The sequence below is a fragment of the Rana temporaria genome, chromosome 11, assembly GCF_905171775.1.
Source record: "Rana temporaria chromosome 11, aRanTem1.1, whole genome shotgun sequence".
In the NCBI taxonomy this organism is placed as follows: domain Eukaryota; kingdom Metazoa; phylum Chordata; class Amphibia; order Anura; family Ranidae; genus Rana; species Rana temporaria.
The window spans coordinates 24,035,743-24,107,831 of NC_053499.1; the positions used below are offsets into that span (position 1 = coordinate 24,035,743).

At 44.1% G+C, this 72,089-nt stretch overlaps 2 protein-coding genes across 2 annotated transcripts in view; one reads left to right on the forward strand and one right to left on the reverse strand.

Annotated features, from left to right (window-relative positions):
- The first annotated feature begins 13,470 nt into the window (after positions 1-13,470).
- Positions 13,471-47,008, forward strand: MDK (midkine). Its single transcript, XM_040328187.1, has 5 exons — positions 13,471-13,612; positions 42,441-42,517; positions 42,933-43,094; positions 44,612-44,773; positions 46,765-47,008. Exons 2-5 carry the CDS (start codon positions 42,442-42,444, stop codon positions 46,788-46,790), a joined length of 426 nt encoding a protein of 141 aa, XP_040184121.1. The 5' UTR covers positions 13,471-13,612; position 42,441; the 3' UTR covers positions 46,791-47,008.
- A 23,083-nt stretch (positions 47,009-70,091) lies between these two features.
- Positions 70,092-72,089, reverse strand: part of CHRM4 (cholinergic receptor muscarinic 4) — a 102,495-nt gene continuing 100,497 nt past the window's right edge. The window contains exon 2 of the mRNA XM_040328188.1: positions 70,092-72,089. This exon is cut by the window's right edge and continues 742 nt beyond it. Coding sequence (XP_040184122.1) covers positions 71,330-72,089 — 760 coding nt within the window. The 3' untranslated portion in view covers positions 70,092-71,329.

Below are 72,089 nucleotides of genomic sequence, written 5' to 3' on the forward strand. Positions count from 1 at the left end.
TATGGCAAGTGTGAATAGAGCCTTAGTCCCTATTCTTTCTTTCAGGGTGTCTCTGTCCTTTGCCTCTCAGTGTCCTCATTATCTCTCTGTGTGTCTCTCTCTTTCTTTCTTTCTTTCTTTCTTTCTTTCTTTCTCTCTCTCTCTCTCTCCTGTCTCTCTTTCTTTCTTTCTCCCTCTCTCTCTTTCTCTCTCTCTCTCTCTGTCTCTCTCTCTCCTGTCTCTCTTTCTTTCTTGTGCTCTTACTCGATTGTCTCTCTCTTGTGTGTCTCTCTCCTCTCTCTCTCTCTCTCTCTCTCTCTCCTGTCTCTCTCCGCCCGTCTTTTGGCTCTCATTATCTCTATTTTCTTCCTTATTCCCTCTCTCTTTCCTGTTTCTCTATTAGACCTCTTTCACACTGAAGGCGTTATAGTGCTAAAAATAGCGCCTTAAAAGCGCCTCTCAAGCCTCCCCATGTGAAAGCCTGAGTGCTTTCACACTGGGGCGGTGCACTTGCAGGACGGAAACCACCCCTGCCATTGATATCAATGGGCAGGGCTTCAGCAGCTGCGCTTTTGACCCCTTGTTAACCCCTTCTTTGGGGTTAAGAGTCCTGCTCCTGCCCGCACAGCGCCACTAAAACAAACAACATTTTACCGATAGCGCGGGGCAGTCTTCGGTGTGAAAGGGATCTTATGTTTCTCATCCATTAATTCTTTCTCTCTCATTCTCTCTCCCTTATCTGTCTCTCATTCTTTATTGTTTATCATTCATTTATACTCCTATTCGCTTTCTCTCGTTTGTATTCCATCTAGATTCTGTTTTCTATTCATTCATATATTCAATCATTAAGTCTCTCTGTCTCTCATTCTCCATTGTGTTTCCTATTCATTCGTGTTCTCTCTCATTCTCTTATTCTGTTTCCTATTTATTCATTCATTCATTCTCTGTCTCTTATTCTGTATACTGTTTCTCATTTACAAATTTTCTCTCATTCTTCTGTTTTCTGTATCTCATCCTTTATACGGTTTTTCATTCTTTCATTCATTCTCTCTCTTCTCTAATTCTTCATTCTCTTTGTGTCCTCTGGCTCTCATTATCTCCATGTCTTACTCATTCCTTCCCTGACTCTCTCTCTCTCCTGTGTCTCTATTATGTTTAAATTCTCGCTTCCTGTTCTTTCTCTTATTTTCTATTGTTTATCATTCATTTATCTTCGTATTTTCTCTCTCGTTTGTCTGTATCCCATTCTATATTTTGTTTTCTATTCATTAATTTATTCTTCTTTTCCCTCCTCCTCCCTCATCCTCTTTCTCCTCCTCCCCCTTCTCTCCATCCTCCTCCTCCTCCTCCTCCAACTCCACCCCCTCCTCCTCTCCATCATCATTATCATCATCATTCTCCTCTCTATCACCATCATTATCCTCTCCATCATCATCCTCTCTCTGTTCTGTCTCTCGTATTCTCTATTCTATTTTTCATTCAATTATTAATTCATTAAGTCTGTCTCTTATTCTGTATACTGTTCCTCATTTACTAATTTTCTCTCATTCTTCTGTTTTCTGTATTTCATCCTTTATACAGTTTTCTATTCATTCATTCATTCATTCTCTCTTCTCTATTTTTCATTCTCTGTTCTGTTTCTCATTCATTCACCCACTCTCTCTCATTCTCTCGCTCTGGTTTTCTCTTTGTGTCCTTGCTCTCATTATCTCTTTTTCTTACTAATTCCCTTTCTGACTCTTTCTCTCTCTCTCCCACGTGTCTCTATTATGTTTCAATCCTCTCTCCCTATTCTGTCTCTCATTCTCTATTGTTTATCATTCATTTATTTTCTTATTTTTCTCTCTCGTTCGTCTGTATCCAATTCTATATTTTGGTTCCTATTCATTCATTCATTTATTCCTCTTTCTCCTCCTCCTCCATCATCCTCTTTCTCCTCCTCCTCCCCCCATCATCCTTCTCCTCCTCCTCCTCTCCATCCTCTATCCTCCTCCCCCTCTCTATCCTCCTCCTCTCTATCCTCCTCCTCCTCCTCTCTATCCCCCTCCTCCTCCTCTCCATCTCCCTCCTCTCTCTGTTCTGTCTCTCATTCTCTTCTATTTCTCATTCAATTATTATTTCATTCTTTTCTCTCTCATACCCTTTCTCTGTTCTGTCTCTCATTCTATTTTTCATTCATTTATTCTTCTTCTCTCCATATTCATTATCCCTCTCCAGTTTTCTCTCTCTCTCTCTCTCTCTCTCTCTCTCTCTCTCTCTCTCTCTCTGTTCTGTCTCTCATTCTCTATTCTATTTCCCATTTAATTAATAATTTATTTATTCTCATTTGCTCTCCCTGTTCTCTGTCTCTCATTCTCTTCTGTTTCTTATTCATTCATTCCCTCTCATATCCTTTCCCTGTTCTGTCTCTCCTTCGGTTTTTCATTCATTCATTTATTCTCCTTCTCGCCATATTCATTATCTCGCTCCAGTTTTCTCTCCCTCTGTCCTCTGTCACTCATTCTCTCTCTAATATAAATATATGCCAACAGAGTGAATATTCTGGCGGGAGCCTGACACAGCCTAATACCTGGATATGTACTGGAGTCAGTGGTCTGGTTTATGTATGGGATATATATGAAGGGTGTATATGACAGGCTGTGTACACAAGATAAACCTGCACGGCTCAGGCACTGACTGGTGTGAGCTCAGTAACACGTATAGTGTAGATATATTGGCTAATTATGTCTGTTATTGAGCAATCCCTCCAGACAGACACTGTCTGACTCAAACTCATGTCATAGACAATGATTCTATGGAGCGATGGGCCTCTCCCTCCCGTTCAGTGATTATTTATTGATTGGATCAGCCATTTAGCACAATAATTTTTTTTCGCAGGTAATCTTTTATCAGTATTATATTGTATCTTTACAATTGAACATTAGCTGGCATTGCTTGTAGCAGCCATGTAGAAGCACCCAGGGGCCCTCACTGACCATAGCACCCTGTGGATGGAGGTTTTCTGGTCTTCATGTCTGTGGAGGTTCCTCCCGTGTCTATAGGAATCCTGTACTGAGAGAATAGGGGAGGGAAAGATGCCATTGCTGGCTGCTGCTGACCAAAATTCCAAATGGTCTGGTTATCAGGTTAACGCTCTGGCTTGAAGCCCAACTCTTTTTGCAGTTTTGGATACATTCAGGGAGGGTTAGAACCTCTGTTGGGTTCAGTGCCAGTTCACATTTATAGGTAAAGTTGATCCAGGGAATATCAGATTGCCTATCGGGGGATCAGGTAGGATTTTTTTTCTCCTGCTGGAGCAAATTGGATCATGCTCTGCTGGGGTTTTTCACCTTCCTCAGGATCAACTGTGGATATAGAATTGTGTATATGGGATTCAGTGGCGGCCCATCCATTAGGGGCACCGAAGCGCCGCCCCCTCTATTCAGGATTGCCACCCCTATGATCTTACCCCGGCCGCTATTTTACAGGACAGCGCCACCCCTATCAATGCGTCCGGCCCCTATTCAAGACACCGGGCGCGTGAATTACAGCGGCGGGGTGTTTTTTTGAAGCAACTGACAAGAGCCAGAGGCTCTAATAGACTTCAAAATAGGGTGAGCTTGTGGCACAGAGCATTGCGCTATGAACAAATAAATATTCGCTATTGAAACACTGATCCTCAATCTGGCCTACCAGAAGCAGGTCTGAGACCCGCTTTCCGATTAGCTAAAAAATCCCAAAAACGGAAGCTGGCGTAATGCCTGTGGAGAGCAGAGGAAGGAAAAGCCACCGCCGCTGGGCAAGGGAAGCCACCAGCGAAGCCCTGCCTACCATAGATGGGGTAAGTGCAACAGTCCCACCCGACCGACTGGGGTTTCGGCCGCCACTGATGAGATTGTAAAACATTTTTTAAGATTGTTTTATTTTCCTTTTTATTGGCTGAACTGGATGGACTTTTTTCAACCTGACTATGTAACACTGGGATCAAATAGGAATGTGTCGTATTCCAGCATTCATGTGTCGGATCGCGCTACTTTTAAAAACGCACTGTAACTGGATCGCATTCTACTGCGGTACCATGCAATCCGGTGCAGGCAAACGCACTGTCTTTGCAATCAGTATTTGGGGTGTCATTAGGATTACTCGCAGCAGATTGCACACCCAGTGCAATTTTTTATTTATTTTTTGAACATACTGTCACCAGTCAGTGTCCCTGGTGACCGCCACACCAGTTATATGAGGATGCTGTACTGCACTGGGGGCAGTATAAAAAACAAAAACAAAATTGTGATTTATTTAAAAAAATTCAATTTCTTTATTTTCCAAATGACCGTGACAAATAGTACAACTTCAAAATTTTCCATGCCTCTAAATACCTTGGACTGACTATTTTCCAAAAAGGGGTCATTTTGGGGTATTTATACTGTCCTGGCATTTTCGGGCCTCATAAAATGAGATGGGGTGTCGGTACATCAGGATTGATCTATTTTCAGATATACTGTATATACCATTAGTTTGTGGACGCTATAACTTTCCTACAGACTAAATAATAAATACTGATTTGGGTTATTTTCAGCAACAAAAAACAAAGTAGCAGAAAGCAGTTGGACTTCAGCGGCAGAGCAGGAGTTAAGTCAGCCTGGGGTACAATTCTGCAGTAATACATTACTCACAGCTCAACACTCAGTCACCAGGGACTGAATCAGGCTGCTCCAGGTCAAGAAAGCCCCCCTTCCCCATCCCCTGCTCCTCATCTCTCATTGGAGTAAGGGCTGAAATAGGATACAAACTCACCCCCCTTATGTTCTTCCAAAGAAAAAAAAAAGGAGAGCGCACAAAGACTTAACTGCAGGGGAGAGAGGGCTGTTTGTAAACCACTCAAGATGCAGTTCATTAAAAGAGTTTGAGGAAAGGCGGGGTGGTGCAATGGGCAAGCCATCAAGCCTGAATTAAACTGGTCTCCTTGCCCCCCTCCCCCCTCCCCAGTGTACCAACTTTCCTGAGAAGCACTTTGCGGAGTTACCCAGAAGCCTCCCTGTCTTCATTGAAAAATCTAACTTTTTTTTTCTGTTCTTTGTAGAGTTGAAATGTAAAACGTTGAGTATCTTCGTTTTCATACGCATTTTGAGTTATTATATGGTTTACCTGAAAATAGTTCTTGATGCAACATTTATATATCTTCCCCTGTGTTCCAGTGTTTGAGGATCATTTATTGTGTACAAATTCAGAAACGGTCCCTTCGCTTGCTATCTATATAACAGAGAGTGTTGTCAGCATCCTCTGAGAATGATTTCAAGGCTTCTCACACGGCAACAGATTGGTGGTAAATATTCGAAGCCAAGAGACATCAACATCGCAGTGAACCCAGCGTTCTTTTTCTAATAAATTCAAATGGCAAAACTTGATAAAAACGCTCCCATTAAACTTGTTCAGACTTGATCTGAAATTCGGAATAACGTTTGAGCCCGTCACCTCTAATTCTACTATAACGTCACCTCTTAGGTCTGCAATGGCCATAAGATGTTGGAGGCGATGCCAAGGTTATAGTGAAATTCCAGTTTTTCCAAGAAACAGGCAATTCTCACAAGGTCAACTACATAGATTGCAAGGATTCATAGTAATTGTATAGCAGATATCTTGCTGGGGATCTTTATCTTGCCTGCCTTAAATACAATGACATGGCCATTTTCAGTGCTCATAAGGAAAAGTTACATGCAAGAAAGTATCATCATAAAAGACATTTCTATTGCCAGGGATGGAAGAGAATTTAATTTGATTTTAATCTCTGTTGAAATTTCTGGGAAAAGCAGTGAGCCAATCACATGAGTAGGGGGATTAGGTCATTGGGAAGCACTGTATTCACACCATCCATCATTACAAGTCCAAGCCCTGCGTGACTAGCTATGCAAATAGTGATTCTCCCATAATCCTTATTTCTATAAACATAGGCACTCTTTCTCACTATGGGGCAATGCCTAGGGCTGTTGATAGGTCAATCGGGTATTATCCTTGCATTGCAGGATAGAGGTAGGAAGGTGTGCCTTGACCCCAATACATGGAGTTGAAGGCCACCTTTTCACTCTCCTCTACTTCCTTCTCCCCCACTTTATTTGATTTTTATCCCTTTTTTTGACACTTTTTTGTATTTTTTGTTTGTACACGGTTTGTTGCACTGTGACTGGTAGGGTGTAGGTCCTCGGGCCTGCCCTGAAAGTCTTGGAAGGGGGTGGACATAGCCTTCTGGCTTAGTTTACCCTTTCTCTTGGGGTCTCCCTTCAGGGGAGCCCCACCTAGTACTTGGGTGGGTCTGTTTTGGCAGAACCTCCAGAGAAAAGGGTCTGTCTGGTTTCGGCCAGATGGACCAAGTGTAAGTACCCTTGTCCCCGTCTGGAGCCTAACACCCTGTGTGATTCAGGGCAAGGCCCTCTGATTTTAGTGGGCTTGTGTACACCCGTTGCATGCTTTTGTGTCACCTCTTTATGTTGTGCACATTTTTTTGGCACCGGGTGACTTTTCTGAGTGTTTCACACGCCATGGGCTTTCGAAAAAAATAAAAAAACATGTAGGACTATCAGTGAAGCTCAGAGAGGCACTGGAGAGACAGAAGCTACAAAGTGACCCAAAAGACACAGGAGAGGTCATCAGCAGTCCTATATTAAGGGTGGTAGGTGATCAAGACTTCCTGGAAATCAGCGGTTTGGGTTCAATTATGATGGTCAACTTGGACTGTGGCATGGCACTGGGTTCTCTGGTGCTGGTGAAACCAGAGGAAATCGTGCCAACAGAGCCAATAGTACCACAAGTGTTGCTGGAGTAAATAGGCTTCTCAAGGGAAAAGAGTAAAAACAACAAACTGTACAATGTAAGAGTTCCTGAAGAGGACAGACTCTGGCCTTGAAGCAATGTATTTAGAGGCAAATGAGAACGCAAAGTTTTCTACTGCACAAAACCCCTCTCTGATGCCCACTGAGATATAATGTTGAAGGCTCCTCTTTATTAATTCATTCAGTTGAACACAGTACTCCAACATTTAGCACTGCTTGGTAGGAACACATACTGATTGTTCCTTTTTGGCACTTAAATTGAAGACCTTCTGGACACAGGCAAAGGAATAATTCCTGACAGATGCATCTGGACACCCAGTGCTCAGCCACACATTTAGTCAATTGTTGTGTACCACCAACACAACCCTTGCATTGCCTGTACTATTAAAAACTAGCATAGGCAAGTCATCTACACAACTACCACCCAATGAAGCCATTTAAACTACCAGTGTCTTTGGGGGTGGCAGTAATGAGCTCAAGAGCAGCAGCAGCTACCAACTTCTCTTCTGTAGTGCACCTATAAAGAAAGCCCCTCCACCCACATGAAAAGAATGTGCCAGGGGCTGGTTCTCCTTCAGGCCCTGCTGAGCTTCTGGGCCCCTTGGGATGCCTTCTGAAGGCAGCCATGATTATAAAGAAAAGAGAAGAGAACCCAAGACGTTAATAGAGAAGTAAAAAGTGTCTGCCAACTTATCCCATACCTGTCTGCCGATTTCACTGCTGTGCACACTTTGATTATGTGTATAGTAGAGACTTAAAGTGGTTGTAAACCTGTTCCAACCACTTTTACTTACAGGTAACCCTAGATTAAAGGGGTTGTAAAGGAAACATTTTTTTTCCCTAAATGGCTTCCTTTACCTTAGTGCAGTCCTCCTTCACTTACCTCATCCTTTCATTTTGCTTTTAAATGTCCTTATTTCTTCTGAGAAATCCTCACTTCCTGTTCTTCTGTCTGTAACTCCACACCGTAATGCAAGGCTTTCTTCCTGGTGTGGAGAAAGCCTCTTGAGGGGGGAGGGGGCGAGCAGGAGTGTCAGGACACCCACTAACACACAGCTCCTTTCTCTATCTGCAAAGTACAGAGTGTCCTGACTTGCCTGCTCGCCCCCTCCCCCCTCAAGAGGCTTTCTCCACACCAGGGAGAAAGCCTTGCATTACGGTGTTGAGTTACAGACAGAAGAAAAATAAGTGAGGATTTCTCAGAAGACATAAGGACAATTAAAAGCAAAATCGAAGGATGAGGTAAGTGACGTAGGACTGCACTAGGGTAAAGGAAGCTATTTAGGGGGAAAAAATTCCTTTACAACCCCTTTAAAGCTTACATGTAGGTTCTCGAAATATCTCCCGAACCTCCACGGTTTAGGAGATATTTACAAATAAGGCGGGCGCCGATGTCTACAACGGCGCAGGCGCACTTTAGAAACCTTTAGAAACGGCGAGTGTGCGTTTCTAAAGGAGATCGTGCCATGACTGGCGGCTCCCGGGAGTGACGTCATTGCGGCTCCGGCCAATCACAGTGCCGGAGCCGCGATACCCGGAAGGAAGATGGACGCTTCGTGGAAGAGGGGACAGCGGTGACATAGCAGGCTTTGGTTTCGGGTAAGTGACACATAATGGGCTACTATGCGATGCATAGTAGCCCACTGTGCTTTACCTTTTGCAAGGAAACAAAGAGGAAGTAAAACCCATCAGGGTTTACTTCCTCTTTAAAGCCCAAATTAACCCTTAGTTTAAATCAGCTACATACATTACAGGTGCATCAAAACAAAGGTGAGCAAAATATCACAGTTTGTTTTCTTTCTAAAACAGCCACAGCCTGAAAAGAAAAACCTATCCCCTGCCAGAATACCGCAGAATGGGACCCTTGCTTTATGTGGGGAAGCAATAGTTCCATTTCAGAGGTTAGACAAGCATCCTACAGTAAACCTATAGCTCTGCAATCAGCAAAAGATCATGCTCCTCCCTGATTGCCTTGGAGAACTCTGACCCTGACTCAGCAGGGGCCATCAGACCTTTACAAAGAGATCCCTGCTTTCCCACCTGAAGTATAGGTCATATCACATTGGTGAGTATGGGGCTCGTTGTGTATGCTCACGTCTTTGCTCTCTTGGTGGCACTCGGCTCACAGATGCACCTCACACACAAATAACACATGAATTTGTCCAAGTGTATGAACCCCTAGAATTTTCCCAACGCAGATGCACAATAAAATCTCAGAATAAACCATTGTTCCGGTAGTTTCTGAATAGAGTAAAGAAGAGTTTTATGCTTTGTCCTGTTGTTTCCTTGTCAAGGAGATTTCCCCTCACAGTCACATCCCCTGTGGTCACTGGGACAAGAAATTAGTAGGAAGCTTCAGTACTTTGGACACAAATAGCAGTAAAAACCTTACAGAAGTTCTAAGGCCTTCTGACTTTAACCCAAAATGATAAAAAAAAAAACAGGGGCGAGATCTCCAGCTGAGTGAAAGCCTCAGCTTTGTTCCTGTGAGAGGGGTGTGTCTCTTCCTCCAATCAGCTCTTAGAGCTCTCCTCACTGAGCTTTGCAGAGTGTAACTTTAGCTCTCCGTCACCTTTTTTCTGAACTTTCGGACAAGCTTTATAAAATTGCAATTTGATTGGATGCAGAGAAGAGAAGACTGCAGATAGAGGGATACAACTTATGTAGGAGGATTTGTTTTATCTCTGTGTTTCAACGGAGGATGGTCCCTTCACTGGGTATATGTAAGGGTTTATAACCACTTTAAGGATCTGGCAGAGGCCTACAGCACATAATCACGTGTGCCACGTTTCCTCAAACATGCACAGAAAACCTGAGATCTGGGACCTCCACAAGTGTGTGTCATCTTCGGGCAAGCATGAGGACATCCCACATGTGCACACATGTGCTGAAGTCTTTGTTGAGTCATGAAGGCTTTAGGTTTTAGGCACATCGGCACACGCATGGAATGCAGCGATGTGCATGCGCCATGAGGCACGCCATTCTTGCTTAGGCACAAAGTCAAAAACACTTTTAAAAAATGTATGTAATTATTGGAAAGGAAGGGGGCTGGAGCCAAGTGCAAATAACTTATTTTTTGGGTTTAAAGCTTTGTGTTTTTTCACCTCAATACATCCTATGCATTAAGGTGAAAAAACACCTTGCACCTTGCCCCCGTTTTACTCACCTGAGCCACGAAACTCTGTGGGCTCGTTCCTGCAATGATTTCCCCCAGCTTGAGGAGGCTCGTCATTGGAGATTGATAGCAGCGCAGCCATTGGCTCCCGCTGCTCTCAATCACATCAATTACGCGGCGTGCCAGGGGGCGGGGTCGAGTGATACAGTCGGCGGCTATAGCCGCTGGCTGTATCACAGGAGCGCGCCCACAAGCTAACCCCCCTTGGGAGAGAGCTTCCCAAGAAGGGGGTTAGCTCTTGCGGGCAGGAGCCGAGACAGCCACCGAGGGACCCCAGAAGAGGATGATCAGGGCCACTCTGTGCAAAATGAACTGCACAGTGGAGGTAAGTATGACATGTTTGTTATTTAAAATATATATATATACCTTTACAACCCCTTTAAGGTCTGTTTTAATAACTTCTTTAAGGTAACACAACGTGTGTGCACAGGACCGCTTTGAATTCCTGCCATGATCAACATATATTTTGACTTGCAGATATAGAAAAATGTTTCCAACTATATATTTAACAGGCCTAAAATGAGAAAATAAGAGACATTCAATGTTCAGGTTTAAATACACTCTTTATAGTGTGAATAGCACTACTGTATTTGTCAACCTTCTTTAGGTAGCAGGGACTGGTGTTAATGGTTCAATGGTTTCTGTAAAGTGTTAGTACAATTCCAATAAGTAAAATAAATATTGGGTGAATGACTACCCATGCATGCTCATGATCTAGGCATATGACCTCCATTAATGGTCCTTAAACTGAAGACAATGGCACTTAGCCTCTGTCGCTCCTGCTGGCTTGAAGTTGTTTAATCTCCAACCCATGGTAAAACAAGCCATTAAACAACGGTGTTCTGGAAATGCCAGTTTAACGAGGTCTAGAACAAAGAAAACACAGAAAGAGCTTCAACATGACTTTGCCCTGGAGTGCAAGGGTCACATATAACTAGGTCTTGTTAAAAAATAAAAAAAAAGAGCCATCATGGTTAAACAGAAAATTAAGTTTATGGACTTTGGACTTATAACGTGCAAACAATACACATCCTAACTTTTTGTAGATGTACTTTGAGTACATACAATACCAAATGGCTTATATACTGTTTAGGGCTTGTTCACAAGGATGTCTGGTGGGGGGGGTGGGGGGTAAAAGCAGGCAGTCGAGCGATGGTTTTACTGCCCCTCCCAGTAGATGGCTGCGGTGACCCTGGACTTAATGAAGCACAGTGGACCAACACTAGAAGACTGTGGAAACTTCACACTGGACTTTGAGCATCTTGCAGTGTGGCCTCTCCATTCTTCCTCCATACTCCGGGTCCTTAGTTTCCAAATGAGATGCAAAATTTGCTCTCATCAGAAAAGAGGACTTTGGACCACTGAGCAACAGACCAGGTGTGTTTTTCTTTAGCCCAGGTAAGACGCGTCTGATGTTTGTTGTTCAGGATTGGCTTGACAAGAGGATTACGACATTTGAAGCCCATGTCCAGGATCCGTCTGTGTGTGGTGGCTCTTGATGCACTGACTCAGCCTCAGTCCACTCCTTGTGAAAGCCCCCAACACCTTTGAATGGCCTTTTCCTGACAAATCCTCTCCAGGCAGCGGTCATCCCTGCTGCTTGTGCACCTTTTTCTTCCACACTCTTCCCTTCCACATAACTTTCTAATAATGTGCTTTGATACAGCACTTTGGGAACATCCAGCTTCTTTTACAATTACCTTTCGTGGCTTTCCCTCCTTATGGAGGGTGTCAATTATGGTTTTCTGCACAACTGTCAGGTCAGCAGTCTTTCCCATGACTGTGATTCCTACTGAACCAGACTGGGAGACCATTTAAAGGCTCAGGAACCCTATGCAGGTGTTATGGCTTAATAGCTGATTAGAATGGGACACTTTGAGCCTAGAATATTGCACCTTTTCACAATATTCTAATTTTCGGAGATTGTGGATTTGGGGTTTTCATGAGCTGTAAGCCATAATCATCACAATTATGACAAATCACGGCTTGAACTATCTTGCTTTGCATGTAAGGAGTCTATCTCGCATATTAGTTTCACCTTTTAAGTTGCATTAGTGAAATAAATGAGTATTTATTAAATAAATATGAAAAACATAAATTTTGTATTTATATTTTTTTGGTTGAACATTTTGGTAGCGCTTTAGTACCTTATTGTTTATTTAGTGAAATAAATGAACTTTTGTACGATATTCAAATTTTTCGAGTATCACCTGTATCTGTGATGTCATGTAACCAGGTTGGTTTAATAAAAATTATAGTGTGTGGGGGGGGTTGTTCCAGTAAAGCTTAAAGCGGTAGTTCCCCCTCCAAATTTGTTTTACCCTTAGTCTGATGCTCATTTTGTCTAGGGGAATCGGCTAGTTGTTTTAAAATCGACGCTGTACTTACCGTTGTAGAGAGCGATCTTCTCCGCCGCTTCTGGGTTTGGTCTTCGGGGATGGGCGTTCCTTCTTGATTGACAGTCTTCTGACAGGCTTCTGACGGTCGCATCCATCGCGTCACGATTTTCCGAAAGTAGCCAAACGTCGGTGCGCAGGCGCCGTATAGAGCCGCGCCGACGTTCGGCTTCTTTCGGCTACTCGTGACGCGATGGATGCGACCGTCGGAAGCCTGTCAATCAAGAAGGAATGCCCACTCCCGAAGACCCATACCCGGAAGCGGCGGAGAAGATCGCTCTCTACAACGGTAAGTACAGCGTCGATTTTAAAACAACTAGACGATTCCCCTAGACAAAATGAGCATCAGACTAAGGGTAAAAATAATTTGGAGGGGGAACTACCGCTTTAACTTGGGTTTTCAGTTACTAGAGACACAAGCTTTTAGAACCCATTAGGTTCATTCTTCAAGCATTGTGCAACATAATGCTTGAGGACGATATCCAACAGTTCCAAAAGTTTAGTTAGCCAATATAGGGATTGCATGAATTCCCATCTTTCCATTATAGGGGGGGGGGGGGTAGATCTAGTAAAGCTGAACTTGGGTTTTCAGTTACTAGAGACACAAGATTTCAGAACCCATTAGGTTCATTCCTCAAGCATTGTGCAACATAATGCTTGAGGACCAAACCCAACAGTTCCAAAAGTTTATAAAAGTTCCAAACTATAGGGATTGCATGAATTCCCATCTTTCCATCGCAAAGGTTTATTTAAAAAAACAAAAATGTGTCCATGGTTATGAACAGACTCCAAGACTGAAGTTGGCAATGTAGAATGTACATTACACATATGTTTCTTCTGGCCCCTCTTGACCATTGAGTACGTGAGGGGTTAAGACATCCTTGCCCTATTATCCTGGTTTCCCGGGGGCCACCGGGTGTGACATGTTCCAGGACATTACAGCTAGGTACTCAGCCAGATCTGGCACAGCTGGATGATGTGAAATGGCTATAGTGTAGCCCACATCCCCTCCCTTCCCTTTCCAGGAGCAGCACCACCACCTCCTTCCCTATTCTTCTCACTCTAGGGGGAGGGTCGGAGCTGGGCAGAGTTTGGGAGAAAACTCCCTACTGGTGTCAGCTGAGCAGATAATTGAAAGGTTTCTGTCCGACTAGCTGAAACTAGTTGGGAGAACACAAAGGAGGAGATAAGGGGAGCAGAGCACTGCTGGCTGAACTCAATTCAGAGTGAGGAGGCTGTGAACAGAGGCAACCAAGCAGGTAAGCAGCACTAACTAGTTGTGTCCTAATTGCCCCTTTTACTGCTCAAACTTTTTAGCACTTTTTCAGCCAGTTAAAATAACAGAGTAGCGCCGTTTCTATTCTCTCTAGTATTTTCAGGGTTAGCCCAAGGTTTTTTAAAATATCTTCCATGGATTTAAAAATAATCTGAACGGTCTGGTGAGAGCTTATGATGGCCAAACACGTATTGACAGGATCATTCAGTTGATCATTTAAAGCAACTCAACTGATTGACTTTGATAAAAATTACAAACCAAAGACCCCCCCCCCCCCCCCATTCAATTAATCATTTAGTGCAACTTAACTGATCGACTTTAATAAAAAAAAACATCGAATCTCTTCAACTGATTTTGACTGTCAAGTCGATCAGCTGTGGTGGAGTTTTGAGAATCTCTTATGATTGATCGGAAAAAAAAATATGTTTGTGTGTGTCAGGGAAAAAAAAATGTAAAATAAACAGTTGTTTTGAAATTTTGAATTGTTTTACATTATTGACTATTTTATAGTTTAGATTTATGACTGGTAGATTTCTTTTTTTCTATTGCTATTTGACCATCGCAAAATGCAGAACAATACCACGTGTTACGTTGTAACCAATGATAAATCACTTTTGTGTACGTTCACTCATAACTAGCTCAAATGCAAATGTGTGACCACTATCAAGATTAACACCTAAGCAATACAGACCACGTATCCTAAGTGTGTGTCTCTATTTCAACCGATTGTAAAATCTTTGTACTTAATTTAAGATCATTCCGTTTTCTCTGTAGGAGAAAAACCAACCCCACAATTAAAGGTTTTATAATAGAAAGAGATTATGTAGATTGATTGTGGGATTAGTGCTAATTAGTTTGTGTTTGGGCATGGAGTTGTCTCATTTTGTCAAAAAAAACTGAGTTGCTGACTTACCAGCATTTTGGAAAATCTTTTCAACCAGCCCAAGACGTTCTCTATCTTCTGTGCTAGTTGGTTATCTCCAAGCTCACATTAAATAGATATACAGAATACTGCATATACAGTAAAACCTTGGCTTGAGAGTTATGCCGTGTACACACGATGGGTCAATCCGATGGGAACGGTCTGGTGGACCGTTTTCATCAGACCAAACCGATCGTGTGTGGGCCCCATCGATTATTTATCCATCGGTTAAAAAATTTGAAACTTGTTTTTTAAAATTAATCGATGGATACCTAACCGATAGAAAAAAAAATGATCGTTTGTAGGCACGTCCATCGGTTAAAAATCCACGCATGCTCAGAATCAAGTCGACGCTTGCTTGGAAGCATTGAACATTTTTTTCAGCACGTCGTTGTGTTTTACGTCACCGCGTTTTGACACAATCGTTTTTTTAACTGATGGTGTGTAGGCACGACTGATCATCAGTCAGCTTCATCAGTTAACTGATGGAAAAATCCATCAGACCGTTCTCATCGGATTGACCAATCGTGTGTACAGGGCATAACTTAGTTTAAAAGCGTTTTGCAAGATGAGCAAAATGTTTTAATAAATTTTGCCTTGATATACAAGGATTGCATTGCTGGTAAGAGTTGGGTATGTTCCTTATACAAATAAAACCTACGGTCCATTTGTAGTAAGCCAAATATAATTTTTAGCATCTATTCTTGTTCTCTGGTGTTCTAAGGGCACAAAAATATTCAAAAATATTTTATCCAAATCAAATATAAAGTTACAGACCAAGTCAGTAGTCAAATCTTGGTGGAATATGAAATACAATGAAGTCAAGGGCAAGACAAGGACAGTATCATACCTTGACCTGGGCATAGATCAGACTAATCTTGGGTATATATCAGACCAGATTTAGGTTCTATTGCACACTGTGCAAATTTTACCAGTATTAATATATTATTATACAGGATTTATATAGCGCCAACAATTTGCGCAGCGCTTAACAAAATGAAGGCAGACATTACAGTTACATTACAATTTGGTACAAGAGGAATCAGAGGGCCCTGCTCATTAGAGCCTACAATCTAGGAGGGAGGGTCAATTGATACAAAAGTTAATAGCTGTGGGGGATGAGCTGATGGAGAAAGTAAAACAGTGTATTAGTTAGAAGCAGGCTAGGCTTCTTTAAAGCGGGGGTTCACCCGTACATAACACTTTTTCCCCTTAGATGGATGCTCGTTTTGTCTAGGGGAATCGGCTAGTTGTTTTAAAATATGAGCTGTACTTACCGTTTACGAGATGCATCTTCTCTGCCGCTTCCGGGTATGGGCTGCGGGACTGGGCGTTCCTATTTTGATTGACAGTCTTCCGAGATGCTTCCGACGGTCACATCCATCGCGTCACGATTTTCTGAAAGAAGCCGAACGTCGGTGCGCAGGCGCAGTATAGAGACGCACCGACGTTCGGCTTCTTTCGGCTACTAGTGACGCGATGGATGCGACCGTCGGAAGCCTCTCGGAAGACTGTCAATCAAGAAGGAACGCCCGCTCCCGAAGACCCATACCCGGAAGCGACGGAGAAGATGCATCTCGAAAACGGTAAGTACAGCTCATATTTTAAAACAACTAGCCGATTCCCCTAGACAAAACGAGCATCCATATAGCATCCATCTAAGGGGAAAAATTGTTTTATGGGTGAACTCCCGCTTTAAAGAGAAGGGTTTTCAGGGATCGTCTAAAAATGGATAGATTAGAGGACAGTCGGACAGATTGGAGTAGGGAGTTCCAAAGGATGGGAGAAGCTCTGGAGAAATCCTGGAAGCGAGCATGGGAGGAGGTGACCATGATGACTCTCGGGCATAGATCATAACCTTTGCCATTGAAGTTGGAAAATTTACATTCCTAATAGTTACCTTACCACATTTAAAAGTTTGAGTAATTAGGCAACCAAGCTGCAAATTGGGCAACTGAGCTGCAAGCCCTTTTGAAACTTCATCTCTTTCAGGGTTTGTAAAATGCAGTATGTGCTGTATGTTCTCGGTTTCTGATTTGCCATTGCCACCTGTAGGTTAGAAGCTAGGAGTGTAGCTGCACTCTACATGGGGGAGTGGAAGCTTTGACAGAGACAGAGCCACTTGGATGCCCCAATGTTTAACAAGCTTCCAAGTAATAAGATAGCTGAAGGTAAAATAACAAGGAGATAAATAGGTGAGGGAAAAGGTAAAGGGTTTATTAGAAGTACCTTATGTTTCCTCAAAGGTCCCCCTAAAAAGGTCACACATAACCACGGTGCAAAATTTACATTGACATTGGTAGTCTTGTATCCAACTGGCATTAATGTCTACGCACTCAACAGAAATCTCGACTATTATGGGACAATTGTTTATCACAGCAATTCTCAACCAAGGTCCCATCAAACCTTATGATTCCTCCAGACATTTCTAGGGGTTCTTTGAGGTGTGGCTAATTGACCTCCTATGTGAAGGTGCCTATTATAGTTCTGGGAGGAACACTGGCAAAGCCAGCAGCATGATAACAATGATCTTTTTTGCTGTCTTAAAGGTCTCATGCACACTACACATTTTACAGGTGTTTGATGTTTTTTTTCTGCCCCTAAACGCCCCTCTGTTAGCCATGCAAACACAAAAATCTGAACGCACCAAAATCATATTCAGAAGGGGAGCAGGGAAAAAAGGCCTGTTGCGGCTAAGCGCATGTAAGCATACCTACACACTAGCCGCATTTCGCATTCCACATTAAATTTTTTTTTCAATGGCCATAATAAATCACTATTTGGGCCAAAGAAAGTAATGAATGCCCAAACGCTAGACACACTCTAAACACAACTTTAGGACGTTTTTGTAAGGAGAAAGGCATTCAGTAGAGATGTGTGTACAAAAGACCTAATGGTGACATTCTGACCACCACTGTAATAGGTTGCATTCTTCCTACTGACCACCAAAGTAAGAGGCATTTTTTCCCCATTGACCCTGATTAATTCGTTTTAGCAAGGGTTCCCTGGGAGCTGAAAATTATTTTAGAGGTTCATCTGGGGTAAAAAAATCAATAAAGACTGGTCTATCAAAAAAATATAATCCTACCTGTCAAAGACTCCACCCCCTTTCCCAATTTTTCTGGGACTGATAGCGGAGTTCTGAAGTCACCTAAGATCTCCAGGTTTGGGCAAAGTGAACATAATATCAATGGGCATTTTTAATACTCCTGGTCAGAGAGTATAAAGAACAAACAACAAATAGCCAGAAGAAACTAATTCTGGTAAATGAGTCATATATATTTTCCAAGTTGTTGGAATTATTTTGCACAATTCTTTAGGAAAATTGTGAAGAAAATCAGTTTAGTTGAATCGTAAGAAGGAAGGTTGTTCTCTGACTCCTACGGGGGTCAACTGATGAAAAATGATATACAGAATACTGCATATACAGTAAAACCTTGGTTTGAGATTAACTTGGTTTGAGAACGTTTTGCAAGATGAGCAAAATGTTTTAATACATTTTGCCTTGATATGCAAGCGATGTCTTGATATAAGAGTAGCGTCATGTCACAACTGAGTATAAAAGAGAAGAGAGGAGCCTCTAAGTGTAGCAATATGGTTACATTTATTGAAGGTACAACATTTATAAACTTACTGCTACACTAATGCCCCGTACACACGATCGGAATTTCCGATAGAAAAAGTCTGACTGACTTTTTCCATTGGAAATTTGGACCGTGCGTATGCCCCATCGGAGTAATTCCATCGGAGTAATTCAGATGAATTCCATCAGAGTTTACATAGAGAACATGTTCTCTTTTCCTCCAATGGAATTCCGTCGGAATTCCGATGTTAATTTGGTCGGACAAAGATCCGATCGTGTGTATGGGGCATTAGAGGTGCCTCTCTTCTCTTTTATACCATGTAAAAAAAATGCTTTGATATACAAGTGCTTTGGATTACAAGCATGTTTCTGGAACAAATTATGCTCGCAATGCAAGGTTTTACTGTACTTGGAATTAAGTTTCTGTTTTTAGAAAGATAAATAAATGTTCGGTATATGCAATTTATAAGTGTGACCGAAATATGTATAAAGTTGCAAGATTTCAGAACTCTGTGGTCCCACTAGTAAACCTCAATGTGCTGAATGCTTACTCTTCTTTGATAACATTTTACTTTATAATGCCCAACGTGATGCAAAGCATCTTTTTTCTTAAATGCTGGCACCTATTGTGTACCATTCTCGCTAATAAAAGTTCTTTGGATTCAGAGAAAACAATACCCAGTGTATGAGCTCATTGGCTGCTGCTGAATGCACCATGGGTAGGCAGTCTATTATATTCAATGTTTTGCTGCTCCAGGCTGCAAGGTTCACAGATGCTCATGTCAATGACCAGTCTATTCATAGCTTGTTGCTGTCCATCACAAGCCCTGCAGGAGGTCGGTAGAGGGGTGGAGAGCTGTGACTATAGACTAAGCTCTATTGGGGGGGGGGGGGGTCAAGAGGGTAGAGGGGTGAAAAGGACAGGAGGCCTATGTTTTTTGTGTGTTTTAAAAAAAAAATATTTACTGTATAGGCAAACTAGGCACGTGCCTCTTTAGTCTGCATAAAAATAGTTTTTGTCCCTTTCAGTTCTATTTTTCCCTTGCTTTTGTTCTAAACCACCCTGATTTCCTATTAACATTTACAAGACATGGGTGTTTTGTACAAAGGAACTTCTAACAAAAGGGACAACATTAACATAAGCTTGATATTATAGAGATAAAATAGATTAATTTCTTGTGGGGAGAATTGGAACATAACGAACAGTAAAGGTGTTGGCCAATAAACCAGAATATTTTTTTAGGAAAAACGAACGTATGGTAAGCCGTAACAACCAAGTAGAATTAATTTTATTAGCGATCTCAATTCCAGTAATTTTAAATGTTTGCTTTGAACGCTTTGCCCATTACTGAATGTCCTATATTAAGTCCATACATGTCGAAAAAAGTAGGTATGTTCCTTATACGAAAAACAAAACCTACAGTCCATTTTCAGTAAGCCATATTTAACGTTTAGCATCTATTCCTGTTCTAAGATGTTTTAATGGCAAAAAATATTTTATCCAATTCAAATATTAAAGTTACAGATCAATTCAGTAGTCAAGTCTTGGTCGAGTATTGAGTACAGTGAAATCAGGGACATTTTCCATACCTTGGCCTGGCCATATATCAGACCAGACTTGGGTTCTATGCAACCCATGCAGATTTTACCATGGTGGCCCACAGGTTTATATATTCATCTTTGCCAATAAAGCTGGGAATTTGACATCCCTGTATTGTAATAGTTACTTTTCCACATTTCAAAGTTTGAGCAATTGGGCAAGCAAGCTCCAAACTGGGCAACTGAGCTGCAAACACGTTTGAAGCTCCCTCTCATTCAGGGTTCATAGAATGCAATATGTGATGTATAAAAATAGAGGTGTAGCACTTTAAACGTGTAAATATAAATAAAATAAAAACTGAAAGTTCATCAATGATACACTGCTGGAACAATCAAGTCAAATCAAAGTCCACTTGTAAGGTGTCTTCGTATGAGAAAAGGACAGAATCACCATCACCCAATAGTACTGACTCTTACCATCAGTGCATGGGATATGCACATCAATTGCAATAGATATTGGCTCCACGAATCCTTCCTACATATGTCAATCCACTCCAAATAAGGCTACACAGATTCTCCTCGCATTAGACCAATGTATGTACAGATACAATTTCACTCTTACACTGACCAGTACAAGTAGGCTCCAGTATCTACAAAAATATAAAGAGAGGGAATGCTCATTGCGCAGAGATCAAAATAAACCACTTTTATTGATTAAAAAATGTATACACACTCATATTCGATATGATTCAATTAGGCAGGTAGAAACGTCCAGCATTTCAAACCAACAAGATGGCTGCCACATCACTTCCTGCGTCCTATGTCACACGTCCATTGCTCCACCCAACGTTTCGTCATAAGAAATGCATCATCAGGGGCCTGTGCTGTATGTTCTGGGTTTCTGATTTGCCATTGCCACTTCTAAGTTAGAAGTTAGCAGTTTACATTGGATTTTAGGAGTGCAGATTTACTTTACAGGAGGGGAGGGGAATCTTTGAAGGAGACTTTCACATGAATGCCCCTTTTTTAACAAGCTTTCAAGTAATAAGATAGCTGGTGGTAAATAAGAGGTTGTTAGGGGTATCTAGAGGTGTGGCCAATTGATCTCCTACTTGATGGTGCCTATCATCGTAATTTTCTTTGTTTGCTATGCGCACTATGCCCTTTACTGAATGTCCAATATCCTAGCCAGGGCCTATATCCCCATGTGGGACACAGAATGCTTTATCAGTCACCATGAGAACAACTTGTTCCTGTTTCACTACCCACCTTATAAAAGCATGGAAAGAATAGCAAGGTGGGAAAGGTCTTCTAAAGATTGTGCATGCCATATTTGGAGTAAACGTGGCCATAAAGGGCCCAGGCATGTGGGCACAATCTCACTGCCCTCAGGCAGGTTGCATCTTGTGACCATTTGTCTTAAGTCTATCAATATCAGGGTAACAATTGCATCAAGACAAGGCTTTCCAACATTTTTGTCTGTTGCCGTATTGGGGGGTTTTCCTTCACTTCCTGTCCTGTCAACTCAAAAATAAAAGTCAGAGGAATTATCTCCAAAGTGATGTCCCTTCCCTGAAAATTGTCACCAGAAGAATGTCCCAGCTAGTTGATTTGCTCTTCTGTTCCTCTTATGAAAAATTCTGAATTTTGGATTTTCCCTCATATTCCCAAAAACAGTTGTCCCAATGACAAATAGAGTAAATATTCCAAACAGGGACAAACACCATCCCAAAAAAAGGTTGAGCTTTGGATACACTTTAAGGGCTAGTGATCCCAGGCATTTGAGATACATTAGCCTATAGACAAAAAGCAAAGCTTAAAAGCTGATTAAGGGTTCATACATACACCAGGCTTTTACAGGCATTTTAAGTCCAAATTCCCAGCACTTTACTGCTCCCAGGGAGCCACACCACGTACAATCATTTACTTCTCTTGCAGTCTGTACACTGCAGGTGCGGCTCCTGGGAGTAGGAAAGTGGTGGGAAATTACGCTAGGCGAGAAAGATGCCTATAAAAGCCCTTATAAGTCTTAAAAAGCTCTTATACACCAGCCTTACTGGGGTTGTAATACAAGTGTAGAATCACTTTGCAACCAAGCACGAATATCAGTAATGGGCATCCTGATATTTTTGGTTTTAAAAAAACCAAAATATTATCCCAAAACTGGAATGGTAGAGGTAAAACACCCTTTCCCTCCATCATCCTGGTGACACCTGATTCAATTTTGCATGGACTTGCTTTTAACTGGCAAAAGGTCTTTTTAGGAATATGTCCCTGCAGAATAATGTTCCTGCTGTCACTAAAGCACACAGGGTGCTTGATGGGTCTTGAATGATTTCATGCTAGTCAGTTGAGATTTTTATTATTATTTTTATAATATACGATTTATATAGCGCTAACAGTTTACACATGAATAAGGGGGACAGCACAATTACAGTACAGTTCAATACAGAAGGGACAGGAGGGCCCTGCTCGTAGAGCTTACATTCTAAAGGGGGGGGTGGTGGCACAAAAGGTAATAGATGCAGGGAATGATGGGGGTGGCTCGGGGGTAGTTGTTAGTTGGGTGTAGGAGAGGCTTCCCTGAATAAATTAGTTTTCAGGGATCTCCAAAAGGTGGACAGGGTAGGGGCTGATCGAACATACTGGGGCAGGGAGTTCCAGAGGATGGGAAAGGCTCTGAAGAAATCCTGAAGGTGAGCATGGGAGGGGGTAACAAGGGAGAAGGAGGTCCCGGGAGGAGCGGAGGGGGCGATTTTTATCACAACCATGCAATATAAGGACTATCCTGATTTTTAAGATCTGCCTATTAATCACACAATCCTTGACAATATTTTTGAAACTGACTGTTTAGAATCTTACTGTGAAGGTCAAGTAATGTCCCCGAAATTCCTTTGCCCTTGGTTACGATTTCCAAAGTCCAGTTTTCTGTAGTCCCATATGAATGTTAGTACCCAGTGATTCATTCTCATCTCTTCAGGCAAAGCAATTTAGAAACCTAAAATACCATCTTACAAATATCAATGGGAACGAACCTCTCCCACACCTCATTATTGGCAGATCAATGTGAAGGGTGGCCCCACCAAGCAAGCAGAAGGCAAAAGGCCACTTGGCCAATGCAAACTAATGCCGCGTACACACGGTCGGAATTTCCGACAACAAATGTTCGATGGGAGCTTGTTGTCGGAAATTCCGACCGTGTGTAGGCTCCATTGGACATTTGCTGTTGAAATTTCCGACAACAAAAATTTGAGAGCTTGTTCTCAAATTTTCCCGACAACAAAATCCTTTCTCGTAAATGTGTGTGTGGACAATTCCGACACACAAAATTCCACGCATGCTCTGAATAAAGTACGAGACGGAAGCGCTCGGTCTGGTAAAACTAGCGTTCGTAATGGAGATAGCACATTCGTCACGCTGTAACGGACTGAAAAGCGCAAATCGTCTCTCACCAAACTTTTACTAACACGACTGATATCGAACTTCCCTTTAATAATGCTGTCATACGTGTTGTACGTCACCGCGTTCTTTGCGTCAGAATTTTCGACAATATCTGTGTGACCGTGTGTATGCAAGACAAGTTTGAGCCAACATCCGTCGGAAAAAAATCCATGGTTTTGTTTTCGGAATTTCCAATCGTCTGTAAGCGGCATAATATTTATTTGCACAGGGGGATCCTGGGAATTTTGGAAGGTAGTCAGGATTTATACTGCAGGGTACCTACCCTGCCATAAAAATGGGGGTGAAAAGAACAGTAATGTTTTGTTCTCATCACAGGGCACTGCATTGTATTGCATTGGGGCTCCATTGGCATTTTTTTTTCTTGTGTTTGTTTTTTTAACTTTTCCATCTGTTTTTTAAGAGTGTAGCCACCTGTGCAATGTCAGTGCCAACACATGTTTTTGTTCCATCTATGTGGACAGAAAAAAAAAAAATTGTTGGAGAAAAGCCATGTCTCGGAATATGCAATGCTTCAAATACTGAAATACTCAAATTTGTGTGAAAATTGAAAAATAATCAAATTCATGCATTTGTGGTAATATGTGTTGTAACATTATATTTTTGTAAGTCTTATCCAATTTTATGAAGAATAATTAGTAGTAGTTAGAAAGCAATTTGTTAACAATCTGAGTAATAATTTATGAGTAGAAAATGATGATGCAGCCAAGGCTGTGACACATCATGTAAATATGAAAACAAATATTTTATTAATTAGGGGCGTATCATTTCTTTACTACTGTTTTACAGTAAATTTAAAATTCAATAAAACTTGGTGGACTTAAAGTAACATAGTGAGGCAGGTTCTGTATTCAAAAAAGAACCTGCGCCCTAAGTTAAGGTGGCGTAGCGTATGTGGTCCGGCGTAAGCCCGCGGAATTCAAATTATCCATGTAGTGGGCGTGTTGTATGGTAATGAAGGCTGACCCCACGTAATTGACGTTTTTGACTAACGGCGCATGCGCCGTCCGTGAACGTAACCCAGTGCACATGCTCCAAATGAACCCGCAAAAAGCCAATGCTTTCGACGTGAACGTAAATTACGCACGGCCCTATTCGCGAACGACGTAATCGACGCTGGCCCGACGTCCATACTTAACATAGGATACGCCTCATATAGCAGGGGTAACTTTACGCCGGAAAAAGCCTAACGTAAACGACGTAAAAAAATGCGCCGGGCGGATGTACGTTTCTGAATCGGCGTATCTACCTAATTTGCATAAATCGACGGAAGCGCCACCTAGCGGCCAGCGTAAATATGCAACTAAGATACGACGGCGTAAGAGACTTACGCCAGTCGGATCTTAGCAAAATTCTGGCGTATCTTGTTTTCTGAATACAGAAAAAAGATACGCCGGAGCATCCTAGAAGTTATGCGGCGTATCAATAGATACACCAGCGTAACTTCTTTCTGAATCTGGCCCCAGGGACTTTAGTAGAAGGACTTTGGTAGGAATTGTATCACTCGGCTTTTGAATGTGGAGCATTAAAGATACATTGCCTCCATAAAACAATGTTAGGGCCCCACTTTAAAGTGGAAAACCCCTTCAACTTCGAGGAGTTGAAGGACCATTACGCAAACTTCACTCCCGCTACCTCTCTCCCATCCATACATCCCTTGTTAACCTCAATGGCTCTCCCCACTTCATTAAACCTTCTCATGTGGCTTCTCAAATATTTATACAGCTTTTAATATGCTTTATTTGACCGACATCCAAGACTCTCAACCTGCGCATTCCTCACAAACGAGACTCCCTTATTGCTTTAAGCGCTGTGATCCAGTTAAAGTTAATTGGGCAATTAATGGGTAATCCCGAGTTTGGAGACGGGAACATGACATGAAGTGCTATTCCTTATCTTACGTATGTATAAAATCCTCAGAAGTTGTGGCTTTTAGCCAATGCTAACATTAGATTATTGACTTTACGGAAAAAGGAAAAAAAAAAAATGGGGGGACTTGAGTCTTTATGCTCAAAACTCCAAGTGCTTCTCTGCCTGGAGCTGTAATGTAGTAAGTCTTCCTGGAGTACCATTACTCCTTATGTAATGAACTGCTTCATAAAGGCAAATTTTTACTGCGTAAACCAGATGTGGCTGAATTTAAGCGCCTCCACAAAGTGTGCGTGTTTCTTGCCAAATTCCCAAATTGTACGGCTATGTAGACGTCTGTTCAGGCAACCCCTTGTGTTTTTATAAGGATTAAAAATATCCCTTGCAATTTGTTATATATTAGTGTTTCTAAACCCAAAACCCAAAATGTAATAAATTGCAGCTTAATAGTGGTGGCTGCATTAAATTATTTTTCAGATCCCTCCTCCATTTTTTCACCTGGTGATCCCTCCAGTTACAATTCCCATCTTAGGATGACAACGCTCAGTCTCTGTACTGTATCTATGGAGGAGCAGCAATGTCACCATAGGCTCCTCTCCTGATTTGGACTATATACCGTATTTATCGGCGTATAACACGCACAGGCGTATAACACGCACCCTAACTTTAAGAGGGAAGTTTCAGGAAAAAAACTTTCCACAGCCCCCTGCGTATAACACGCAGGCAGAGTTTACCCTCTATTTTCAGGCTAAAAAAGTGAGTGTTATACGCCAATAAATACAGTACTCTCCTATCTCCTCTCTCTTTACTTATCTGCATTATTTAGGAAGTGTAGTTTATAGAAAGTGCCTAGAATATGGATAACATTATTTGAAACAGCATTTTAGTGCAAAGAACATTGGATTTCTGGCAGGATTAACAGGTACAGTGAAACCTCGGATTGCGAGTAACACGGTTAACGTGCGTTTCGCAGTACGAGCTTTTGTTTTTTTAAATCAAATGTTTTCTCGCAAACCGAAGCGCTGTGCAGTGCCGCTATTGACCAGAGGCGAGGGGGCACCGGATCCGATTGGAGCCGTTCATAAATATTCAGAAATACTCCATTCCCGAGCCTTTCCAAGGGTTTCCGAGTTCAGACGAGCTGTCTCCAAGTATTTTCGAGGCTCCTTTTGGAATCCGTACTGCGGAACCGTGACCCCCCCCCCCCCCCCCGCCGCTCCTGTGTGAACCGGCTTCGTTGAGAGCCAGTTACACTGGCATGTCATGCAAATTGGTTGCTTTTGAAAACCACATCCAATTCACACATACGTGAACAAAGTCAAGTCGTGGCCTTCCAAGAGCTAAGATAAAAAGGCACTTGTATTGTGCCTCCACTCCTGTCCTAGCGTATATTGATTGGTTTGCACAAAAGTTATAGCGTCTACAAAATAGGGGATAGCTTTATGGCATCTGTATTATTATTTTTGTTTTACTTGTAATGGCAGCGATCTGTGATTTTTATTGTGACTGCGACATTGCGGCGGACACTTTTGACACTATTTTGGGACCATTGTCATTTATACAGCGATCAGTGCTATAAAAATGCACTGATTACTGTGTAAATGACACTGGCAGGGAAGGGATTAAACACTAGGGGGCGATCAAGGGGTTAAGTGTGTCCTAGGGAGTGATTCCAACTGTGGGGGGGGATGGGCTCCCACTGACATGATCACTGCTCCCGTTAACGGTGTAATAGATCCCTGTCATGTCACTAGGCAGAACAGGGAAATGCCTTGTTTACATAGGCATCTCCCCGTTCTGTCTCTCTGTATCACGATCGCAGGACGCCGGCAAACATTGAGTTTGCGGGGCCCGAGGACATGCTCACGGAGTACGCGGCGGATGCGCGCATGCTACACAGCAAATTAAAGGGGACATACAGGTACACCCATTTGCCTTCTGCTGCCATTCTGCCGACGTATATTGGCGTGCAGCGGTCGGCAAGTGGTTAAGCTCACCATACATTATAATCGTACTGTACAATATCCTTTAGATTTACCAACAAATATGTAGCGTAGGAGCTTGCCTGATTGGATAGGAATTAATTGACCACAAAAGATCTTACAGTCAGAACGCAATATATATGGTGATTTTATTGTACAATTTGATTGTAATTTCTAAGCCCTCGTACAGACGACCGAACATGCCTGCTGAAACTGGTCCGCGACATGTTCGGTCGTCTGTACGGCCGAGCGGACAGGTTTCCAGCGGACATTTGTCCACCCGACCGTTTTCGAGCGGACACATGTTTCTTAGCATGCTAAGAAACATGTCCGCTGGAATCCTGTCCGTCGGACATGTTCGGTCGTCTGTACAGACTCATCGTACATGTCCGAGCAGCCGCCATCCCTCGCATGTGTCGAATCACTTCGACGCATGCGTGGAAGCATTGACCTTCCAGCGTCGTGCACGTCGCCGCGTCGTCGTCGTGGCGACGGCACGGACACGTCACCGCGCTGTCTGTTCGCGCGGATTTCTGTCTGATGGTGTGTACAACCATCAGACAGAAATCTCCGAGGGGACATGTCCGCTGAAAACGGTCCCCTCGTCTGTACGAGGCCTAAGGCGCGCACAGCCAGCACAGGTATCCTTCTAAGAAGATGAGATATTATAGAAAGGACAATGGTTACCTGACCTTTGCTTCCAATATGGAACCCTGCGGATTGCTCATCGTGTAACATTGCATAGCATGCTGTAAGATAACCGTGTTGTCTGTACAGTTAGATCTGTGGTGGCAATGTTTTGACGAAGTTACACGAAGGCCCCTCTGCCTGTTATGATTGGGTTTTTGTATTCTTTTATGCCCAGGCCAGCTCACGTATTGTTCTGAATGTCGTATTATGGCGGTGTGGGGCACAGGGATTAAAACATTGTGTGCGTCTGGCTGACTGGAGTGTGAATTGCAGATTTTCAGGCCTTTCTAAATCCTGGTCGGGGCCCCAGAAGGGAATCTCCCCCCCCCCCTCTGGGAGAATACCATGCTGGGTCCTGTGGCTGGAATGTGCCTGGGGCTGTTAGCCTTGCACTGCATAGGTCACCTTCTACATGCAACAGATGGACAGGACCATAAAAACAACAGTGATGGGTGAGGAGGGGAGGTGGTGGAGTTATTTTATTTGTACAGGGTCTTCATGTAGTTGGGGGTCTTTGTGCCTGGAGTGTAGTAAACTAGAAGACCCTTGTTTCACGGATAGAGGTTGATTTAATGAAGGCAAACAGGGTGTTTACTTTGCAAGGGAATTTACCCTAGAGCTTAAAGCTTCCATCATCCAATCGCGTGCAAGCAAAAATGCTGGGCCAGATTCACAGTGAGAGTACGCCGGCGTATCTACTGATACGCCGGCGTACTTTCAAATTTGCCGCGTCATATCTTTATTTTGAATTCTCAAACAAAGATACAACGGCATTTGGCTAAGATCCGACAGGCGTACGGCTTCGTACGCCTTCGGATCTTAGGATGCAATACTTCGGCGCCCGCTGGGTGGAGTTTGCGTTGTTTTCCGCGTCGGGTATGCTAATTAGCTGTTTACGGCGATCCACGAAGCTACGCGCGCTCGTCGCATTCTCTTACGTCGGCTTTTCCCGTCGTAAAGTTACGCATGCTATTTCAATGGCTTATATTTAGACTAGCAATGTTAAAGTATGGCTGTCGTTCCCGCGTCGAATTTTGAATTTTTTTTTTTTGCGTAAGTCGTACGGGAATAGGAAAGGACGTAACGCACGTCGCCGTTCAAAAAATTACGTTGGTGCGACGTCATTTTGCGCAAAGCACGGCGGGAAATTACAAAACGGAGCATGCGCAGTACGTTCGGCACGGGGACGCGTCTAATTTAAATGATACACACCCCATTTGAATTAGGCGGGCTTGCACCGGACGGATTTACGTTACGCCACCGCAAGTTTACAGGCAAGTGCTTTGTGAATCAAGCACTTGCGCTGAAAACTTGCGGCGGTGTAACGTAAATGGGATATGTTACGCCACCGGAGTTCTACGTGAATCTGGCCCACTGTTTTTATTTTATTCTCCTTGTGGTTGGGTATTCTTTGCAATGTGAAACTCTACTTCATTCACTAAGCACTGGTACCTATTCCCCTGCAAAGTGCAACTTCCCTTGCAAAGTGAACAGCCTATTTACCTTAAAGCTTTTTTATTTATTTTATTATTTTATTAAAATACCAAACATGTTCCATACACCTGCTTTGTGCAATGGTATTGCACAGAGCGGTCACGAAAACCCTCTTTTTGGGTCCCCTACCAGCACCCTGGGCTCCTCCTCTTCTCAGTGCGCCACCATAGGAAGCTGCTTCATATGGGGCATACCATGTGGTTGGAACCCCGCTTTAAGCATAAATTCCCCCTTCACCCCACAAATAGAAATCCACCCCCTCCCTTTATCCCTGTCCCGTGAGAGAGGCAAAAGCTGCTGTAGACAGGATCATTGAATTGAGATCAAGCTTAGGGAAGTATACCAAGGGGTGAGGGGGGCAATCAGGGCCAGGACTAGGGGTGGGCAGGAGGGCACCATGGTGTCATGTGAGGTGGGGGGCGCCAATAGATAGGGGAGGGGGGCTTGTGTTGGAAGGAGGAATTTGGGGGGGCGGCAGGGGGTAAGTATTTAAGTATTCTTCTAGGAGGGGAAACTTGGGGGGTGCTATGAGTCGTTATCTAAGGGGATTTGTGTAGGGGGGAATTTGTGCTAGATGTGTACTAGGAGGGGACATTTCAGGGATAAAGGGAGGGGGTGGATTTCTATTTGTGGGGTGGAGGGGGAATTTATGCTTAAAGCGGGGTTCCAACCACAATTAGCATTTTTTAAATGTATGTCCTTTCATCATGCGTTTTTATAATATAAATCCGGTCACTTACTATTTTACAATCCGCCGTCGCTCCGCATAGTTATTAAAAAAACACACCGTTGTCATTTTGCTTGTGGGCATTGTAAAGTCCACAAGCACTTACTTCCTGGAAGTCTTGGATGGGGAGTGATAATTGGGTAGTGCACTGCATCCTGGGAAATGATGACACACATTACCCAGGAGCATTAGAGGGAGATGATGTCAGAATCCTAGGTGGTTTCAAAGGCAGATTTTGTGGGACTGCACAGCAACAGGCATTTCCAGATGAGTAAAAAAAAAAAATTTTTTTAGGTCTAATGAGCACAATAATGAAAAGAAAAATTGGGGATGGAAACTCCACTTTAAGGGGTAAATATTTAGATTAGTGCTCAGTGTTTTTTTTTTTGGGAGGTGGAGTTGTACTGGCACATAATGCTCATACGGTACATCATGGGGGGGGGGGGGGCACAGTTTGGCATGTTCGCCCTGGGCTATACATGATCTTATTTCAGTACTGGGGGCAATACAATTAATGGGACATGTTTACCCTAATGCAGAAAATGCATTAAGGTAAAAAATTCCAATTTATAGGATGACTTCAGAGAGATGCTCCGGTCAGCTAAAAAAGAAAAAAAAAGGCCAACAGCTACAAATTCTGTAGCTGCTGACTTTAAGCCTAGGTTCACACTGCTGCAAATTCAAAATCGCGGTAAAATGCGCGATTTTACCGCGATTTCGCGGCCGCGATTTTGCCGCGATTTCGGCCGCAATTTAATGTAAATCGCGGCCCGAAATCGCAAAAAGTAGTACAGGAACTACTTTTTGAAATCGCAGATGCGGCGTCGCACTGATTAGGACAGTGCCATTGCCGACAATTGCCGCCGATTTGAGATGCGATTTGACATGTCAAATCGCATCTCAAATCGTTCCAAATCGTACCCAGTGTGAATCAGGGCTCAATAAAGTTTAGGTTAACTAAAATCTGATTGGCTGGTATAGAAAAACAGACGCAACAAGAGACAGACAATGCTGCTCCTAGGCAGGATCCTTAGATTAGAATGGCAGCAAAGATTCACTTTAAAGGCCATTTTTTTCTAAAAGAAGGCTCTAACTGTTTACTTAGTCCAGTGCAGATAGGATAACTGCATAAGTATTTCTGATTGGCTGACAAGGTCAGTACAAACTGTTCTTTAGATACTTTGATAAATCAGACTTGGCTGTGTGAATTGATTGCTCCCAATTTTAAAACACTAAAGATAACAATTCAAGATTATTTACAAAATAGCACCAGTATGTACCTGGCTGATTCTTCGTTTTGCTCGGGTTTAATGTCACGATGACCAGAGAGTAACAAAATCCAATTCCTAAAACTCAAAGGATTATATTTCTGCATCATAAAGCTCTGGGCGCCTGCAACTCAACCGATCGTCTTCTTCTAAATATGTATGGAAGCCAAATTTTGTATCTAAAGATAGAAAAAAACAAAACACATCTTGTTCAGTATTGAAGTTAAAAACCTAAAAATTTTAAATGAGCAGACCCTGGGCCAGATTCACAAAAGAGATACGACGGTGTATCTCAGATACACCATCGTATCTCGGATTTTTTCTGGTCCTATCTATGCACCTGATTCATAGAATCAGATACGCATAGATAGGGCTGAGATCCGACAGTGTCACACTGTGTTACACTGTCGGATCTTTTTTTCGATTTAAAAATGGCGCCGGGGGCGTTCCCGCTGATTTACACTGAATAATATGTAAATCAGCGAGATACGCGAAATTCACGAACATACGCGGACCCGACGCTGTGTTCTTACGTCGTTTCCGTAGCGCGGTACCCGTCGTATACTTACCCATGCTAAAAGCAGGGGTAAGTATTGTTAAGTATGGCCGTCGTTCCCGCGTCGATTTGTATTTTTTTACGTAGTTTCCGTAAGTCGTTCTCGAATACGGAACTACGTAGTTTGCGTACGCATCGAAACCACTGACGTCCTATTGACGTCAGTGGGAGCAATGCACGCCGGGAAATTCCCCGGACGGCGCATGCGTATTTAAATCGGCGCAGGGGAGCGCGCCTGATTTAAATAGTACACTCCCCCAGCCGCGGAATTAGAATTCCGCCGGGGGATTTAGGATCCGCCGTCGCAAGTTTGGAGGTAAGTGGTTTGTGAATTAGCCACTTGCCTCCTAAACTTGCGGGAGCGGATCTTAATTCACGTAGATCGAGCGGATCTATAGATCCGCTGAGCTACGTGAATCTGGCCCCCTTTGTTTACATTTACACTCTGTAAATGTAATGAAGAGAGGGGGTGTAATTCAAGGAATAAGGAGTGAAACACATTTTAACTGACCAGTCATTAATGATATTGTGCATTTATTTATAAATTGGATGAGGATTTAATATTTGTTTAATTTGCAAGCGCCATTACACCCCCTCTCTTCATTACTATTGCTGGTGTGTGAGCACCTTTTAGTAGAGGCTGCTGCCTATATATATTTTATAATATATTTTATATATATTTTATTGTAATAGTTTTAATATTAGCTTTTAGTGCCCTTGGGTAGAGTGGTTTTGCGCATTAGTTCCCCCCTTATTCACTCTGTAAATGTAACTGTAAGATCTTTATCAAAACTAAAGTATGCAAAGCCTCCATCTCTGCCTGTACATCTAAAACACATGAAATCTACCAATCTTTGCTGTGAAATTAATTTTTTTTTTTTTATTCCATTTCCTTCTTTTCGTTGCTATGATATGAAATTTAGTGGCATAGTGGTTGGCACCCCGCCTTACAGCACTAGGGTTATCGGTTCAAATTCCCACCATGACACTACCTGCGTGCATTTGAACTTGCAAGCAAATTTGACTACTTTAGGAAGAGGTCATTGCCTAGCACAGTCCTCTTACTACTTGCACATCATAGCCGTCCTCTTTTCTGGAAGTGTCTAATTACTGTCTGTGCTGGCCCAGCTCTTCTTCCCCTTCCCCTCCATATTTATTTTTAAATGGCTGATGGGGGAGGAGTGAAGGGGGAATACTATAGACTGCCACTTAAAGCAAATGTCCGCTGAAAAACAAAATATTAAAAGCCAGCAGCTACAAATACTGCAGCTGCTGACTTTTAGTATTAGGACACTTACCTGTCCTGGAGTCCAGCGCCGTCCGCAGCAGAGAACGAGCGATTGCTCGTCACTCTGCTGCCCAGCCATCCTCGGTGAGGGAATCAGGAAGTGAAGCGCTCCAGCTTCACTGCCCGGTTCCCTACGGCGCATGCGCGAGTCGCGCTACGCCTGCCGATTGGCTCCCGCTGTGTACTGGGAGCCGAGTGTTCCCAGAACACAGCGGGGGGGACGGGGACGGGAGGTGACGTCATGCCCGCAGTCTGCCCGAGACTGTGTGGCCGGAAGTGGGTGCAAATACCTGTCTTTAGACAGGTATCTGCACCCCCCCTCCCCCCTGAAAGGTGTCAAATGTGACACCGGAGGGGGGGAGGGTTCCGATCAGCGGGAGTCCAACTTTAGGGTGGAGCTCCATTTTAAGTAACAGCTTTTAGGTCTGCTGACATTACATCCAAGACAGCGGCACCCAGATGCAGTTTGTAGGCTTCTGGATGTCTACTCAGAGATGCATAAAATACAATAAATTAACATATATTCTTAAAAGTGGATTGAATTAATGGTATGGCGACAGGCTCTCTGTAAAGTGTGTAAGTATACCCAAAACTTTTTCCCTTTGAATAGAGCAGGAAACATTAAAAATTCAGTTTTATTGCTAGAAAACTATCCAGCAATATACCCATGCATCCAATAATGGGGTGGTGATTTTATTGAACCCCATGAGTGAGTGAATAACTTGTATAGCGCTACAAAGGCGCTTGGTATCCATTTCCTTCCCTATACTTCAGAAGAGACGGGTCTTGAATTTTTTCTGAAGGCCCAATGATTTTCTTCCATTCGGATGTTAGTTGGTAGCGCGTTCCACATCCGGGGTCCTTGGACTGCAAATCTTCATTCTCCTTTAGACTTGTAGCAGGACTTCGGGATTTGAAGTAGATTTTGGTTGGTTGATCGAAGAATGCGATTGGGGTTGTGGTACTTTATTTTTTCGCATAAATATTGGGGGGCGATTCCTTGAGTACATTTGTGAGTGAGGCAGAGGGCCTTGAATGTGACCCGATCCTTTACGGCTAGCCAATGAAGGGTCCTCAGGGACAGGGTGATTGATTCCCAGTTTTTTTTTCCCGTTATCAGTCTGGCTGCCGTGTTCTAGACGACTTGTAGACGAGAAATCTGGTATTTAGGGAGTTCGAGGTAGAGGGAGTTTGCATAGTCGAGCCTGGAGTTGATAATTGTTTGAGGTGTATGGGCATTGTGTTTCTGGGAAATTAGGTATATTACAGTGTCACCATCATTTGGCGTACTAGTATGGTGCTGGTTAGATTAGACAATTTTCTACTTTTCGACCTCATTGTATGTTTGAGGTACATGGGCCGAGTGTGTGCTAGCTATTTCCTGTAACTGAGGGTTTGTTTTTTGTTCTTTACTGCTGACTTTGTCCCTCTTGGATATATTTATCTTCTCTATTTATTCTGGTGACCATTGTTAGCAGGGCAAAAAGTAATTGGAAATCCAACATTTTACAGTTGTCTCCAGGACAAGGGGTAAAGGGAAATATTCCAATGGGGACACTTGTTCTAGTATCAAATGTCTAAGAGGGGACTTTGTACCATTCGGGAGAGATTTCCTCTCACTTTCCCAATGGGAAAATTGGAAGATTTTGACCTTCCCTATCTTATCCAAAACTAAATAAAATGCCTATATAGACATTTTTTTTAACAAAAAGGTTTTTTATTAGACAAACAAAACAGTACAAACACAGCAAATATAGCCAAAAAAATATCTGACATCCGTCATGGTATCACAGATCCTAATTATAACTTAGGCAAAGGTTTATCAATACAATAAAAAAAAAAATAATCATGTACAGATTGATATAAACGTATATTACCAATTATACCAGCATTTGAACCCCTGTATTTGGGGGGTGGGCGAAAGGAGCCAGTAATCCTTTAGCATACCATCAAGGTGAAAGAGAGGGGGGGCAAAGCTCCGAGAGAGTGGAGAGGGACGGGGGGGGGGTCCCCCGAAAGGGGAGGCAGGGGGGAAGCAACCCAGAGGATGGGGCAGACGAGGGGGAAGGCAGACGAGGCCCAGAGGCATCCAACCGAGCCCCCTGTCCCCATCGCGAGGCGACAGCTGGTCAACCAGGGATCAACCGCATGCGTCGATCCAGTTCGACCACACCTAGTCTAATTTCTCTGGGCAATTTCTACTCTCATATGTGATTTGGTAGAGTGGTAGCACAGTATTAATAGTCCTTTACCATGATTCCCTGGAAGGGGCTTCCCTCTGCTTCCATTTCTGGCATAGAATAGCGAGTAAGTAAGGCACAGTTTGACATATCGCTCCCCTTCTATATCTTCTAGATGGCTTAGTAACAGATGTTTGATAAAAGGATTGCAGTAGGTTTGGTACCAAAATTGAAAATTGTTTTTAAATAAATACATATACTTAAACCAAAAAGAGATAAAAAAGCAGGAAAAAAGATTTGGTTAGCAGCACAGTTCCTTCAAGTGAGGAACGGTGGTGAGCTATGGCATTTGTACGAATGATGGAAACTCATAGCAATGGGAATTGTTCGGACCAATTTTATGTGGCATAACTGAGATCAAGTTGCTACAATAGGAGCAAATGGAAGCTCTCATTTCCCAGCTAATGAAAAATAGTGGCTTAATGACTAGCTTTACCTCCACTCCCCCGGAACTGGCACGTGTAGTACAGAAGATGAAGAATGGTCAGGTCCAAGAAGGGTGGGAGAAAGGTCAGAAGATGTTCATGGCCTAGGACAGGGGTGCCCAACCTTTTGAAGAGCGAGGGCCACGTAAGTGATTTGGTAACTGGTCACAGGCCACAATTAAATGAAATGGTTCAGAAATTGAAATATCATAATAAACACTTTCCTCCAGCAGCCGATGAATACCGGTGAAAGGGAGGGGAGGAGAAGCTGGCTTTCAGCGGTTGCAGGAGGAAAATGGCGAGGATTGGGTCCTGTTAATGCCACCCCTCCTGTGCAAGTGTAAAACACATGAGAGGAAGGTTGCACAGCCCCCTGGAGCATGTTGCGGGGGTTTACCACCCCCCAAACCACAAATGTAAACAAGCCCTTACTGTCCTGAGCCCCCCAGGTTGCACACTGATGCACTGTAGGTTACCCACACCATGAGTGCAGCGCAGTACACCTGTGACTTTCCTGCAGGTTATCGGCGCTTTGCCATAGTCTTCTATTATATCTTGCGCGGGGGGGGGGGGGCAGGGGGGTCCTAATAATAGGAATAATTAAATGTTTTTGTCCCTGCTTGTCAAAGGTAGTATATTAATGGAATGAAAATCAAAAATGTTCTAATGATTTACTCCCAGTGTATACCCAGCTTTATGAACAAGGCCATCCTTTGTTTGATGTGAAATGTATAGACTCCTGCAGCCAAAGAATCTGGGATAGGCAGAACAAAGCAAATCTATGGGAGCACCAATGTGAAAGCCAGCTATAAGAATGGATTCTTTCATTAGTTCCTTTTGAGGGCCCATTGATGGCAAATACACTTGAAAAGGTCTTACATTAGCTTTTGGTTTTATGGAGTACTTATTATTTTTAAATACAATAACCTGTGGCATATTTCACTGCACACTGGTTTGATGTCACAAATGTGAATTCCAGTTGGTTGATAAATCCTTATTAAACAAGGCAAAAAGATAGGCATCATTTTCAATATACTCCCTTTACCCCACACTACCTCTCCCTCTAACCTAAAATGTTTTCTTGAAGATTTTCCCATGAAGGTGTGCAAGGAAACAATCATTTTAGAACCTGATAGCAGAGATAGAAAATGTACATATATGCATGCTGTACTCCTTGCTTATGAGTCCAGCACCTCGATTATGCTTGTTTTCAGTTTGGCATTGTGATATCATTAGTGCCAGACAATGGCGGCCCATCTGCCAGTCGGACCGGCACTTACCCCATCTAGGCAGTGGGCATCAGGCATCGAGCGGCGGTCAGCAGGCATCGGACATCAGGTAGCAGGCAGCAAGCATCGGGCAGTGGCTCCTGTGTCCCTTTCCTCCATCACGGCGGCTGTGTGTCTATTCCCTCCTTCCTCTAGGTGTCCAATAGGATCGCCTATCCTTTCGGTCTCAGACCCGCTTTCTGATTGGCAGGGAGGAGAATCAGTGTTAGAATAGCAAATATTCATTCGCTATTCTAACACACCTAGGTGGGCTGTGAGCGCATTCTCTGCGCCCTGAGTCCACCCTATTTTAAAGCCTTTGTGCTAATCAGTGCTTCAAAAAAACACCCCCGCCATTGTAATTCATGCGCCTGGCGTCCTGAAAGAGGCTGGATGCATGGATAGGGGGGGACAGCGGCATGGATGGGGGGGCGGCGCCCATGCGCCAATAATGGATGGGCCGTCCCTGGTGGCAGATAAAACTCAAGCAAACCATATATTATACAATTTTCTTTCCTTCCACCTGTGGTTAACTCCCCTATCAACACGGTTAGTGTTGATCCAGGAATCCCTCGCGAAGCACTAATGTGTTCTGCTGGTGGGGAGCCTTCACTAGCAGCAGAATACAATGATCACTGCGGACGTCTCTAGCTATTAGCAGTCATCACATGCAAAAAATTGCGTTGTACTGAAGTTGGTTGATAAATTGACTTCAGCACAACCAGCCTATCCATAGATGGATTGAATCTCGGCGGGTCCCTGCTGCACTAGCTGAGATTCGATCAGTGCCGATCCTGACCTCCCTGGGGCCCTAAGCAAAATGACATGTCACATTAAAGTTGAGAAGCGGGGGGCGCTGCCGACAGTGACATGCATGTCACATCACATTAAAGATTAAAGTTGAGAAACAGTGGGAGGGGGTGTTCTGCTGTCAGAAATTACATCTTACATCAAAGTGAGAAGCGGGGGGTGCTGATTTTTTACCTCTTCTCTCCCTTGTAGCCAGCAGGGTGAGGGGGCCGAAAATGACTTCTCACCAGGCGGGGCCTCTAGTAATTTGGGGGGCCCTCCGCAGCTTTGCGGGGCCCTAAGCGGCTTGCATAGTGAGCCTATAGGGCGGATCGGCCCTGGATTCGATCCATCTATGGTCGGCTTTAATATCCAGATGTGAGGAAAATATACTTTGGCCTGGATATGGGCCACAAACACACCAACTGGTCCTTTCAGATTTCTGTGGGCTAAAGAAAATGTTCCATGGTGCTGCCTTGATTGGTGGACATGGTGAAAGGTGGGCATTATTTAAGGACATGGTTTACTGTGACATCTTTTTACAAATTCCATTGAATGGATTGTTTAAAGGAACTTGAAATAAGGGAAATAATCCAATATTTGGTGTCGAAAAGGATGGGTTTATGTAACTAGAACAGGGTGTTTCCACAGCTTCCACATCTCCCATCTTGGTCTTGGCCAACCAGCATCTACCTTTCCATGGTGATTAGATCGAGGTGTTGGTACTACCTGTATGGTTTGGGTAATTTCCAAGCACTCATCAGAACTGAAGAAATGGCTTGGATAAGCTGTGAAAGGTCTTTAACTTTACAGTACAAGTCCAGTTGAATGTGACCAACTACTACTAGCTATGACTTGGATAGATGAGAGCCTTTAGAGATGTTATCTTCAACCTGCTCTGAAATATGTATGCTGCCATTGCTGACCTTCTTCAGATTAAAATTTACTTGCAATGTCAAGCTTTTTGGGTCACTGTCCTGAACAATTGTACAGCCAATAAATTTAAAGCACCTGAGTTGCATACTAGGTCAGTAAGAGAACTATTAAAAGTGCTGGACAACAAGAAAGTAGCATTTTCAGCAGCCATTTCGCCTCGTTATAGGGAAATTACACAAGGATCATGCACAAGTATAAGCAGATAGCCAAAATTCACACCTACTCTGTTTTGCCAATTAATCATGGGATCAGTTTGCTCATCTTTACATGCAATTAATTTCCATGTAGAGGCCATTGAACAGTGATACTGATTGCGGATACAATTGCTCAAAAGAGTAATCGTTTAAACTACACTGTCATTTCCTTTTTGAACAAGGAGGACCTGATAAATAACACATTTGTAGCTTGTAATGTCGTTTATAAAGTTAGCAGAGTGTAGGGTTACCTCTGCCATGGTGATGGAGAATTCATAGAGTGCCCTGAAGAGTACATTATCTATGGTTGGATGGATAACACATTATTCTCTGTGGATGGAGCTGCCTTTGTGAGCTGGCCTTTCTTTTTGGATTCTTTAGGGGTTGTACAGGAATCCTTAGCAGCAGCATCAGCAGGGGGCATCCTGTGTGTGCGTGTGAGATTACTCACTGCACTCTATTTTCCAGCAGTAGAAATGTGCTGGGTTAATGGGTCTGCCATGTGGCTTGTTTTTCCCAAGACTGTTATTTTTACATTACTCTTATGCCGCATACACACGATAATTTTTCGGCATGAAAAAAAACAATGTTTTTTCGGCATGTAGAAAAAACGAAGTTTTTCCAACTTCATCATTAAAATGACGTTGCCCACACACCATCGTTTTTTAAAAATGCTCTAGTGAAGCGGGGTGACGTACAACACGTACGACGCCACTCTAAAGGGGAAGTTCCATGCGGATGACGCCACCCTTGGGGCTGCTTTAGCTGATTCCGTGTTAGTAAAAGACGATTCGCGCTTTTCTGTCTGTTACTGCGTGATGAATGTGCTTACTCCATTATGAACAGTAGTTTTACCAGAACGAGCACTCCCGTCTCATAACTTGCTTCTGAGCATTCGCGGGTTTTTAACGCCGTTTTAGCCCACACACGATCATTTTTTACAACCGAAAAACTACATAATTTAAAACGTCGTTAAAAAATGCAGCATGCTCAAAAAAAAAAATGTTGTCGTTTTTCAGAAGCCGAAAAATGATGTGCAGCCCACACACGATCATTTTAAATGACGTTTTTTAAAAACAACGTTTTTTTCATGCTGAAAAATTATCGCGTGTACGCCGCATTAGATCCTGGATGAGCATTTTATAGTGATAGTCATCCAGTTTAAGTTTTTGGAAGCCCTATTATTGTGACCATTTTTGTGCATGAAACCCTTGCGCTAAATTAGACCGTATTTGGCTTATGTGACACTCTGTTCTCCTCTAAAATAAATGCAAAGCCAAAAATTGGAAAATGACCATTGTCTCATATTTGACATTTTATTCGCATTTAAAGGGATTGTATACATGATTCCCTTCTGGTTCTATTTTTACAGATTAAGTGGGAGAAACTCTAATTGGGGAACAATAACTGGTATATGGAACAGGGGCCTGCTGACCATTGCCACTGAGACAGAAAGGGATGAGAAACCTAAAATTTTACGGTTGTCACCAGAACAGGGAATAAGGGGAAACCCTAGTATTATTAACAACTGTCAAGAGGGTATTTCCTCTCTCTTTGTAGAGATTTCCTTCCACTTCCTATTGTGTCCCTGGGGCATGAAGTAAAGGGTAAATCACCCAAGCAGGAGCAGGGCAGATTTTTTTTTAAATTGACAGGGTTTTATCCCTCCCTTACTCTATCCAGAATTAAAAATTATCCATTAAAGCTTACAGTTTATCATTTGCATACATGGTGAACTAGTGGTACTATTATGTGTGTAAAGATTGTAGAAAATACTGGATCCACAAGGTTTTCAGACTATATATGAAAGGATTTGCCACAATATGCATTTCCTAAAATGAAACCATAGTAAAGTTTAGTAAATCATGCCATAGAGGTAGTAAGTACATATGTCTGTGAAGGGTCCTATTTATCTAGGTTATGCTACATCTAGTAGTTAGCCACTGGAACCATTCTACTGGACTTATTCTGTAATGCTGAAGATGTTTCATAGCTTATCCAAGCCCCTTCAGTTGTAATGAGTGTTGGGAAAATAGCCCAACATTTACAGTAATTCCACAGAGGAGCAACGACACCTTCATCCAATCACCATAGAAAGGTTGATGTTATTTCTCGAAGAACAGGATGGGAGGTGGTAAAATTGTTGACCACACTTATGGAGCATTCCTAACACCAGATATAACTTATGGGTTGTTCTACAACTTTTTTTTTCCCCACAATTTCTACAACTTTAACATTTCCCATCTTGTCTTTTTACAAGCTACATCTACACATTCTGTGGCTATTGGATCAAGGTGTAGATGCTACCAATGTAGATATAATTGTTGGGGTATTTTTATGACAGAAATTGCTTGGTAAGCTATAAAACATCTTTAATATCACAGAACTGCCCCACTATGGCCTAGTACACACGAGAGGATTTATCCGCGGAAACGGTCCGGGGGACCGTTTCCGTCGAATCATTACGACGCATGCGGGGGATGGATTCGGACGGATTGATCCGGTGAGTCTGTACAGACCAGCGGATCAATCCGTTGGACTGGATTCCAGCGGATCGATTTCTTAGCATGTCAAGAAATTTTGATCCGCTGGAAATCCATCCCCGGGACAAAAATCTCCGCGGAAACAGATCCGCTGGATCGTACACACCAGGGGATCAGGTCCGCGGATCAATTCCAGCGGATCGATCCTCTCGTGTGTACGGGGCCATAGAAAGTGACCAACTACTACTACTAGAATTACCAAATGCATATTTGTTTTTCTTTATTGCCTTAAAGTGAACATGTATCTTGTCAGGACTATATGGAGTTAAGGACTTTCTTAAATGTGGGCTTCACATAGAGTCTATACTCGCCATTCTTCAGCCAGGGAGAAGATCAACATTCCGTATTGTAGTCGTAGAATTGAACCCCGTATTTTGTCTGCTGCTCAAAGCACATTTTCTAAATTGTGCCCATGTGTATGCACACAAGTAAGCACTTTAATTGTGACCACGGCTATTAGTAACAGCCCTGCAGCTAGCAACTGGGAAGCATGAGTGTGCTCTGAGGGTCGCACCTGGATTCTAACAGGTGACCATTGTAATTTCACGGTGAGCACCTGGCCAAACCATCTTGCCTGACTGTCTCTGATCTCAATACTTTCAGTAACATATCTAGAATGAGTATTGAAGTCTAATGCCTCGTACACACGACCGGGTTTTTCGACGGGAATCCCGGCCGTGTGTATGCTCCCTCGCAGTTTTTCCGGTGGGAAAACTGCCAAAAACCACCGGCAAAAAAAGAAAACCAGCTCTCTTTTTTCCCGGCGGGATATCCAACTGACTTTTTCCCGTCGGAAATCCCAAGCGTGTGTACGAGGCATAAGAAAGGCAAGAAGTCCTGGTCTGCATATTTGTCCAAGGCCAACAACTCATAAGCCCTTGATTTGATATCCCAGCCAGGCAAATGGTTAAACATTGCAGATTATATCGTATTTCAGGACAGGTTTTGTTTTAAGATGATATAAAAAAGCAAAATCCAAATAATTTTTATATAGAATGCCTTTAAAATCATGGTTTTATATGTTCTCTTTTTGTTACAGGATGGAATTGCGAGCTTTGTGTGTCATCGTCTTGGTGGCAATCCTTGCCGTCAGCTCTCAGGCCGCCAAGAAGAAAGGTAATTTTTGTTATAATCAGAAAAAAAATTCTCCACCCCTATCTCCTCTCCGCATTTACTAACAAAGACCAGTTAACCTCTCTAAGCAATTAGGATTGTTTTAATCAACCTTTCTCCCATTTGTACATCTGCCATGTGACTGTGCCAAAACACATTGCTCAAGGCATGGTCCACCATTGTCACTATCAGGAAGTCAGTCCAAAATGTAATTATAAAGAATTAACAGTATTTCACGGTAAATGGCAAAGCATTTGTTTGATACCCAGTCACCCAGTTAGGGTTCTACTTCAAGACCTTTTCCTTTTTTTTCCAGTTCTCATAAATCTGTCCCATTAGTTCCCGTACTTTGCCTCCAGTTTCTTTTTTAGTGCTGACATACAGCTTTTGCAACCCCATTTTTTCTTTCCATCCACAGACAAAGGTAAAAAAGGCGGATCGGACTGCTCAGAGTGGAAGTGGAGCCCTTGTGTCCCGAACAGCAAGGATTGTGGTGTGGGAACTCGGGAGGGGACATGCAAAGAGGAGACAAGCAAACTAAAGTGCAAAATTCCATGCAACTGGAAGAAACCCTTTGGAGGTGAGACAGTATGATAAAGAGAAACATTAGTGCAATGAGCTACAAAGATGCCACACTTTCTGTAGGCTCTGATGGATGCTCCTCATGGAAAAACCAATGAACCCGGATAGAACACCCAACTTGTCTTTTACCACTTGAAAGAGACCAAAAAATTGGAATGTCTTTCTGTTCTCTTCTATAGACTGTGCCTGCTTGGTCATTGGGGCGTGTCTTTGCATGTAATTACTTTTCAGTTGTCAAACTGTGCCTGCAGATTTAACTTTCATTTAACGTATTCAGCAAAATTATGGATTACAGCACTTGGTGTATACAAACTCAAAAGCTTCTTTCACTTAGTCATCATATCTCACTGAATTCAGTTTCTCGAACAAATCCTTTTGTATGATTTTCTTGCAAAGTTTCTTAGCTGGAGATCCTACCAGTAATATCAATTTTTATTTCAGACTGATGGCACTAAGCTATTGCCTTGTAACTAGCAGCAGTGTTATCATCTGACTGTTTGGCTATGAGCTAGACATGTGCATCCATTTTCATCCAAATGCATTTTCGTCCGAATTTCAGGTATTTTCACGTTCATTTTAACAAACGATAACGAACGTGCAGAATCCGAAATCCGAAAGATCCGACATGAGAAATGCTTTATTTTCGTTTTGTTGCGATAACAGTTCGATATAGATAGAAGATTCTACATGACGCTGACAATAGCGATCTGTGTCTTTCGAACCTGTGGTCGAATGTGCCTAAACTAACTATTAGTCCAAGATTTTTCGACATTGAGAGAAAAGATTCGACATTATAGAGACATGAAGATTCGACAAAGCAGCTAAAACATACAATCGCCACGAGCGGACATTTATGGTCAAATGCTCCACCCAAAGGCTATAGAAGAATTCTAATGTTGGTTGACTAGTAATAATAATTAATAAATATAATTATTACTAGTCATACAACATTAGAATTCTACTGTAGTTTGTGGGCGGAGCATTAGACCGGAAATTTACGATTGCGGCATCGTATAGTTTAGCTGCTTCGTCGAATCTTCTTAGAACATTCGACGGACACCATAAGCCTTCAATTGACAGATTCTACCTTAATTCGGATTTTCAGGATGAATGCATTTTTTAACTAAACAAAATAAATAAAAAACAATTTCGGGAGTAACTAAATACCCTTTCTTTTTCGGACCAAATCGAAATTCCAAAACAAAATTTTTCAGTGTGCACATGATCTGGTTGGCACCTGACTGGTCAACTGAAGAAGTGCACATGGAAGGCTGACAAAGCTGCTGCTAATTGCGAGAACAGCTTAGCCTTGTCAACCTTAGGCAGGAAGTGCTGTTTCTGACAGGATCTCCAGGTAAGAAACTTTGCAACGGATTAAGAAGAAATTATTTGAAAACGATATATAGTGAGACATGAGGTCAAACATACTCGAAAAATAGATTTTGAGTTTACAAAATACTTCAAGCTCAATATAGGTTGGCTTAGCTGTAACACCATATATTTCTTACCCTCCAGCTGACTGCAAGTACAAGTTCAACAACTGGGGAGAATGTAACACTGAGACTAATGTAAAGAGCCGCACTGGAACCCTGAAGAAGGCCTTGTACAACGCAGAATGCCAACAAACCGTTGAAGCTACCAAACCCTGCTCCGTCAAAGTCAAGACCAAATCCAAAGGTGAGTTTGCCAAAACCAATATTCAAGATGGGTAACTGGATCTCCAGACAGTAATAGTTTTGGTAGACCAGTCTCAGGGCAGCGCCAAAACTTGGCATTGGAAAGCACATGTTCACATACACAATTGGAAATAGCAGCTCTCGAGATTTGGTACCTAGGTTCATATAGGCATCTACTTATTAAGGTTTTATTGTTTAAATATGTATTTAAATTCCCATTTTCTTGTCCTGAAGCTAGAATTGATGTTTTGTACTTTAAGTTTTGTTTAAAACCAACAGCTTTATTTGCATTCTGAGTAAGGGCATAAGTCATACCTCACATTTCGACAGGATGGATGTGATGTTTGAAGGAGCAAGATGGAAGCTTTAAATACTATGGTCAATGATTTGGAAAGGTTCCAAAGTTCCTCCTTAAGTAGCCATTGAATACAGGAAACCATGTAGGTCAATTGATTACTTAACCCCTGACATGCTATTTGTTTGATTGGCAACAGAGCAATCTTGAACTGTATGTATATAATCGCTTAGGTTGGATCTCGACATGCCACTATGAGAGTTTGAGTTATATTACGTTGGCCTTTATCGTTACCCTGCATATTACACGTTTTATTTCTAAAGGAAGGAATATATTTTTGGTACATTATGACATTTTTCTGTCCATTCCTGACCTGGATGAATTTAGTGCATATAATTGCAGCAGATACATTCTATACGAGGTGATTTTCAGAGATTGTATTGCTCTGAAGTTTACACACTTTTCAGGTAAATGCTGACACTTTGATCGAATGGATCAATCATTTCTGATAACATATGCAGGCTTTGTAAAAAGACTGATTGACAGCTCCTGTCTTTTAGTGAGAGGTTTTAGGTTATGTTTGATCTGGTGGAAAGCAGGCTCTCCATATGGCCAATGGAGATTTTAGCACCATGGCTGGGTTTCTCCACAAGGCCAGAAAGGTTGTTACTTAGGTTGGAATCAAGCCAATCGTGAGTAAGTGTCTGGATCCTCCTGGGTTGCCCCTTAGGATCCAGGACTCTGCAGAGTGGCAGAGGGTGCCCTGTGTTGGAACCCCCCAGGTTCAAGTGCCTCTTAGCCCCCTTATGTGTCATTCAACTTTTAGCCCTAGAACTTCCCATACTTCAGTTTGTGTGCTATAGGTTTCTGTGGCATACTTAATCACACACATAGGGCCAGATTCTCAGAAGAGTTACGACGGTGTATCTCAGGAAACACCGTTGTATCTCTGTTTTTTGGCCCGGGTATCTATGCGAGTGATTCCTAGAATCATTTTCGCATAGATACGGCCAAGATCCGACAGGTGTAAGTGACTTACACTGTCGGATCTTAAATGTAATTCGCTGCTGGTCGCTAGGTGGCGTTTATGTTCAGGTCTCAGTTGACTATGCAAATGAGCCTGATACGCCGATTCCCGAACGAATTTGCGTCGCGTACTCGTCGCTTGTGTCATTTCCGTAGGCGTAAGGTTACCCCTGCTATATGAGGGGTAACCTTACGCCAGTCCGCCGTATGCCATGTTAAGTATGGAGTCGGGTCCGCGTCGTCTTTTCCCATCGGGTACGTCGTTTTCCTAAGTCGTTCTTGAATACGACTTTACGTCAATGACGCACACGTCGGCGTCATTGACGTTTTCCGTCGTGAGCTGGAGCATGCGCACTGGGCTATTTTTCAGCCCGGCGCATACGCAGTTCAATCGACGCGGAGGCGCGCTTAATTTAAATACAAGCCGCCCCCTTTGAATTACGCGGGGATACGCCGGGCCATTTACACTACGCCGCCGCAAACTACGGAGCAAGTGGTTGAAGAATACGGCACTTGCTCCAGTAAGATGCGGTGGCGTAGTGTAAATGACTTACACTACGCCGGCGCCATATCTACAAGAATCTGGCCCATAATCTCCAATACATATGCCCATTTTGACATACTATGGAGCCTTCATACAAAAAATAATAATTATATGTGTTTTTCTACAGGTAAAAAGGGAAAAGGCAAGGACTGAAGACTGAGAAGATGAAGCAGCACAATTTTCCAGTGGGGTTTACAACCCTAAAGAACAACCGAGTCAACAAGTGCCCTTTGCAGTCTGTCTTCAACATGCAATCTTCTGCCCTCTCCCCATTACCCCAAGATTTCTATTTTTAATCACTAATGTCTTTTAGGAAGAAAAAAAAAAGAAAAAGAATGTATAAATAAGATACAATCTCTCCTCTCACAAAAGATAAAACTATCCCCAATATTTTTTTCTGCAGTCTCTGCTATTGTCTGATACCCCAATATATAAACTTTCCCTTTACCTATACATACTGTAAGTGGTTTCATATTTCTGTGTTTTTTTTAATAGGAAAAGTCCTTTTTTTTTTGTTTTTTACTGTTTTTGTTTTTAAATAAATGTACAGTTTGAATTTGTAGTAATGGCTCCTGTTTGATTGTTGTATGTTCTCTGTGTGATGTAGTAGAGCCAAGTCCGTACTTAGAGAATCTGACATCCCCTGCATTTGATAATTAAAAATAAAATGAACTCTAATATTGGGGCAAAAAAAACACATAATATTCCTTTTAACGTCATTAGTACAATAATGGCAGTTAAAAATAATAATAAAATTGGAACATTTAAGAGCTGTGCATGTAGTGCAAGGGTGCCCAACCTTTTGAAGAGAGAGGGCCACTTAAGCGACTTGGTAACCGGTCGTGGGCCACAATGAGTGGAGAGGAGCGGAGTGGGTGGATGGCAGGTCTGTGTCTGCTCTGTATATGCATATATGTTTTTTTTTTACAGTTTTTACATTTCTGTCAGCGGCAGTTTAATTTAAAGTGCACCAAACACCACTTTTCATTCAATAAAGTGAATCCAATCACATATTCCCAGTTTCTAATACATTTAGGTAATAAGCCTCCCCATTATGTCTGGGGGGGCAATAAGGAGAGGCAGACGTTCCCATGCCACTATGAGGGGGCCAGCAGCATCTGTGTCCTCAGGCAAAGGTGGATTTGGTCTGTCCTCAGGCAGGGCTCATTTGTCTTTTTTTTAGTGATGTGCCCATGCTATCCAGCCACAGATTGTAGAGGAGGTGGTGGACTGTCTTACTAAACCATCCTCTATGACCCAAGCTGACACTAGTGCGCAATCCACTGCAGCTGCCAGAGCAGCTTATTCTGCCTTCTTGTCCACAGCTACTCCTGCCATAGCCCCAGCATCATGCATGGAGGGGTCAGCTGGATATATTTGAATACAGCGTCAGTCACTTGCTTCTTGAGGATGCACAGACATTACTTGTTTCGTATGTTGGTTCTGAGGTAGAGAAAGGGAGTAACACGAGCCTACAGAGGGAAGAACACAAGGCCAAGTTTCGCTTTAATCAATAGGGACCTCTATAGGGTTACGGTGTCAAGGCGCCACCAATACCCAAAAATAAATTTTTCCACAACTGTTTGACCAGGGGCATCAAAGTAAACTTTTTTACAGCAAGGCCAATTGTTGCTTTCATCCAGAGTACCTCTATAGGGTTATAAAAAAATATAAAAAATGTGGGACTTAATATGAAGCACCGAGGATAAGGTGCCTCCATCCCTGTTAGTGGCAAAGGAGGGGGGAGTTTGGGACTTTGAATGAGGTACATGAATGGAAGCAAATATACGATAAAAGACAATTTTATTGAAACCAGGTATACATGGCATAGAACAAAGTACAGCAAAGCTATACATGCTTCATATAAATGGTTGATAGTCATCATATCAGTATTCCAATAAGGGACACCAATATGTAAGGGTGTCTGCATGAAACAAACATCATTGGCCAGTTGACTCCATATAGGTAATCATAGAGAGGCAAAGGTAAACATAGAGTAAACCACATCATATGTAGAAACATGTGTGCATCATAGAGAGCTCGCCGCATTTCGGGGACTGTTCCACCTCACCAGGAGCGGATACATATGAAGTATCTGTAGAAGAAAATATATATAAAAAAGCCAGTATGATCTACTATTGAACGCCAATATGTGGAAAATGGACAAAGGGAACAGAGAGAGTGGGAGGAAGGAGAATGTACATCCATTTACTGACATGTTGGTTCAAAATATGAACACATGGTGCTGTAGCTCGGAGAACTGGCAGCGGGAGAAGAACCAGAGGATGAAGACATCGCTGGAGGGAGAAGAGATCATAAGGAGAAGAGATGCAGGAGCTGCTTTAATAAATGACTTTATCAAAAACCTGTGTACTCTTTATTGTTGACACTTTTTTGGGTGAATGGGTAGGGGTACAATGTACCCCATACTCATTCACATAGGGTGGGGGCAGGGATCTGGTGGCCCCCGTGTTAAAGGGGGCTTCCAGATTATGATAAGCCCCCTGCCCGCAGGCCCCGACAACCAACGGCCAGGGTTATTGGGAAGAGGCCCTTGTCCCCATCAAATCGAGGACAAGGTGCTTTGGGGTGGGGGCTCGGGGCCCCCCCTGCCCCAAGGCACCCACACTCACCATGTTGAGTGCATTTGGTCTGGTATGGTCCGGGGGGCGCTTGCTTGTCCCCCCCTTTCCTGGCCTGCCGGGCTGGATTTTGGGGGGAACCCCACGGCAATTTTTTTGGCGTGGGGGTTCCCATAAAATCCATACTAGACTGAAGGGTCTGGTATGCTCTTGTGAGGGGAACACCATGGCAGTTTTTTTCCCCATATTTGGCGAGGGGTCCCCTTCAAGATACTCAGGGCACAAGCCGCACCGCAAGTCGAATCATATTGACCCAACGTGTGGTTGCGACTTCTATGAACCTAACCTAAAGCAGTTACAGCAACATTTTGTTTGCCTTATGGGATAAAGGTTTTACATAAATGAATAAAAGTTGTTAATTGTAAGCACCACTGTCAGTGGTACATAATTTGTTCAACACTCTAACTACTACATCTGCAGGTAGATCGTTCTGTTGAAAAACAAAAGGCTTCCCTCGATTCATGCAACAAACTATACCTCCTTATAGGCACTGCAACTTTCAGCCCTGGCTTTGGTGTTCTCAATGTCTTCCCCTCCCCCCTCCACCTGCTAAACTTGTTCCTTTTTTTTTAGTGTAGCGCTACCCCCGTAAGGTCCGCTCAGGGCTGGACTGGGACAAAAATTTGGCCTTGGACTTCATCCAGACTGGCCCACCTTGACATGTCTCTCCTATGGCGGCCGGACAACTCCCACACCCCAGCCACCCAAGCCCCCTCTCCCACTTCACTAGCCACTAGCCGTTCTACTTTATTAGAGTGGAACGGTTGGTACTGGTACTTTTATATGCAGTACCAGCGGGGAAGCTAGACATTATTTCACCCAGGGCAAAGAATTAGTTTGGTGCCCCCCTTATGGGACAAGTTAAGGCAGAAGTGAGAAACTCCCAGGCCATAGCTGTTGAGTCAGCTGTCTGTCCCCTCCCCCATGCTCCTCTGGTCCTCCCCCTGATTCTCTGTTCCCCCCAGGTGAGCGCTGCGGGGAGGGAGAGGAGGTGAGCTCTGCGGGGAGTGTGAAACAGAGGAGCGGAGGGGGGCGGCGGTCCGCTGTCACTGAAGCCGGCCCACTGAGCCATCGGCCCACCGGGAAACACCCTGTAGTCCCAATGGCCAGTCCATCCCTGGGTCCGCTGATGTCAGGTACATGGATTTTTCACTCACTCCAATGTCAAGAAACAGTCCTTGCTGCTTTGTTTTTATTTTTCATTAGGGGAATTGAACTTGGATAGGGAAGGGATGATATGGTATGCCCATTTGATCAGCAGACATTGTGAGGTTCGGGACTAGAACTATATGCAAGCCCCTATGGTCTAGCTAGAATATAAGTCTTTGGTGCTAGCTGTCCTATCTGTGGTTAACGCTCCCAGTACCACCTCTTCGGGCATTGCCAGCCCTCCTGGCTGCAGCTTCCATTTTCCACTGCCCGTGCCACCACAGTCCTCCTGACTAGCTCTGCACCCATCCCAGTCCTCTCAGGTGTGCCTCCCAGTCCTTCTGACTGTATGTCACTCACCAGCCCTCTTAGCGGTTCCTGTTCCTCCTGGAGACTTGCCTAGCAGTGTTCTCCTTCTGTCCTTCTGTCCTCTCCTTGCTCCCGTGCCTCCTGGCCAGGGCACCTCCATGTGTTTTGAGAAGGTCCTGTCCGCACCGGAGCCCAGGCCCAAGGTCACCCCTCCAGACTGGGGGGCTCCCTCAAAAGCCCCGACAGACTAACACTGCATCTCCAGCTTCCACCTGAACTCTCCTCCCCAGCTGGGCTGACCCAGAATATTTGAGAGGGCCTGCCCTCTGCCAACCCAAGTTGGGGATTTCTCAGGGCCCTCAGAATAGTCCAGGCAGCTCCACCTTACTTCCCTTTCCATTCTTCTAGAAGGTTCCAGTACATTCTAGAAGTAGGGGGGAGGTCTCAGCGATGCTGCCTGTGAGTCACCCAGCTCTCCCTGGATCTCTACCCAACCCAGGAAACACATAAACAGGCTTAGCTGCAACTTGCAAGCCAAGTCTGCACATATTTACCTACACTAAACAAAAAAAATAACTATCAACGCTTCTAGCACACTAGAGGGTGCTACATCAGTATTGCCTTTTTACTGCCCCCTTGTTGCAGAGGCTCTCACACTTCCTTTTCATGTCCTAATCTTTCTTTGTTATTAATCTATGGTTATAGTTGGATCTAGTAGGCCCCAAGAATTGTTTGCTCTTGTGAGACGCACTCGGGCTATCTCTATTGCCGCGTACACACGACCGTTTTTCATGATGAGATAAATGCAATTTTTTTAATTGGTCATTAAAAACGATCGTGTGTAGGCTCCAGAGCATTTTTTAGAACATGCTCTATTTTTTCTCTTTGTTTTTCACGTCATGAAAAACGAGTGTGTAGGCTTTAACGACGGGGGAAAAATGTGCATGCTCAGAAGCAAGTTATGAGAAGGGAAATTTGCATAATCAGCCCAAAGGGTGGCGCCAATCGAATGGAACTTCCCCTTTATAGTGCCGTCGTACGCGTTGCACGTCACCGCGCTTTGCTTGAGCATTTTTTTTTCACGATCGTGTGTAGGCAAGGCAGGCTCGACAAGAATCACGTCGAGAAAAACTTTGTTTTTTTTCCATGACATGAAAAATGGTCGTGTGTACGCGGCTTATGTCATTTATTGTCTGCCGGAACATCTACATTGGCTGGAGCCACTGGATGCTGCATGTGGGCAACACATTAATGTGTATTGAAATGCTGCATAGACAAATCAGTTCTTCCCAATTTGACAGCACTATGGATGAGCTTTACCGTAAAAAAAAACAGATATGAAAAACTGTTTAAAATGTAAAACAAATAACATTTGCTCCTAACCGTTATAGTTTCCCTTCAAGAAAAATAAATGAACATCCGGTATTACTCATGTCAAATGCAGTATAGCGTGGGAGAAGATAAAGACATGGTATGGGTATCGTAGTCATGCATCAGTCCACACGGCCCGGGTACATCCCAGAAGATAATTTGGTTGCGGATTTTAACAGTTACTATCAAATCAATCCCACCATCTTTCTTAAATGTCAGACTGACTAGATATTTCACTAGTGACTCATCTCTCAAACCCATGGTTGGTTTATATGCCAGGAAGGAAGATCAGTGATTCAGACGCCAAACACAATGTTTTTCCAACATGCACTCTTTGAAGAGGCTTGGAGGAGACACAGTGGAGGCCGACAAAGACAGAAGTCTAGGTCAAGATGAAAAAAAAAAAAAAAAAGTTCAAACCTCAAATTGTTCCATGATGAGGCAAGTGAATAGACTGCTTTAGCTGTACAGTTATATTCAAAGACAAATGAGAGAGAAGATCACCGCTCAAGGTAGGTCTATTGTAGGGTCGTTTCACAAATATAGGACTCCAAGGGTGCAGGCAATGCACTAAGGCAAATATTGGTATAAAGATGAGGGATGGACAGCCGCACTCCAAACCAAACGGGTTGTCTTTATTCAAATCAACAGCAAGAACACAGCAGATCACAGCAATAGGAACAGAAGAATACCGACGTTTCGCACTGGCTTCAGTGCTTATTCATGGCTGTTCGGTAGGCCGATGGCTCAGTGGGCCGACTTTAGTGACAGTGGACCGCCGCCCCCCTCCGCTCCTCTGTCTCTCCCTTCCCGCAGCGCTCACCTCCTCTCCCTCCCCGCAGCGCTCACCTGGGGGGAACAAAGAAGCAGGGGGAGGACCAGAGGAGCAGGGGGGACGACAGAGGAGCATGAGGGAGGGGACAGACAGCTGACTCAACAGCTATGGCCTGGCAGTTTCTCCCTTCTGCCTAATCTTGTCCCATAAGGGGGGGCATCAAACTTATTCTTTGCCCCGGGTGAAATAATCTCTAGCTTCCCCACTGGTACTGCCTATAAGAGTACCGGTACCAACCATTCTACTATAATAAAGTAGAACGGATAGTGGCTAGTGAAGGGGAGAGGGGGTGCAGGAGTTGTCCGGCCGCCGTGGGAGAGACCTGTCAAAGTGGGCCAGTCTGGATGAAGTCCAGGGCCAAATTTTTGTCCCAGTCCAGCCCTGTCTGCTTGCAAGGGTAGGCGGATGCAGGGTCAGGGTGGTCGTCCCATTCTCCATGTTTCCCTCCTCGCCAAGCTAGGGTCACATGAGAAGTCTTCCCCCAGGGGTGGGTTCTTCTGGGATACACTAGGCCAGGGCTGGGATTGCGACTTGCAGTCCAACCAAAAGTGACGGTTCTGCCGACCGGAGAACCTGTCGTGGTTGGAGGTAGAAGGGAAGCTGTCGCCACTAAGGGACCAAACGCCTTTACGAGGGACCACAGTGAGTAACTGAAACAAGTACCGGAGTAGCATTCTCCCTGAATGGGCACGGTGGAGAATCTGGAAACTTCGGGCGGTGATTATGCCAGGGACCCAACTAACGGAGGCTTGCAGAGCAGCCTTGTGAGTCAAACCAGAGACCGAGCCGGTTAGCAGGGGTGAAGCTTGAAAAGTACCGTATTTATCGGCGTATACCGCACACTTTTTTGCCCTGAAAATCAGGGAAAAATCGTGGGTGCGTGATATACCCCGATACCCGCTTCCCGCGCTGTGTTTGAACCACTGCGCCAGCATATACCGAGCGCAGTACACTCGGGTATAGTCGGGCAGGCTCGGCTCCTCTCGCGGTCACGTCCTGTGTGTCCTGTACGTCCTTTACGCGAGAGGAGCCGAGCCTGCCCGACTATAACTGAGTGTACTGCGCTCGGTATATGTCGGCGCAGTGGTTCGAGCGGGGAGGACACCACGATGGCCGCAGAAGGACGCCGGACCGGACGAGGCCGCCGATGGACGCGATGGACGACTGGCAGGACGCGATGGACGACGGCAAGACACCGACGAGGGGCATCCAAACTGTAAGTATTTTTTTTTTCCAGGAATTTTCCTTCAAGTTCGGGGGTGCGCGCTATACGCCGGGGCGCGTTATAGCAAGATAAATACGGTATCTGGAGTAATATAGGGACCCATCAGGAAAGCATGGATGACACTTGAGGGAGATACAGCCGCAAAGCTTTGAGGAGCTCCAGGGATTCAGAGTCAGTGAATCAGAGGGTCCAGTGAGAGACCAGGAGCTCAAGGGGCTAAAGAGCTACAAGTAGAAACTGTAGTGAAGCAAAAAGGACTGTAAAGATTTGTGTTAGGAACTGTTAAAGGCTGTTGCCATAGGAGACAGAAATCCTGCACGTGCAGATATAGCGCCTTGCTGGGGGTCATTCCCTGTACGGCTGTCCTCCTATGGAAGTCACTGAGTCTGCCAATTGAAATTGCAGCTGCTTAAAGGGTGCCCTGGCCCTAACCCTCTTTCCCTCTCAAAATATAAAAAGGACTGTTAAGAGAAATAAAATCTCTTTTACATCCAGGAAGTGTCTGGCGCTCAATAACTTTAAAAACGATGGTTCATGGTGTTTAGGTATGGGTGGAAGGCCTAGGCAAACTGTCCAGTCCCACTGCCGACAGCCTATAAAACTATATAAGAGGCTGACAGCTGCTGCCTAGGGTTGCCAACAGCCTATAAAACTCTATAAGTGGCTGTATAGGGTATGATTCACCCAGACAGTCCGGGTTTTGAATCATGTGTCCGGGTTTCAGTCTGCCTGAAACCTGGTCATATTATTCAGAAAGGAATGTGGCTCAGAACAGGGCCTGAAAGGAGGGCGAGGGGGCACTATGCGCACCACATTAATATTCTCTTTGGAGCACCCAAAGGTGTCCCAGGTCTGTTAAAATTCTACATTATATGTAACACTTCCCCCGTAGGAGCTGCTGGTTTAGATTTTGGGTTTTGCACGTTACCTCTAAGTTCGTTGTCTAGGGAAGGAAGTCTGTAGAAATTGCAATGTCCACACAAGATGTAAAACCTTCAACTGTAGGCTTTATTTTTTTCTGCATAAAACTTGTGAAGGAAGTAGAGAGTATAAAGAGAAGGGGAAGGTTCAGGTACGCGGTACAGAATCCACCGGTTTCCTTCACTAAGCAGCTTCCTCCACTTGGACGGACAGCTTGGGATCCTCTGTAGAACCATAGGCCCCAGTCAGCATAGCTGGGCCTACTCGACAGGAACACAGCCTCAGACTAACGTGTTCCCAAGACTGGAATCACACGCACTCACCTCGCTCCAGGAGGGCCACGAGACGAAGGACCCTGAAAAACGGCATCTGCCCCTTAAGTACCCCCTCCCAGCATGCACAACGGGGCACCACCCCCTCTGGGCTGCTGCCGAGATGGGTCACCCAACACACCATGGTCTGCTCGAGTTCCAACATGGGCCTGAAGTGGTAACGCCACCTATAGGCAACAAGGGAAACTTCTACCGAGCACAACCATAGCCAGAACAGAGGCTAATTTAAGTAGAATTAAAGTGGAAGTAAACCCAGGGCCGGCCTTTGGGGTGTGCGGGCTGTGCGGCTGCACAGGGTGCCATGGGCAACAGGGGCGCCGTGCGGCCATCACAGCTTGCAGAATGTGAGTCGCAGTCAGTTACTCACATGATCATCACAGGAGTCACAGCAGCAGGCACTGCCAGGTCTCCCAGCGTGTTGCTAGGTCCCCCTGCCCTGGGACTGGGTGAAAAGCAACGCATCGGTTGCGGTACCTGAAAAAAATGGCTGCTGCCGGCCCCGACAGGCACACTGCGAAAGCGCCACCGCTGCACGGGAAAGCCAGCTTGGCTATTCTCGGGCAGACGGCACATGCGCAGTGGCGTCAAATCGCCGGGCGGCGCCATTTTTAAATGCAAAGCTGCACCGTCCACCGAAAGGTAAGTCAGTTTAGGTGACCAGGGGGCGAGGGGTGAAGATGGGGGGCGCCACAGGATTAGCTCGCACAGGGCGCCTGAACACCTAAGGCCGGCCCTGAGTAAACCCTCCTATTGTTTTCAGCCAAGGAAGCTGCCATCTTGGCCTCTGTTTAACCTGCAACTGCCACGATGCTGCACATGTGATCAGTTATGAAACCAGCCATTGGATGGCTTGACAGTTTGGTTGAGAGCACAAGCAAATGTGACATCTAGCATTTCCGGCATGCTGGGAATGTTAACTGTTTTTTTAAACTATCAAATAGATGGGCTTTAACAAAATCTGAGCTATTGTCTCAGACACCCCTAAATTTACAATAGCGCCCGACTCGTTGGGAGACCAGCGCTACATATATACTTAAAAAAACAACCCAAAAATGTTTTTGCTGCGCTAAATTGCTTGGGTTTGGCTTGAAGAAAAAGTGGCAACCCTACTGCTGTGGCTGGATGGTGAATCGAGTGGTACTAAAGTTTAGAATAGTATATCCCGAGGGCTAAATGAGAGAGTCGAGTTGTAATTACCCATTCCTAGAATAACAGCAGAGGGATGTATGTGATTTGAGTCTATGGCACTGGGGCACGGTGAAGAAGAGAGATGAAAAGAGAAGATGCCATCTACCCTAATGTGTTTGTAGGTGGGGGTGCAGTGTGGTGCGACGGCAATAATACACACGGTCCAAGTGCGATGAAAGAACTTGTACTGAAATAATGCAAAGAGAGTTGACAATAAACTCGGTGGGAAGACATCCCAGCCAGGAACACTGATGGGTCTAACAGCATGTAGAGAACAGCTTTCAGCCAAACTGGCACCTGTAGAGAGGGGCAGAATGTGGCCTGGCAGTCTCATGCCCAAGCGGCAAGATGTCCAGAGAAGTTGTAAGATCTACGCTTTCCCTCCTCATCAAGAACCGTTTCCTGCCGCTAGTTCTGTCCGTACCAGATGGGGAACCTATCCCTACTCTACCCACTCGCAAAATGCGCTTTTTTCTTCTTGAATTGGTAACTACGGAAGAGATCAAAACCTGCTGTCATCACATAAACCAGATAAAAATCTTAGCTATAACTTTTTTTTTGGTACATATAGGGCCAGATCCACGAAGCGCATCGCTTCTTTACGGCTGTCGTAGTGTATCTCAGATACACTACGCCGCCGTAACTTACGGTGCAAATTCTTTGAGAATACTGGAAATACGCTGTAAGTTACGCGCGCGTAGTGTATCTGAGATACACTACGCTGGCCGTAAAGAAGCGCTGCGAGCATGCGCACTGGTATACCCCCACGGACGGCGCATGCGCCGTTCAGAAAAAACGTCATTTACGTCGGGTCGACGTATTACCAAAAAAAACACGCCCCCATCTCATCCATTTGAATTGCGCGCCCTTACGCCAACACATTTACACTACGCCGCCGTAACTTACAGCGCAAATTCTTTGTGGATACGGGAAATACGCTGTAAGTTACGGCGGCGTAGTGTAACTGTGTCGGCGTAAGGGCGCGCAATTCAAATGGATGAGATGGGGGCGTGTTTTATGGTAATACGTCTTGACCCAACGTAAATGACGTTTTTTCTGAACGGCGCATGCGCCGTCCGTGGGGGTATCCCAGTGCGCATGCTCGAAATTAACCCGCAATAGGCCAATGCTTACGACATGAACGTCATTCTACACAAAGCCCTATTCGCGAACGACTTACGCAAACAACGTAAAGTTTTCAAAATTCGACGCGGGAACGACGTCCATATTTAACATAGGATACACTTAATATAGCAGGGGTAACTATACGCCAAAAAAAAGCCTTACGGAAACGACGTAAAAAAAATCGCCGGCCGGACGTACGTTCGTGGATCGCCGTATCTAGCTAATTTGCATACTCGGCGCGGAAATCGACGGAAACGGCCAGCGGCCAGCGTAAATATGCACCTTAGATCCGACGGCGTATACTAAGATGTACGCCAGTCTTTGTGGATCTGGCCCATACTGTATAGTTACCGAATTTGCAACTAAATGACCATTGCAAAAAAAAACTGAGGTGTTGCTAAATTGTCTAAATTTTTGTTGTAGTGTTCTCTTGTTCTTGAGCAATAGATACGTCTTTATCAGGTACTGGTGGGAGTTCAACATAAAATACATATACAGCCCTGTACACTGAAAAAGCTGATATGCATCTCCCCCTGGTGGCCAGCGCCAACATAACTTCTTCCACGTTTGATGCAATTTGCAGCAAATCATTTTTCTTAACTTCCGATATTTAATTTATTTATTACAGATACTTATATAGCATGGTCAATTTATGCAGCACTTTATATATATTGTACATTTACATCAGTCTCTTCCCTCAAGGAGGGTGTTGATCACCTGTATGCTAGATCCATGCATTTTCTGCAGCCATTTTTCTTGCTTGAATTATTTTTCCCATTATGGGCATGAGTGGGGCCTCATGTCTAAGTATTGCCTAAGACCTCACAAAGCCTAGAGCCGCCTCTGCCCCCTCACAAGCAGCATATATTTACCTTTCTTTCACCCCCCCGCGCCCACCACTTGTTCAGACACTGGGAAGAAAAGTCCTGTGTAAGATATGGGTTGCTGCAGTCATAACTTATGAAAGGCTATGGATGCCCCATTATTATTATATTATTATACTGTGTCCATCTGCATGCCTCAGCCTCCCTCACTGTGTCCATCTGCATGCCTCAGCCTCCCTCACTGTGTCTATATGCATGCCTCAGCCTCCCTCACTGTGTCCATCTGCATGCCTCAGCCTCCCTCACTGTGTCCATCTGCATGCCTCAGCCTCCCTCACTGTGTCCATCTGCATGCCTCAGCCTTCCTCACTGTGTCCATCTGCATGCCTCAGCCTCCCTCACTGTGTCCATCTGCATGCCTCAGCCTCCCTCACTGTGTCCATCTACATGCCTCAGCCTCCCTCACTGCCCTCACTGTGTCCATCTGCATGCCTCAGCCTCCCTTACTGTGTCCATCTGCATGCCTCAGCCTCCCTCACTGCCCTCACTGTGTCCATCTGCATGCCTTAGCCTCCCTCTCAAGTACCTGATCCGCGACTGCCGTTGTGCCGGTGTTGTCCCCATGTTGTCCCCATCTGTGGCCTTATTATCTCCGAGCGTTGTCCCCATCTACGACCGTATTATCTCCAGAGCTGTGATATACTCAGTCTACTCAGCAGCCATGCAGAGTACCAAAGCCCCGCCTCCTCGTCCTCGTCCGTGACAAAACACTGACTGGGTTCCCAGCAGTGAGTCAGTGTTCAGCCTATCACGGAAGAGGAGTGCTCCAAGCCTCAGCTTGTTACCTGTATAAAAGACACCTGTCCACAGAAGCAATCACTCAATCAGATTTCAATCTCTCCACCATGGCCAAGACCAAAGAGCTGTCCAAGGATGTCAGGGACAAGACTGTAGAACCACACAAGGCTGGAATGGGCTACAAAACCATCGCCAAGCAGCTTGGTGAGAGGGTGACAACAGTTGGTGCGATTATTCGTAAATGAAAGAAGCACAAAATAACTGTCACTATCCCTTGGTCTGGGGCTCCATGCTTGGTCTCACCTCGTGGAGTTTCAATGATCATGAGAACGGTCAGGAATCAGCCCAGAATTACACGGGAGAATCTTGTCAATGATCTCAAGGCAGCTGGGACCAAAGTCACCAAGAAAACAATTGGTAGGAGGAGGAATGCTGCCTAGGACCCCAAGAACACTATCCCCACCGTCAAACATGGAGGTGGAAACATTAGGCTTTGGGGGGGGTTTTCTGCTAAGGGGACAGGACAACTTCACTGCATCAAAGGGATGATGGACGGGCCATGTACCGTCAAATCTTAGAAAAACAACCCTACTTTTGTAATTTTTATATTTCATTACAGAAGGGGGCCCTTTCTGGTAAGGGACCCAGGGCAACTTCTCCTTGTGCCCCCTTATAAATCTAGCACTGCCTACATGACAGAACCCCATTTTTACTAGGCTTTGGAAAACCTGAGGTGCGCCATTATACAAAGTGTGACCAGCTCTTGTGGTTGAGGGCCCTGGTATGCTACCTCACTACTGGCCTAGTTGTAATGGCCAGCAGTAAGACAAAGGTCAGTAGAAGACAGAACTTTTAACATCAGGAACTAGTTGTTAATTGCCTAGTAGCGCACCAGGCTTACTTGGTTCCTGGTGGGCAACGGAAGAAATGAGAACTGATTTGTAGGCACATTGAAATGTCAGGTTTGCACACGACCACAGATTTGCTTTACATAATTTAAAAATGTCCCCCTCCTGCACTGCCAATTTATACACATTAGAAGTGTAATTGTATTCGGTTATAGCACAAATCCATTAGTAGTCCCTGGGGTGACAGCAACCAGACTATAAAAAAAGATTTCCATAATGGGTATGTTGTGTAGCACCCTCTAGTTAGGTAGGTGCTAGAGTGAGGATTTTTCTGGAGAGTAGGAAAATCTAGGCAGGCCTAGCTGGTGGCTAGGCCTGTTTGTTTTCATCCTGGGCTAGGAGTGGCTCAGGGCAGGGCTGGGTGACTCACAGGTAGCATCACTGTCACCTCCCGCTAATTTCTAGAAAGTGCTAGAAAGAAAGTAGGAGAGGAGAGGTGGAGCTGTCTGGGGTATTTTAGGAGCCTTGACCAATCCTCAACTTGGATTGGCAAGGGGCAGGCCTCCTTAAATACTTGGCGTCAGCCCAGCTAGGGAGGATTTGTTGGATGGATGAGCTGGAGTGTGGAGGCTGACGGCTGTTGGGGCACACGTGGAGCTCCCCGGTCTGGAGAGGGGGTCGATCCTGGCACGGGGCTCGGGTACATCCAGGAGGAGAGAAGAGATCCTGGAAGGAGAGGCACATGAAAGAGCAAGGAGAGGACAGCGGGAGAGACACTGCTAAGAGACTCCAGGGAGGACAACTGGTCACAGCATGGAGGGCTGGTGAGGGAGGACTGGGGAGGTACGCGTGAGAGAACTGGGAGATTACAGTTTGAGATGAGTGCAGAGCCAGAAGAGAGGACTGTGGGAAAGGCAGTGGAGAGAGGGCATTGCAGCCAGGCTGGCTGGCAGGGCCTGAAGAGAGCTATCTGGGATTGGTAGCTGAACAGAGGACATTTAGCTTCTGAACTATTTCTACACCACAGGGGTCCGAGGTCCCTGACTGCAAAAGGCAGTTCACTGAGGCCTGGCTGAATTTGTGTTAGGCCCAGGGCTTTTTTTCAGGCGGGAACTTGGGGGAACTCAGTTCCACCACCTCTGGCTCAGAACCTTTGGTGCCTGCTCACCACAATCACTTGTAAACACAGAAGTCTGGTTTCTGTGTTTACAAGTAACAGCTCTGCACTCTGTGTGTAGCCACATGAACTCTGCATTCTGTATGTAATGCAATCCTGGTATTTAATGCCCCTTTAAGACCCTTCTACTGTTTGTGAAATCTGAACGAGGTCGTGGTTTAGTTCTTGCACCTATTTTCTGAGAAAAAAAGCTCTGGTTAGGCCTAACCATGCGGTGCTAGCTAGTCTGGAGTAGTAACAGTCTGCAGCAAGTGAAGTGCTGGAGGAGTGAAGAAGTTCAAACCCATCAATAATAAAAAAAATCTTATGGACTGTTCTATGTCTCTGAGTGTTTGAGAGATGGATGTCTGGCTGGGCAGGGTGACAGGTGAACCACAACATTCAGGAACCACTACGGGGGCATGGCTACAGTTGTGATTAGTATCTGGCCCAGATTCACAGAGAGCAAGGCGCACATTACGCCGCCGTAGAGCAAACCCCGTACGCCACGCCAACGTAGCCTTGGAGAGGCAAGCATTGCATTTAGCAAGCCAGTGCTCCCAACGCTGCGCCACCGTGGCGTGGATTTCGAAGGCGCACGCCGGCGTAGGTGGAAGTGGGCGTGACCCCATGCAAATGATGGGCCGAGCGACAGACAGGTACGTATCACGAACTGCGCATGTGCCGTGACGTGGACGCATACACAGCACCCCCTGCACCTGCTCACAACCACGCCGGCACAACTGCCTAAGCTACGTCGGATCACCGCGTATGCCGTGAACATAACGTATGCCCAGCCGGACACACGTCCAACGCACAATACGCTGGCTTGTGTTCCCTGGTGCAGACCTGTGCATGTCTGTTGCCGGGTTGCACCTCATTTATGGGGAATAACTTTACGCCGGACGTACAACTTACGCGCATCTTGCGTAGCATGTGCCGGGAACACGCACGTTCGTGAATCGGTGTATTTCCCTCATTTGCATGTTTGAATGGCTAATTAATGGGAGCAGCACCATGCGCCCAGCCCATATGTGTGCCCACCCTACGCCGGTGTGTGCAAGCTACGTCGGCGGGGTGTAGCCTGTTTTTAAGCACATGTTGGTTCGTGGGTCTGCCGCACACATACGCCAGCGCACATTGGCACTTACGTTGGTGTAACGTGCTATACGCCGGCGTAAGTGCTTTGTGAATCAGGGCCATAGTCTATCTAATGAGCAGCTCCTCATTAGATAGAAGGGATATCTATAATATAGCAGAGAAACACAAGAGGGCTCCTCTATGGGCAGCAGTTCCGTAGGTTTATTAATAAAAGGAATAAATATCCACTCTTATGTTGTTGAGAAAAAAAGTGCAAATTATAGGAACAAAGCTGTCATCTGTGGTCCCAGGTAGTACAGAGGTGCATCCAAGCTGTAGACACAGTGCTCCTGATAGACACTCTCCATCCCATAACAGCGGCTCTGTGTCTGCTGCATGGAAGCACCTCTGTACTGCCTGGGATAAATATAGAAGTGAAATCATAAATATGTTTTTAATACCAAAGTAAAATAAAATTCAAATTTGGATGAAATTGTAACAGTGTTATTATGCCACTAGATGGAACTAGAGTACTCCTCACGATTTCCTAGAATGTAACAAATTTCATATGATATGAATTTCAGAAAAAAACAAAGTTTTAGTCTCAGAAAGATAATAGAATAAACCTTATCATAAGGACAGGGAGAGGTAGAGAGTTCACTCTCAGCTCCTGGCACCAAGAGGAAACGGTGGTATAAGGAATACCTATCTCCAACAGCTCCTCCAGATGACTGGCTCAGAACCTCGTGTCTGCCGAACAGATTCCCAAAATAAATAAAAAGGGGGCTTCCAATAGTGTAATGCCTCGTACACACGGCCGGACTTTCCGAGAAAAAGGTCAGACAGGCTTTTTTTCTCGGAAAGTCTGGCCGTGTGTAGCCTCCATCTGACTTTTTTTGTCGGAAGTCCGACGGACCTTAGATAGAGAACCTGCTCTCTATCTTTCCGACGGACTCACGGAGAACTTTTGCATGGTCAAAAGTCCGACCGTGTGTAGGAGATATAAAAAAACTTTTAAAAGGTCTTTTATTCAGACACTGCACAACATGAGATACACAATGCATATAAAGCATAAAAAATGGAGTGACGAAACCGGTTGGGCGACGAGACGCTATTTACGCCACCACAAGTTCTTTTAAACTTTGAATTTTAAACTGCAGTTTTTATGCTTTATATGTACTGTATGTATATACTCGAGTTTAAGCCGACCCCAATATAACCCAAAAACTGGGAAAACGTATTGACTCGAGTGTCCATCTGCATGCTCACTGTGCCTCACTTTGCCTCACTGTGTCCATGTGCATGACTCACTGTGTCCATGCCTCACTGTGTCCATTCCTCACTGTGCTCATGCCTCACTGTGCCCATGCCTCACTATGCCCGTGCCTCACTGTGCCCATGACTAGACTGACGTTTAACATGGGAGTCTATGGAAGGGGTTCCCGGCTTTGAAAAATCGGTGCTCCCCAGCCATACGTTCCCAAGACAACAAACCTCGTACATTTATAGAGGAGAAATGGGGCTATATGTGTACCAAGTTTCGGGTCCAGGGGACTTACGAGCGGTCGGTACCAGGTCCCCAAATTCACCAGAGAAATTACCATTTAACATGGGAGTCTATGGAAGGGGTGCCTGGCTTTGAAAAATCGGTGCTCCCCGGCCGTAGGTCCCCCGGACAACAAACTTTGCAGACTTGTAGAGGAAGAGCTTGGGGTCCAGGGGACCTACGGCCAGCCGGTACCGGGTCCCCAAATTCCGGGAGATCAGGAGCAAAAACGTGATTCGAGTATAAGCCGAGGGGGGCATTTTCAGCACAAAAAAATGTGCTGAAAAACTCGGCTTATACTTATACACTATTGGAAGCTCCCCTTTTTTATTTCTTTTGGGAATCAGTTCGACGGACATGAGATTCTGATCCAGTCATCTGGAGGAGCTGTTGGAGACAGGTACTGAATATTCCTTATACCACCGTTTCCTCTTGGCCCTAGGAGCTGACAGTTTCCTATGCTTGTCTGACCTTCCATAACAGAGGGTCCACCGTGTGGGGTTAGAGTACAGCCTTACTTTATGTTGGTAATTCCTGGTGAAGGATACCATTTGGAGTTCACAGCATCCAACAATTTATTCAGCATGTGTTTCAAGGAATTGGATTTATTAACTTATTTTGCTGAATTTTTTTGGGACTTTACCATCCATCCACATTTATATTATGTTCACTAAGCGCAACTTACTTTGAATCCTGTCTTTGTTTATGCGTATAGTTCTCAAATTTGTTAAATTTCCTCTAATAACCTGTTGAGTAAAGAGAATTCTGTGATATAATGCAGACTCTACACTGGGCCCTGCATTTTATGAATGGGCCACAAAATACAGGCAGTTACATTACATAGCATTGTATAGTACATAGCAATATCCACTTTCTATAAGGAACCCCCCCCCCTCCCCCCTCAAGTTTTAAAACTGTTGCGAAGGTAATAATTTTGCTTGAAACGTACTGAAGTATTTGAGCTTTCTAAAGTCACAGGGCTGACTTATTGGACAGCTGCAGATGGAGCCATGAAAGATATACTGGGCCAGATTCACAGTTGTAATACGCCGGCGTATCTACTGATACTCCGGCGTATTTTCAAATTTGCTGCGTCGTAGCGTTGTTTTGAATCCTCAAAACAAGTTACAACGGCTTTAGGCTTCGATCCGACAGGCGTACGGCTTCGTACGCCTTCGGATCGTAGGTGCAATACTCCGGCGCCCGCTGGGTGGAGTTTGCGTTGTTTTCCGCGTCGGGTATGCAAATTAGCTGTTTACGGCGATCCACGAAGGTACGCGCGCTCGTCGCATTCTCTTACGTCGTCGCTAGTCGGCTTTTCCCGTCGCAAACTTACGGCTGCTATTTCATGGCTTAGATTTAGACTAGCCATGTTAAAGTATGGCCGTCGTTCCCGCGTCGAATTTCAATTTTTTTTTTGCGTAAGACGTCCGGGAATACGAAAGGACGTAACGCACGTCGCCGTTCAAAAAACACGTTGGGGCGCTGTAGTTTCACGCAAAGCACGGCGGGAAATTTCCTAACGGAGCATGCGCAGAGCGTTCGGCGCGGGAACGCACCTAATTTAAATGGTACACGCCCCATTTGAATTAGACGGGCTTGCGCCGAACGCATTTACGTTACACCACCGCAAGTTTACAGGCAAGTGCTTTGTGAATCAAGCACTTGCGCTGAAAACTTGCGGCGGTGTAACGTAAACGAGATACGTTACGCCGCAGCGCAGGTACCTGAATCTGGCCCACTGTATTTATTGGCGTATAACACTCACTTTTTCACCCAGCAAATCGGTTGCAAATAGTGTGTGCATGTTATACGCCGATACTGCAATTTGGGCTGCCACGGAGAAAACGGGGAGAGGGCTAGAAGAGTGCCGGCCCGTCAGATTACATACAGCGAGAATCTTCTGTTTACTCAGCGGCCTCTGTAATAGATAGTCCAGGCTCCTGGGCCAGCATTGGACCAGTGTTCTGTCTATCATAGAAGGCTGTGCAGGAGGCGGGACTTTGTATTAAAGAGGCCGCCGAGTAAACAGGAGATTCTCGCTGTATGTAATCTGACGGCGCTCATCCTGCCCCCCTCCCTGAGATGGTCATTGATCAGGCTGCATTCATGGCAATTGGGGGGCTGCAGATGGGCATTAATCAAGCTGCATTCATGGGCAATTGTGAGGCTACAGATGGGAATTGATTAAGCTGAATTTATGGGCAATGGTGAGACTGCAGATGGGCATTGATCAAGCTGCATTGATGGGAAATTGTGAGGCTGCGGATGGGCATTGATGGAAAATTGTGAGGCTGCGGATGGGCATTGATCAGGATGCATTGATGGGCAATTTTGAAGCTGCAGATGGGCATTGATCAAGCTGCATTCATGGCAATGGGGAAGCTGCAGATGGACATTGATCAAGCTGCATTGATGGGCAATTTTGAGGCTGCAGATGGGCATTGATCAAGCTGCATTGATGGGCAATTGTGAGGCTACAGATGGGCACTGATCAAGCTGCATTGATGGGCAAATTTGAGTCTGCAGATGGACATTGATCAGGCTGCATTGATGGGCACTGACCCTTATTTTGATGCAAAGTTCTTATGTAAAACGTACGTTTTTTTCCTGAAATCTCTTAAAATGAAGGTGTGTGTGATACGCCTGCGCTTGGTATATGCCAATAAATACAGTAGTCAGATTGAAGGATAACCAACACAACACAGACATTTGAGAGAAACCACGTGTTTAATAACCGTAAGATATTTCACACCCAGCATGTGCTTTACCCATGTCACTGCCAGGTAGGCACTCTGCAACACTGAAAGTTTGACACTGCCTGTAGCCAGAATCATGCAGATACAAAGACAGTATTAATAAATATTTATCACTCTATAAAAAAATATCCAAAAGTCCATCTTTGTAGCAATATTCGCTACTTAAGAACAAATGCTGTAATCTTGGCACAGGTCGAAAAGTAACAATGATGACTTGTTTTGGTGTATACCCGATGTCCTTCCCAGGCTTGCTGGTAGGTGTAACGCCTATCAAATGACAGCACATGGTTGGATGTAAAGAAGGAGGGTACAAAAGGCAGGGACCAACTTTTTCAAGATGTTTTAGAACAGCTTTTCTCAACCTTAATGCATTAAAACCCCAGTTTAGTTGAAGGAAGTATGAAGTCTCATTTTTTAATTTATGCTTGTTTTATAAAGTTTTTTGCTGAAGGCTAGATTGCTATGTTGGCTTTTCTTTCTCAAAAGAGTGATTAAATTCAATTTTTTAGCCTTATCTGTAATGGCTTCCCTTACCATTCTGGCAAAAATCTCCTGGCTAGGTAGACAGGTTGCATTTGCAACTACACATTATCTACTTGTGATGCTGGCCCCAGAAACAACAACTCTCAGGAGCACCTGTGGGAACTTCCTGTAGAGGAGGTGTGGGTCGGCAACGTATGCAGTTGCTCCTTGCTCTTGCACCCCTAAAATCAGCATGTAGAGATGTCTGGCATGGTCCGGCGCAATCCAAAGAGTTTTCATGCTGACAACAGTGGGACATGCCAGCAATAGGTATGCCAACACATCCAACTGTAGTCTGGCTTGGGATTGCACCTGGATGGAAGATAACACCAGAGCAAATTTTGGAGGCTTTATCTTAGGCTTATTACCTTTTCCAAAGGAAGCTAGGTCATAATAAACTTTCTGCCAGAATCAGCAGGTATATTTGGGGTGATAGCAGGAGGCACTTTGATATGGAGTGCATATATCATATATGCGATTTCTAGTGGTGTGAAATGATTCACAATTCCTTTTCCATTTCAGCCTTCTAAAGCTGCCTAGAATATTCGGTTATACAAATATTCCAAGTTTGGAATGTTAAGTCCTGGCTCGTCTCTCCTCCTCCTGCACTCCTCCATCAGTCACCACCACCACACATTATATTTAATGACAAACAAGGAGGCATAGGGAGGGTCAGAGTTTAGCCTTCCAGACTCTAAATCTTTACTCAGCATCTCTGGTTTTTAGGTTCACTATGGAAAATGGCCGATTATTCTCAAATTATGTTATACAGTCATGTTGGATCTCTGGTGTGGATTTTTCTCTCTACAAGCCTCGTACACACGCTCGGTTTTCTCGGCAAGAGCCAGCAAGTAAACTGCTGGCAGAGCTTTCTTGCTCAGTAAACCGAGCGTGTGTACAAGGCTTTCAGGTTTCTCGTCTGGAAATCTGCCCAGAATCTCAAGGAGAAAAATAGAGAACCCGACGAGAAACCCGAGCGTCTGTATACTTTCCTGTCACCGTGGAAACCCGCGCATTCTCGAAATGACTTTGACGCATGCGCGCTAGTTTCCACGGCATAGGTAGGCGTTCTTGCCTTTCTTGCCGGTTCTTTTGAAAGGAGTGTGTGTACACTTGGGCGGAAAGAGATTCTTGCCAAGAATCTAATCAGGAAAAACAATGTTTTTTTTCCTGACGAGATTCTGGCCCGTGTGTCCGAGGCTTCAGATCTGAATATCTCAAAATGCTGGCTGAAGTCATGGAGAGAGTAGTTAGATCTGTAAATTAGAGAAGAGCAGTATTCAGCTCAGCTGAAAACGACTATGTGATGCTTTCCAACTGGAAAAAGAACCTGGAAAGTATACTGTATGGGTAAAATATTGTGGACACCTGACCATCAATATGAGCTTGTTGGATGTTCCAAAACCATTGACATTACTATGGAACAGTGTTAATTTTGGCAGCATTTTGATATAGTTTTAATCTTAGGCCCCATACACACGATAGAATTTATCCGCGAATACGGTCCAGCGGACCGTTTCCGCGGATAAATCCTCTTGAGGATTTCAGCAGATTTTAATGCGATGGAGTGTACTCACCATCGCATTGAAATCCGCGCCGAAATCCTCTAGCGATGACGTGTCGCGCCGTCGCCGCGATTATGACGCGGCGACGTGCGCGACGCTGTCATATAAGGAATTCCACGCATGCGTTGAATCATTACGACGCATGCGGGGGATCCCTTCGGACGGATGGATTCGGTGAGTCTGTACAGACCAGCGGATCCATCCGTTGGGATGGACTCCAGCAGATGGATATATTGTGCATGTCAGCAAATATTCGATCTGCTGGAATCCATCCCAGGGGAGATATATCCGCGGAAAAAGATCCGCTGGCGTGTACACACCATAGGATCTATCCGCTGAAACCCATTTGCTGGGATTTATCTGCGGATGGATTCTATGGTGTGTACGGGGCCTTAGTCTTAATGCTATTTTAGTCTTCTGCAATTGTTTTAGTTTTAGTCGTATTTAGTAGACTTTCCAGGACATTTTAGTCCACTAAAATCATTTTCGTCGACTAAAACTCACTTTAGTCTTCTAAAATCGAATGGGTGTAGTTAAATTGTAATGAATTATTTAAGAATTTCTCTACAATTTCCAAACTCATATACTACTGGAGTGAAAAATCGTATTTATGGTATTGAGGTATGAACATGCACTACAGACCAGTGTTAATTTTGATGTAAAATTTCGTGTTGCAGCACTAGCAAGCTAATACCGTAAAGAAATCATAAAGAAATATGTACAGCACTTACACTTCTACCCTCCTTCTTCACTGCGCCATGTTTATTATGAAATTACTGATGTGCTATAAATTGCTCTAAGCTTGCCTCAGGTCACCGGAGAGATAATAATCTAACGCTATTTTTTATCTTTGACCTAAAAAATAGAATGCTCTTTCCTGTTTGTACAAATCTGTTCTAAAGTGGAAGTGCCACTTAAGACTGACAACTTATGCCCTGTACACACGAGCGGAATTCCCGTCGGAAAAAACTTGGATGGTTTTTCAGACGGAATTCCGCTCAAGCCTGCCTTGCATACACACGGTCACACAAAAGTTTGTGAACTTTTGACTGCCAAGAACACGGTGACGTAAAAGACTACGACGAGCCGAGAAAATTAAGTTCTATGTTTCGATTTGTTTCCGAGAATGCGTCAAAATTTGTACACACGATAGGAAATTCAGATCGTATTTTTTCCCGACGGGAAAATAGAGAACCTGCTCTCTATCTTTTCCCGGCAGTTTTTCCATTGGAGAAAGTCAGATGGAGCATACACACGGTCGTGATTCCCGACCAAAAGCTCTCATTGCACTTTTTTCGACGGGAAAACCGATCATGTGTACGGGGCATAAGATGGAAATTCAACAGATCTTTGAAATGTTGGTCCTCACATAACTAAGGGGTTAAGATATACTTTCAGTAAGCCTGATATCAGAGCTACTTCTAAGCAATTATTTTAGACAACAAATTAAAAAAATCTAACAAAGGAGTGCTGAGATGTTTGTCTTGTGTAACAAGCAAATAAATCTAAACCTGAACTATATCATTATTAAATTATTATAACTCTTGTGACCTGAAGTTAATCCATGGCGTGGCCAACAGGAAGTGCTGTTTGATTTTCACGTATTTTCTCATAAATGCTCTGCCTGGACTATGTTGTCAAATTGTATATTTTTGGAAATGATCTAAACTGGATGGAAAAAAAGCCTGATCTACAAGTCTGGTAAAATATAGTCCAAAAATCAACCAACTTCATAACTTGACATCCTAGGAGGGCTCAAAGGAAGTTTTAGCTACTGTAGAATGACCAGAAGCTTTTTTCTGAATTGCTTGCACCAAAAGATTAGACCATCCCAAAAGGTCTATCCAAATGAGTGTTTGCGAAGGATAGAAATTGCTGTATGCAGATTTTGATGTCATACCAAGAAATAGACTAGTGGTGGCCTGCAGAATAGGTAAGGACAGTAGATAACATTGGCATATGGAAAATGCTTAGCTGGGGTGTAACAGGCTATTTAAACCGTTACTACAGAAATGTTTTAAGTGCAGAAACAAAGTCTATACAGCAGAGCACTGATTGGTTTACTCATCAAAGATTAATGATCTGCAAGACTGTAACAGCATCGATATAACATGCTTTGCAAGATGGTCTAAAGAAGGTCTACAACAAGGCCAACCAACTGGTGACTGTTCACGAGAATCTGTTTTCCTGCTAAGCTTCCACTTAGTACTATACCATCATTTGTATAGTTCTTTGTTTAAGATATGGTACATCTGTCTTCAAGTCAAAACTGTTTTTAGCCTTTAGGTTTGCTTTAAATTGTGTCCTCCAAAACAGGACTTTCTTTTAAAGAGAATGCCGATTGCGTTAGATTAATATCTACCTACAATCCTGCTGCTGAACCAACAAATGTCCCTTTGTACAGCATTCCATGAGCCACTCTGGACTTTTGCTCAGGAAAGTCTATAAATTCCATGAATGTTTTGTTTTTCATCATGATAGTGAGTGCTTACAATGCCTATCTGGCTATATTAATGTTCCTGTACTGGCACATGAGGAGGTGTTTAAAGGTCTTTTTGAAGGTGGCATTGCACAGAGCGTAACAAGCTGGGTTTATTGTGCTGTTCACGTAGCAGAGCCAATAGCCTATGTACCACATTGTTTCAGGGATGCAAGTCTCACAAAATGTGTTTATGAGGACCATGACATTGTAAGGCGTCCATGTGATGATGAATGCTAGCAGAATGGCAAAAATGGTCCTGGTAACTTTCTTCTCTCTAGCTGCCATCTGCCGTTTCTTTCTCACCTGATTGCGGGCAATGCTTGCAAACTTCCGTGCCACATTGCCTGGACGAGTATTTGGCAAGCCAGAAGAATCTTTGTGCAAAGGTATTGAGCATTCGGGCACAATCTCTATGGCTGTTATGCACTCATTGCCTGTCTGCTTGGTGACAATCTTGATTTTTGACCACTTTGAAGCAGCATTCGCCCTTGGGTGCAAAGACTGTATACTCTGAGTAGGGGCCAAGACAACACCAGACGATGTATTACTCAACTGCTTATCTGGAGGATTGTGATTCATGCTGGCTGTGCTTGATTCATTCGAGGTCTCTTTCTCTTCCACGGACTGGAGGTTGGTCAAAGACTTCTCTATTTTCCCATTTCTCACTCCATTCTCCTCTTCTGGTTTTGCTTCCAAAGGCTCAGGTTTGGGAGGACTCTTGGTTTGTTTTATTAAAGGACTTTTCATAGAGCTAATGGGTTTCTTCTTCTCTTGT

What these genes read in the sequence shown, in the direction of transcription:
- MDK (XM_040328187.1), top strand. Translation starts at nt 42,442, where the DNA reads ATGGAATTGCGAGCTTTGTGTGTCATCGTCTTGGTGGCAATCCTTGCC. An exon ending in TCAGGCCGCCAAGAAGAAAG is followed by an intron (nt 42,518 to 42,932) that starts GTAATTTTTGTT and finishes TTCCATCCACAG; the next exon opens with ACAAAGGTAAAAAAGGCGGA. An exon ending in AGTCAAGACCAAATCCAAAG is followed by an intron (nt 44,774 to 46,764) that starts GTGAGTTTGCCA and finishes GTTTTTCTACAG; the next exon opens with GTAAAAAGGGAAAAGGCAAG.